General features: G+C 37.5%; 1 protein-coding gene across 1 annotated transcript; it reads left to right on the plus strand.

Annotated features, from left to right (window-relative positions):
- Positions 1–8,168: 8,168 nt before the first annotated feature.
- On the plus strand, positions 8,169–38,441 carry HDAC2 (histone deacetylase 2). The gene is made up of 14 exons (XM_023219037.1): positions 8,169–8,699; positions 19,507–19,619; positions 20,937–21,054; positions 23,017–23,091; positions 23,565–23,703; positions 26,245–26,386; positions 30,080–30,172; positions 30,249–30,357; positions 33,067–33,207; positions 33,741–33,849; positions 34,778–34,908; positions 35,673–35,828; positions 37,395–37,452; positions 38,068–38,441. Exons 1-14 carry the CDS (start codon positions 8,648–8,650, stop codon positions 38,096–38,098), a joined length of 1,467 nt encoding a protein of 488 aa, XP_023074805.1. The 5' UTR covers positions 8,169–8,647; the 3' UTR covers positions 38,099–38,441.
- The last annotated feature ends 33,648 nt before the right edge of the window (positions 38,442–72,089 follow it).

Consider the following 72,089-nt stretch of genomic DNA (forward strand, 5'->3'; position numbering starts at 1 on the left):
CCTGACCTCGTGATCCGCCCATCTCGGCCTCCCAAAGTGCTGAGATTACAGGCTTGAGCCACCGCGCCCGGCCCCAATTTTTGTTTTACAACATATATCCTCACCTGCTTACATAGACTTATGTGTGTTTCTTTTTTGTTTGTTTTTTTTGAGATGGAGTTTCACTCTTGTTACCCAGGCTGGAGTGCAACGGTGCGATCTCGGCTCACTGCAACCTCCGTCTCCCGGGTTCAAGTGATTGTCCTGCCTCAGTCTCCCAAGTATCTGGGATTACAGGCAGGCACCACCATGCCCGGCTAATTTTTGTATTTTTAGTACAGATGGGGTTTCACTATGTTGGTGAGGCTTATCTCGAACTCCTGACCTCAGGTGATCTGCCCACCTCAGCCTCTCAAAGTGCTGCGATTACAGGCGTGAGCCACTGTGCCCAGCCAACTTATGTGTATTTCAAAAGTAAGGAAGCATGTGTGACAAAATGATATTCAGGGCTGGGAAGAGAGATGCATGATAAAATTTATTTCCTTTTTGTCGTATTTTCTTATTTTCTATTAAATGACATATAAAACAAAACTCAAATTCCATACAACTCAAAGTTTTATGCATTCAACCCTAGCTACAAATATAATCCATTCCTGGTCAAGTGTGTGGCTCACGCCTGTAATCCCAGCACTCTGGGAGGCTGAGGAGGGCAGATCACCTGAGGTCAGGAGTTCAGGACCAGCCTGGGCAACATGGTAAAACCCTGACTCTACTAAAAATACAAATATTAGCTGGGCGTGGTGGTGAATGCCTGTAGTCCCAGCTACTCGGGAGGCTGAGGCAAGAGAATTGTTTGAATTTGGGAGGCAGACGTTGCAGTGAGCTGAGACCACAGCACTGCACTCCAACCTGGGTAACAGAGCAAGACTCCATCTCAAAAAGTAATAAAAATAATAATAAAAATAAATACTAATCCATTCCAAACTATCATGGTGCCTAGTGGCAAAAGGCAGAAGTCAGGTCCCACTAACTTACCCAGTTAACATGAGCTAAATGATTCAATTTATAAGAAAATTTAAGCTAAAAATCTAAGTGGGCTACATTTTCTGATGTGCAGAAAATGTTTGGATACCAAGCATTAGTCATGTTTAGATACCATGCATTAGTCAGTGAGTGGATCTCGGCTCATCTATATCAGAATCACTTTGAGAAGTTTGTTAAAATGCAGACTCCCCACATCTCAGTCCAGAACTTCCAATTCAGAAATATAGAAGGTAGGCCAAGGAACTGGCATAATAAATCAATTCCCAGGGGGTTTTTATATACACCGAAGCATGAAAACTCCTGTTTTAGAAGTGATAAGGTAGAAACAGTATAAAAGGGAAGTGATCAGTCTGCTGAGAGACTTCCCTACATCATTTATGTTACAATCATTATTAACAGCACAGTTGCTTTGTATAACATTTTGACTATGAACATTCATCAGAAAAGTATAAAGTTGTCATTAAACATTTGAAAAATAGAGTAATTTTATTACATGTAGGGCTCAACATTTTTTTTCCCGGTAAAATATGCTCCAAATTTTTAGGGATTAAAATTCATAAAATTCACAAAATTCTTACTACAGAAACCATCCTAGGATCTCATCTATGTTAACAAAACAGTCTTGAAAATATGACTGTTCTTGAAAAAAAAAAAGAAAAGAAAAGAAAAGACATGTAAGGAGGGAGGGAGGAAAGAAAGAAAAACTCATCAGAACTTTGCTGGGCACCGAAAGAGAACTTAGGAAAAGCACTTTTAAAGTCATAAAATTCCATCAAGGGTAGTCTCTAAATGATTTAAAATATAATTTTAATAAACCAAATTCCAATTTACAAATTAACTTATGGGGAATCTACAGTTTTAAGGAATACCTATTATCCTAAAATTTTAAGATAGTAAAATGAAGAAATAAAATGATCCAATTAAACTTGCTTCAACCCCCTACCTAGCTAATGTGCATTTGCAAGTATATTGTAATGGAAAGCAGTGAGTAATAAGGGAAACAATTAAACAGAAAATTTTTGTTTAATAGAGTAAAACGAGTTAAGCTAAATTCTGGTAAATCTTTATAATAAAGATACTGAATAATTTTCTATTGGGAAGAGCAAAAGTCTTCACTGCTTGCTATAAGTACTTTTAAAGTACTTGGAAATGTATTGTAAAGGAAAACAATAAAATACAAAAATTAAGTGACCTTTTCAGTTATTTCCTTCTTTAGTGTCTATAGTGTCACAAGAGTTGAAAGAAAAGTTTTAAGATGGGAGAGCTGCAGTGTACCAGACTGCAGTTATGCAGCACTCAGTTTATTCTTAAGTGACATAGTACTGATCCTTTTACTATGGTTGCATTAGAAAGGGTTCTCCAGAGAAACAGGACCACTATCAATCCGATGGAGTTTTCCAGTTAAACCTATCCAAAACTTACGTAAAATTTCCTAGGAATTTTCTGTTTTCCACCTATGATCAGAAAGAATCTAGGAGTCATCCTAATTTTGATATTTTATTCATTCAAATTAGGATGACTCCTAGATTCTGTGAGTTTATAGTATAAAAAAATTCTCATTGCTTACAATGCTTTGGCATTACAGTTGACCCTTGAACAAAACAGTTTTGAACCATGTGGAATTGCATTTCAACCAAATGCAGCATTCCTTGAATGTAAAACCCATGTATATGGAGAGCTAGCTTTTTTTATACTATGGTTCCGTATGATTGACAGTGGGACTTGAGTATGCATGGATTTTGATATATACAGCAGGTTCGAAACCAATCCTTCACGTTTACTGAGGGAGGGATGACTACATTTTTGTCATGAACTGTAAAGCATTTAAGATTTTACCCCTCTTGCAAGCTAATAAATTAATCTGCTGGTTTCATGGATGCTGGCAGAAGTCACAAAAATCCTAGTTAGGAGACAAAGTACTTTATTGCTTATAGCACAGAAAGCAGCATGAGCATCAGCATATTTGTCGGTTCCTCTTGTCCCCAACTCCCACAGGGAATATATAACGGACCCAAATGCCACCTGCTCACTTAGTGGGCTGCACTGCAAAAGAGAAACCCAGATCCAAGGGTCCAAACTTCTCGAACAAGCAGCAAACAAGCCTATCTCCCTTACCCTGATATTGAGCAGTTACACAAGAGTCACTGTACAGTTACCCTGACCCACTTAATTGTCTATGTGTCTAGCTGCAAAAATGCTCAGTCTCAGGAGACAGGTAAGACTTGCAACCTGGCATACTTAGCAAGATGATGCAGGGACACTCCGGACCAAGACAGATCTTCCTCTTCTAACCATCCACCCTTACACGTTCTTGGCAGAACTCAAAATTTCATAGGAATACGTGACTCCATTGACCACTGTGATTAATCTGATGTATAGAGGCTTAATTCTATTTGTCTCATATAGCACTTAAGGGACTATCAACAATACCCAAGCAGCAGGACAAAGTATTGACCTTAATCATGACACCCAGAGTTCTGAATACCATAAACCAACAGGGTCTACCTCGGAAAGTCAGTGGGTTTCGCCTTAAGTCTCTCATTTGACCCTTCTACTTGGTTTGCAGCATTAATCCAGGCATAGCTGGATGTTTTAGGGATGGTTCAGAATCTGACATCTGTTGCAATTCTATCATCTATAACAATTCTGGTCAGTGAGTTGAGTTGGAGCTGACTGCCTTCTAACGCCCAGGTGATATTATTAATCACTTCAGCTGAACTCAGTGACAAACTCACTCTGTCGCCAGGCTGGAGTGCAGTGCTGTGATCAAGGCTCACTGCAACCTCCACCTCCCAGGTTCAAGCAATCCCCCACCTCAGCCTCCTGAGTAGCTGGGACTACAGGCGTGCGCTACCACACCTGGCTCATTTTTTGTATTTTAGTAGAGACGGGGTTTTGCTATGTTGGCCAGGATGGTCTCAATTTCCTGACCTCATGATCTGTCCACCTTGGCCTCCCAAAGTGCTGGGATTACAGGCGTGAGCCACCGCACCCAGCCTCAGGAACAAATTTCTAACCACTTTTCTAATTATCTGACTCCCATTGTTGGGACAACCAACCACAAAGTGCACACAAATGAGTCTGCCTTCCCGCTGGAAAGTTCCTCCAAGTAACTAGGGTGGCCCTATTTCAGAGAGCTGCCCACAGTCATCTGAGGGCTATGCAGTCTATTCCAGGTTCCTTAAACAATCTGAAATTTTACCCTATTTGCAAGCTAATAAGCTAGCCAGCCACAGTTTCATTATGCTAGTATTAGACTCAAGACTCCTGTGTTAAGGGATAATTTATTACTCATGGCATAGCAATGACCAGAGCAACAGTATTCATTTTTGTGCTGCTGTTCTGAACCCCAATTCCCATATGCCAACATGAAGATGCCACATAATACTTGTACTGGCAATGGACTGCAGTATAGTATAGTAAAGTATAGTATAGTATAGTAAATTAGTATGGTCCAGTCCAGTCCAATCCAGTCTAGTACTTAGAGAACCTGATTCTTTTATAATGGGTAGTAATCATGCTTGTTCTTCTCTCCAGAGGGAGTCATTTTCTCTGTCTTGGAATGCTGTTCACTACACAAACATCATGGAAAAGACAGTTTCAGACAAAGCCAGCACCTCTGTTCTCAAGATATTCAGAAACCCAGAAAATTGTCTCCCAAGGGAAGCCTGTAGTTGGGAGAAATTACGAGAAACCACTAACTTCTAATTCAGATTCTGCATGAGTTAGGATTATATTCAGCTACATATAACAAAATCTTAACTACAGTGGTTTACCTAAACGTGTTTTTTCATTTGTTTCATTTTTTTTTTCCTGCATGTCACCACAGTCCAGGAAGTGCACAGTCCAGGTCTGGAACGGCTACATATGAGGTCATCAAGGACCCAGGTCCCTATCCTTCTGCTCCACTATTCTTGTCATGTGGCTTTCCACCCTATGGTCACAACATGCATACGCCACCTCCATCTGTACAGCTCTGGTGGTAGGTGGAGAAGAATGATGACTAGATTTTAAGGAAGGTTAAAAACACCAGGATAGGAGGCCAGGTGCGGAGGCTCCTGTAATTCCAGCACGTTGGGAGGCTGAGGCGGGTGATCACCAGGTCAGGAGTTAGAGACTAGCCTGGTCAACGTGGTGAAACCCCATCTCTACTAAAAATACAAAAATTAGCCTGGGGTGGTGGAGGGCGCCTGTAATCCTAGCTACTCCGAAGGCTCCGGCAGGAGAATCTCTTGAACCCGGGAGGAGGAGGTTGCAGTGAGCCGAGATCACGCCATTGGGCTCCACCCTGGGCAACAAGAGTGAAACTCCGTCTTAAAGAAAAAAAAAAAACCAAAACACTAAGATAGTAAAGAGGAAGAATTAAGAAAATTAAGATACACATGTAAGGTGATCAGGAGACACTAACAAGTTAATTTTCTCAGATGCAGTGTGAGTATAAAAATTAGAAAATTTGAGCAAGTAGGTGGATTAGATCAAAGTGATAGTGTTTCCAAGGTCATCTGCAAAGCATTAATCAGTTAACAGTGTAACATGAATGCCTTGAAAGGTTTAATGTAACAGTAATTTAGTAGATAAGTTATAGTTCAAAAATATATTTTTAATGTAAATGGGTAATTTGAAATTTTGTTACACAAATGCACAGTTCAAAAGTACTGTAATCTCTCATTGTTAGATGTTGCTATTCAGGTTTATGAATTATAGCTTGTAGTACTGTGGAAAGATAGGCACCATGCTTACAAGATCAGAATTCAGCTTGAGGCTGTTTGAGTTTACGACAACACTCTAGTGTGCCACTGTACTTCTCTATCTTCTGTATCACCGTATGGAATTGCTACACAAAATTAGCACTAAGAAACCTAAATTTCCTTAGAGTAGAAATAAGCTTATATGAATAATTCTCTTACAGGAATTAAAAATTAAACTATCTGCTGCAGTTGTCAGCAGGGTTTAATTTTTAGCATAAGCTGAGGCCATCAGTTTCTTAACAGGCCTATTCTTAAATAATCATTTATGTTTAAGAGATCATTTTACTGAATAATTTCAAAGCACTAAATATCTTCCAGATTGAAAAAATAAGCACCTAGAGATGGAGCAGAAACTAAAGAAAAACAATTTAAGGAAAAAGGCAGTCCTTAACTATGCATGCATCCTATGAATTATCCATGCTTTCAGTTGGTTTCCTTTTACTGCATGCTGTCTAAAACTCCATATTTAAAAGGCTTTGATACCGAAGAGTTAGAATGTGGTCAATGAAATTTGGAGCTTATCAATGGGTTTCAATAACTGATGCCACTTTTAGCTCTGCTAACATAGTAGAGATGATAGACAGAATTCTCTTGGCCAACTCCTATCATTGGATAAAAATCCTTCTCCCACACCAGTTTCTAAAGGTAGTATAACTTGCCTCTATTGGTTTAAATTATTAAATAATAAATACGTTTCTCAGCCAGTCAAAAGATATGTCCAGGCTCTTCTCACAAGTTCAATGTTAGGTGCTATGGATGCAAAGAGTAATTTAGTAATTGTCACTGTTATTATAGCAATCCTAATAATCCCTTATTCATATAGTTCTTCATTTTTAAAAAGTATTCCATATTCATTTTCTTATTTGAGATTCTCAATACTACTCTCCAAGTAATACTGCCCCATTTTACAGATAAGGCAATTCAAAAAAAGTTTTAGTGACTTGCCCTAAGTCACAGGCACTAGAGAAACTATTATATGCAAGATAAACCTGGTCCCTTCACTTATGACACTCTATTCATAGTGGGACATGCAGACAAGTTGTGGGCAACTGCTCACAGTTAAGTGTTGAGCTACAGCATACAAGGTAGGTGGAATGGAGAACAGTCCTGGCTGCAGAGGGGTCAGGGAAGTCTTCCCAAAGAAACGAAGTGTCATTTCAGACTTCATTGTGTTTGCCCTGGGGAAGAACATTCACTTCTACTAAATTCACTTATTCTGTTCTCAGAATCTTCCAAGTTGATTTTGTACTTGATAGAGCACAACTTAGAAGGTCAATTAACTTTACCTCTAGGCCAGTGTTTCACTCACCGTAATTTCTCTAGCAACTTCATCAGTCACCTGGGGTCTTGTTAAAAATACAGAGGAGGGGGCAGAGGGAGGGCAGGGGCCACCCTGGACGTTTCCTAAATCTCTTGGGGGTGAGGTTGGGAAAAATTGCTGCTTTAAGCATGAACACTTTCGGGATTTTGAAGTAAAATAGCAAATCAAAAAGGGTATTTTTAGTAGTGGCTCTAAAATTCCAGCATCAATACAGCCTTTTTTTTTTTCTTTTTTCTTTTCTTTTTTTAATAGGGGTGTATTGCCGGGGAGGGGGGAATCTTAAATTATATAATCGGAATGGGTGCTATGAAACAGGCTGTTAGCCTCTAGCCCTCACCTGCAAGGTGGCTGGCTTAAGGTAGGTGCTTGATAAATGTGTATTTACTGAACACAGGAACACATGTATTCATAACTTCCAAGAGTTTCGAAAGTCTTTCTGCTCCAGTCTTCCAGTGTCTAGGCAGCAGCATCGCTGCAGAGTGGAACAGCAAGGGTGCACGGAGTTTGCGGAATGAGTTCAAAGCTCCAGACATATCAGTTAGCAGTAAGAAAAGTTCCTTAATCTTTCTCCATCTATGATGGAGTACAATTACCACTTACCTCCTACAGTTGTTGGGAGCCTTAAATTAGATTATTATAAATAGATTATCAATGAAATACAAATGCAAGTACTTAGAACTGTATCTTATAAATGAGCTCCACAAATGCTTATTAAAACCCGAGCGGTACCCTCTCCCCTTAACATCAGTAATAGGTCCCTTTATACCTCATACCCATTACGGGTCAAAACAATAATAATAATAACAACTAAATATATGAACAAACGACAAACGAGAAAACTAGGCTACCAGGCACTGAGGCGATGGGCCGCAGCCCGGCGCGGTCGTGGGCCCAGAAGGGGCGCGGGAGTGGGCTCTCCCCGCCGGGCTCGCGGCACGTGGTCGGCTCGCGCGGGAGCTTCGCGGCAGTGGGGGAGGGGAGCAGCGTGGGACGCCGACGAGGGGTCCAGACTGCCAAGGCTACGAGGTGCCGACTGCGCAGGCTCCGAGAGAGGCGCAACCACTGCGTGCAGACTTGAGGGGAGAGAACGTTCACCCGGCTGCACGCTCCCTGGATCTACTTGCGCAGCCAAAGCTTGTCTTCTTTCTCATTTTAAGACTGTGTATGGCGCCGCCTTGCGCAGGTTGTTCACCCTAAGAGGGACTCTAATCTCGAGCCCAAAGCGGCCTCCTTCTCCAGCCGTGTCCCTTCTTCCCCCGCGGAGACCGCAGTGGGCGCGCCCACCTCCCTGCGGCCTCCGGAGGTGGTTTGGTGGCCCCCTCCCCGCTCCAGTGTCGCTAGTTGGTGCCGCTGCCACCCCCGGTTCCGAGCTTTCGGCACCTCAGCCTTCCCGGCGCCCCCTCCTCTCCTCCCACCGACCTGCCCTTCCCCGCGGGACTACCGCCCCCACGTTTCCCTTAGCCCTTTTCTCTCCCGGCCGAGCCGCGGCGGCAGCAGCAGCAGCAGCAGCAGCAGCAGGAGGAGGAGCCCGGAGGCGGCGGTGGCCGGGGAGTCCATGGCGTACAGTCAAGGAGGCGGCAAAAAAAAAGTCTGCTACTACTACGACGGTGAGCTGCGGGGCCGGTGTCCGGGTGGGCGCGCGGGGCCGGGCGCTGGGTTCCGCGGCCGCCGTCGCGAGTGGGCGCCGGAGCTGAGGGGTGGGAAGGAGGAGGGACCGACATTTGGCCGCATCTTAACCCGTTCCCGGCCCGGCGCGGTTAGAACGAGACCGTCTTCCTCGCGCAGCACCCGCGGCTCCTGCGAGCGGGAATCGGGGGGCCGCCCCGCTTGTCTCCTGCCTCTCCAGCTTCGTCCATGCCGTCCGCAGCCTCGAAGGTGGCCGCTGCTGGGGACGGCGCCGGCCTACCCCGCCTTGGTGGTGGCGGGGAAGGGGGCGGCCCATTCTCTCCTCTCTCCCGCCCACCATTGGTGGCAGCGCAGGTTTGGGGTGTCCCGCATAGGCTTCCTATGCCCTCGACGCGTCCCCCGCGAGGCAAAATTTCTACTCCGGCCTTGACTCTACACAAAGCCCCGCGGCCGCGAGAGCTCCGCCCCTCCCGTCCCCTTCCCCCCTCCTCGCCTGCTCGCCTCCCCTCCCCTGCGTTCGGTCTGGCCGGAGCGTCTTCTCCTCCGTCGGCTTCCACTGTTTCCCCGGACCCCTCGAGGGTGGGGGCTCAAGTCTGGCGTGTGGCTTTATCACACCCATGTTTTGCGTGGGCTCCAACCCTCTCCTTTGTTCGCTGGATTCTTTGAGCGCCTCTTTCTCAGGATTCAAATGGAAGGGCTCCACTTCCTCAATAATAGTTCGGGTTTTCCAGTTTCAGGCAGAAAGCCTTCGCAGGAAATAAGAGGTGGTAGGGAGATGTGCAACTGCTACTGCTTGTGTTGTAGATCAGACTCGATGGGTCCTGGCTCGCCTCTGAGGGAGGTGGTTACCACCCACTTCTTTGTTTCTCTTTGTTCGATCGGGAAGTCGACCCTGCTTTGGGGATTTAGAGAGCAGTGGTATCTTGCAAACGCTGTTCCTAGGTGGTGGGCGTCCTGGTGTGGGAAAACTTTGAGAAGTGGGAGAAGTGCAGAAGTACTAAATATTCTCATAAGGTAAATTTGAGCTCACCGTGTAGTGAATTACGAAAGTCAGATAATTTAATTTTAAGCATTCTATAATTTGGAGTATGAGCAGTAATATTAAATCTTCGAATCCTGTTTCCTGTGTTTCCTTGCTCAATGGAGTAGTAACCTGTTTTACAGATTTCACAAAGGCTTGGTAAGTAGTTTCTAGTAGGTTACTCTTGAGAGAAGGGATTCCAAAATTTAACAGAGAACCTATCCTAGGCTCCTTGACCTGAAAGTCCTGATTTGTATGAAGCAATACAAATTTTGGAAGCTGTTTCTTACATTTGGTGTATTGTAAATCACAATATCTTAGAGAGGTAAGACCCTAGAGCACCAGCTTAGAATAAATCTGCCTTTAACTTGTAAATGGCCGTACTATCTCTTTTTAGTTAAAAAGGATTAATCTTTTAATGACTCTTGCATATAAAATAACCACCTATGTCATTTGGAGAAAATCTGAAATCTTACAGAAGAAATCTGAATTGTCTGATCTGCGATAGCTAGGACAGAATAATAACCCTACTTTTAAAAAATGAGTTTTCAGAGGACCAGATATGTGTTATATAAATTGATTTGAAATTATGCCATCGTGGAGGGGTGGAGATGGAAATACATTTTAATTTCAACATGATTTACATTGCATATTTTGGGTTATTCTTGCCCTGCGTTCCCTGATCAAATTGGAAAGGAAGTAACCCTGTGTATAAGTTAATTTGTAGAATTACCTTGTTTATAAAGTTTAGAGATTTATCCTTGTCAGGGCTTGGAGTAAAGAGGAAAGGTTTTGGGTAGGGAAAGTGGTACTGAGGTTCTTCTGGAAGCTGTCAGTTGTGTTGGTAGTGATGGGCTCTGATGAATTAAGCTGCTTGTAATTTCTTGTCACTACAGTGGAACCCTAGAACCAGGAGGGTACACTTGAGTAGCAGTTTCTGAACAGCTCTCTTGTCCTGGGCCCATTTGTGATAATCTTTGTTGTGTGAATGGGAGCAGGCACTGGTCCCCGGGGAAGGATGCAAGCTTGATAAGTAGGGTGGAAATATTTGTCTTGTGATTGTGACTTAATATAATACTTTATTGTAGCCCATCCACCTGCTTTACCTGATGGCCAGCAACCAAGTGAATAGCTGATAGTTTGGAGATCTCTGGTGGGTTATTTTGTCTTTTGTCTGTGACTCACTTTTTTTTTTAAAGTAGAGTTCTTAGTTGCTTATATTTCACATAATCTGAATTTTTGTGGGAGTTAAAATATTTTGCAGAGATTATTAAATTTCACAGGTATTATGCTAATTATTAATATGTGATAGCGTGCTGACCTCATCCAAAAACTTACATTTTTATTACCAGAGAACACTGTTTTATCAGCTTATAAAAGTGGCAATACTAATTCTTTTTTTATTGTGAGGAAAGAATGCAAGGAAAGGAGCTTCTATACCTATGTGACTTTAAGGTATATAACATGGATTGGATTGGGAATGGGTTATATCTGTAGTAATAGGGTCTGAATGATCTGCTAGCCTAGGTTAGATGGTTTTAACTTCTTGGTAAAGGAAGTAGAAGGAAGAAAGTGAGTGAAAAAGAAAAGGAGGGAAGTAGCAAATTCTATAACCATAGGAATCCTACCTTTAGGCTTCCTGGGGCTGTTAGGCACACTGAGCCTCTTGGCCACACAGAATGTCTGCCACTGAGGCTGTTTGCATCTTAATGAAAGAACTTTTAAAGATATACATATTGTTCTCTGCACATGTTATGTAATCTTCAGGTAACTGTTTAGGTCACTGAAATGTTGGTCCCAAGGGAACCTTCAGACATTGATGGATACTAGGTATCCTTAAACCTTTGAAGAAAAGTAAGAGAAGTTATTACTTCTGTGACTGTAGCTATTGACCCATGCCTCCAAATTCCCAAAAACATACTTCTAAATCATGTTCATTCTTTATACACTAGAAGATCATCAACAATCTGTAAAATGATACAGCTAATTAGATAGTCACTAAGATCCCTTCTGGGCCCTAAAACGATGTGATTTTTCTCTACTTAAATATAATTAGCAGCCAAGCTGTGTTAGGCTCTAGTTATAGTACTCACATTTTTAATACTTTATCTAGACATGTTTAACTATACTTTGTTTTGAATTAATCTTGAGGCCAAATATATTTAGTGCCTGTTTTTATGGTGTATACAGTATAATAGGGTTTATATACCTAATTTATGTAACTATACACAAATTGCTCTGTGCTTTTTTTTTTTTTTACTACTCTGAGAGGGATGCATAATCAGATTTGGAGACAAGTGGTCCAGGAAAAAACACTCAAAGACTGTATACAGATAAAACTATATAAACATAAAAGTTGTGAAGATTAGACCAGATGTGGTGGCTCAAGCCTATAATCTCAGCACTTTGGGAGGCCGAGGCAGGCGAATCACCCAAGGTCAGGAGTTCAAGAAGAGCCTGGCCAACATGGCGAAACCCCGTCTCTACTAAAAATACAAAAATTAGCCAGGTGCAGTAGCAGGCACCAGTAATCCCAGCTACTCGGGAGGCTGAAGCAGGAGAATGGCTTGAACCCAGGAAGTAGAGGTTGCAGTGAGCCAAGATAGTGCCATTGCACTCCGGCCTGGGCAACAAGAGCGAACCTCGGTCTCAGAAAAAAAAAAGTTACCAAGATGATACCTCCCAATGTACTTCTTTAGCAAATTATAGAAATTCTACTTGGCAGTCAACGATTGTCAGATTTTCTTAGACTTGTATTTAGGAGTGGTACCGAAGTCTTTTGCCGAATAACCTTTAATACAACTGCATAGATTCTTAGCTGTAGTATAAATCTTTATTATCCGTGAAATAGGTAATCATTTCTTTGGAGGCAAATAAGTGCTAAATTAATTACAGCAGCAGTTCATAAATACCAATAATACTAATTACACAATAAAATATGACTAAATAAGACTGAAATTTTCCTCTACTTCTCTTTCCCCCAGAAATCTTTTGCTTCTCTTTTCTTTCAAATTTTACCTTATCAGAGATGCTTTCTCCTATTACCTAAGTCCCTGTTACTGCCTTATTTTTCTTCCTTTCGGTTGTACCATATAACTTTTGTCTCTCTCCTCACTGTAACATAAGCTTCATTAGGACAGTCTGTCTGTTTTGCTTGTGTCGGTATCTTCGCCAACTACATTTAAAAACGTAGCTTTTTTTTTTTTGGAGTTAGTAATGAATAAATGATTAATTCCTTATACTTTTTTTTTTTTTTTTTGGAGATGAAATTTTGCTCTTGTTGCCCAGGCTGGAGTGCAGTGGTGTGATCCCGGCTCACTGCAACCTCCACCCCACTCCCGGGTTCAAGCAAATCTCCTGCCTCAGCCTCCCAAGTAGCTGAGATTATTACAGGCACATGCCACCACGCCTGGCTAATTTTTGTATTTTTTAGTAAATACGGGGTTGTACCATGTTGGCCAAGCTGGTCTCGAACTCCTGACCTAGGTTGATCCACCCGCCTCAGCCTCCTGAAGTGTTGGGATTACAGGCGTGAGCCACTGCGCCCAGCCAATTCCTTATTAGAACACTTTCATATAACGTTCCCTCTAATTCTTGGAACTCCTCTAGACTACCTTTAGGTAGAATGGGTGGCATTTTGGCATTTTTTGTATTGTTTAGATGAAAACAGATTCACATTTCTGTTTGGTGCAGTCTACCACTTTTCCTTTTCCACATTGACTCTAGTTTTAATGTCCAAGGAGAGATCAACATTCGGAATCTTTATTTTTCTTTTCTCCTTTTCAAAGAGTTTCCTCTGCTACCAAACAAACAAAAATCCTTAACAAAAACTTTAAATGCTTCTGTTGACAAATCCTTAAAGGAAAACACTTGGGATTGGAGAAGGCATCTCTTAGGGAATGTTAATAAATTTAAACTTGGAAGAATTCAGATAAGTCTAAGAACTTTTTTGTACTGGTTAGTAAGCCTTATTCCTCTGTATTTCAGTAGCAGTCTGCTTATAGTTACTTGTTCATTAAGCCAGCTTTGGGTTCAGACATATCAAATAGGCTTAAAGTTCCTACTGTGTGCCAAATAGACAAAAGATTGCTCAAGTCCTAAGAAGGAAATAAAAGACTGCAGGTATAAAGTAAGAGAGGGGGCTGGGTGCAGGGGTTAACACCTGTAATCCCAGCACTTTGGGAAGCCGAGGCGGCAGATCACGAGGTCAGGAGTTCGAGACCAGCCTGGCCAACATGGTGAAACCATGTCTCTACTAAAAATACAAAAAAAGGTTAGCTGGGCGTGGTGACAGGTGCCTGTAATCCCAGCTACTTGGGAGGCTGAGGCAGGAGAATCGCTTGAACCTGGGAGGCGGAGAGGTTGCCGTGAGCCGAGATCATGCCATTGCACTCCAGCCTGGGTGGCAAGAGCAAGACTCTGTCTCAAAAAAAAAAAAAAAAAAAAGTAAAAGAAAGGGGACCTTTGATAGGGTAATCAGAAAAGGGAAGGCCTGAAGGAAGGGAATGGGCCAGCCTTAAAAACAGTTAACTACATAAGGTATTACAAACAGCAAAGCCAGATAGTTATTAATAGAACTTGGTGCACTTAATGGGAAGGAAAATGAGGAAAGTGTGGAGTCCCATGTTAGGCAGTAAAAGGTGGGACTGCACAAAACTGTGTAGTAAGGAATTTGACTTTACCCAGAGGTGGAAAGCCACTGAAAGTTTTTCAAATACAGTGCAATTATTTATCTTCAAATAATTGGCAAGGAGATGTGGAATATAGGCTGGAAGCAAGAATTGAATGCGTATTAGTCCATATAAAATGTAATGGTTGCATTTTAGATAGAAATAGACACATTTAAGAGAGATTTGGGCCTCACACCAGTAGAACTTTTTGATGGATTAGAAATGGAGTTGGAGCTGGGGGATGGTGGTAGAGAATAAAGCATGACTCGTAAGTTTCTGGATTGAGCGGGTAGGTGGTATGTGGTACTTACTCACTAAGGTTGGGAATACTAATAAAGGGCTGTTTTGAACATCTTGTATTTGGGATCCTTATTGAATTCAAGTGAAAAGACTGAGAAGAGCGTTAAGCTCTGTGAGTTTATAATCCAGAGAAGAGACTCTAGACATAGAAATTGGGGATTTCTCAGTTTATATCAGGTGAAGTATTGAGACTGAAAAAGATACAGCATAGACAGACAACGGGTCCCAGGACTTAACTCCCAAGAGAAGAGACTTTAGGGCAGAACTGTTGTTCACTGATGAATCCAAACACTTAGAACAATACCTGCTTGGCACATGGTAGGCTCTTGATTTATTAAATGAATGGATGAACTGAAAACCCTTGATCTTTAAAGGTTGATGGTGGAGTGGCCTTGGGCTAGGAGTAAAATCCAAGAAAATGGTATTATGGAAGCCAAGGCTCCGAATGTCTCAAGAAGTGACTTCCTTGAAATATGTATTAAAGATGTGTTAATATGTATAAAAAATGGATAGTGGGCTAAGTAGTCTGGAAGACGAAAATAATACACTTTTTTCTTGTTTTTTTTCTGAGTATTTTTTTTTACAGTCAACTTATCTTTGGGTCTAAAGGTACATTTCACAGTTCTGAAACCCAAAATGACCTGAAAATTGCAAAAAATTTTGGTAACTCATTTGGAATCAAAATCTTAACCTGAATAAATGTGAGGCTATTTATGATCTTTATTCCACTGTGAATACTGTGAATATTCACACTTTTTTGCCGCAGAAATATTTGTATTTGATTATATCATGCCACCCAAACTCTAGGCTATTACATAATATATGTTAGGTGTACCATATCTCTACAAAATCTGAAAAAGTGTAAAATTGGAAACCTATCTAATTTCAAGGAATATGGATAAGAGATTGTGGACCTTAGTAGACACTTCCATTCTGTTAGCTTCTTGAAGAGTGAGCAATTTGTAAGTTTGCAGATAAATAATTCTTTACAGTAATTTCTTTGCATTGACAATTAAAGTTTGTTGTGTTCAAGGAACCACCTTGAGCTGATTTTTCTGGATGTTTATTTTATTGGTAAAGTATTTTTATGTAAAGGTTGAGTATCCTTTATCTGGATTCTTGGGACCAGAAGTATTTCAGATTTGGTGACGTTTTGCAATATTTGTAATTATTTACCAGTTAGCATCCCTAATTCGAAAATAAAAAATTTGACATGCTCCAGTTAGCATTTGCTTGACCATTAAGTTGGTACTCAAAAAAATTCAGATTTTGGAACATTTTGGATTTCAGATTTTCAGATTAGGGATAATCAATCTGTATTTTGACGAAAATCAGTAATGTTTCAAATGCCCAAATTATTAATACATTACTGACCATGTAAATGATGAATAAAAATTGTAGGGTCTTAAAACTTCTTAGCCTTTTTATGCTTTATGCAAAAGTGGGCCAGGCACAGTGGCTCATGTCTGTAATTCCAGCACTTTGGAAGGCCGAGGCAGGCAGATCACCTGAGGTCAAGAGTTCGAGACAAGCCTGGCAAATATGGAGAAACCCCGTCTCCACTAAAAATACAAAAATTAACCAGATGTGGTCGGACACCCTTGTAATCCCAGCTACTTGGGAGGCTGAGGCAGAGAATCTCTTGAACCCCAGAAGCGGAGGTTGCAGTGAGCCAAGATTGCGTCACTGTACTCCAGCCTGGGCAACAAGAGCGAAACTCCATCTCAAAAAGAAAAAAAAAATGAATGCCTGCAAAGTAGCCATCTAGAGAATTGTGAGATACAGAATTAGTGGGAAAAAGTTGGAGATGGTTATTTTATAACCCCTTTGTATTTTAGAAGAATTTTTTTTCTTTGATACAGAGTCTCTCTGTCACCCAGGCTGGAGTGCAGTGGCACGATCTCAGCTCTAAGGTTCAAGTGATTCTCCTGCCTCAGCCTCCTGAGTAGCTGGGACTATAGGCACACGCCACCACACCCGGCTAATTTTTTGTATTTTTAGTAGAGACGGGGTTTCACAGTGTTAGTCAGGATGGTCTCAGTCTCTTGACCTCATGGTCTGCCCGCCTCGGCCTCCCGAAGTGCTGGGATTACAGGCGTGAGCCACCGCGCCCAACCAGAAGAGTTCTTGGTTAACCAAATAATTATCTGTAGCTTGGCTGCCCTGTATACATGTATCATTTAGGTTCTTTGTGTATTCTTTGTGGGACTGGGGTCCCTAAATTTCAACAGAGAAACTTGTTGAACTTGTTGAAAGCTATGCATATTCGTGTACAATTTGAGGACCCTATTAGTAAAAAGTAAATTACTCTGATATATTAGGTACATAGTTTCTCGTGTTCATTTTCTTTAAATTAACCAAGACCCAAAGCCTTTATTTAAATTATTTATATTTCATATTATGTCTGTTTTTTTTCAGCCTTCACCCTGCCATTTCTAGTGAATCTGTAAGTGCCTTTGGCATTCCGTGTTACTACTTAAGAACATTAGCTGTGAGCTGCCCTGCCAGAGTTTGAATCTAGCTCCTTCACTTGCTAGCTATGTGACATAGGCAGTATTACCTGACTTGTCTGTTTCTCATCCTTCTTTCCTGTTATACAATAGGAATAATGTAATAATACCCACATCATAAGTTTATTGATAAGATTAAAAGATATGTGAAGTACTTAGAATAGTACCTTCTTGTAAGCACTCAACAAGTGTTAATTACTGTTTTTTGTTTTTTGTTTTTTTTTTTCCCAAATACACTTGCTCAGAAATTGCTACTGTAGACTCCAATTATTGGGGCCTGGGGCTTTTCACTGGATTTTCAGTATGCGCATAACTAGAGTATTTGATGTTATGACGTGGTAGATGTTAGAGACATTTCATTTGGGTAATTCTTACACAGAGGCAGATAGATGGAAGTTAGTGTTTAGTTTGTGTCTTTTCTATTTTAGGTGATATTGGAAATTATTATAAACAGGGTCATCCCATGAAAGCTCATAGAATCTGCATTTCTAGTGAAGACTAGACTTTATTTTTACTTTAATGATTTCTTTAGTAGTGATAATTAAGAAATGCCTTCCCTTGTATTAACTTAATTACATGATGCTTTATAACACTAGTGGGTTTTCCATATCTAAGAATTGAGGAGACCAGGCTGCTTTCAAGGAACTGTATATCCCTTGTATTGTCACAGTGTAAGGTAGAGCTTTATGGTAGATTCTTTCTTAATAGGTAGTTTTTTTTCTGCATTCATTGCCTCTTAATTATAATTGCAGAGGAATGTTGCAAAGGGCCATGGCCCTGCTTTACTAAAGTCTATATTGTTTCTTAGCCTTGTTGGCACCTGCGTTTAAAAAGGTGACTTTCCCTTTAAAAGACCTTGTGTATATGAATTGTTTTGAGAAGAGAGCTGTGTTGAAAATGAAGTTAGGTAAAATTAGAGGTATGATATCAACAAAAGCAAATATTTGGGTTATTAGAAGCATGGATTTTGTAAAAGCTGATTGCTTCTCCTGGACTGTTATCAAATATGTAGAAAAGAGGACCAAAAAGTTTTGGGGTTGTTTCCATTAAACAAACAAAAGGTGTATTTAGGGAGGACTTTGAAAGATTTAGTGGATAAATTGCATTCTTTATCCGAGCTTTTATTATAATATATAAATCTGTGTTGAAATGATAGACTTCAAACCATTAAAATAGCTTGACTCTCCTGACCCTGTGGGGGATTGGTTCCAATACCTCCACCGATAGCAAAATTCATAGATGTTTAAGTTCCTTAAATAAACTGGTATAGTATTTGCATATAACCTATGCATATCCTCCCTTACACTTTAAATCATCTCTAGATTACTCATAATACCGAATACAATGCAAATGCAGTGTAAATAGTTGTTCCACTGTATTTAGGGGAAGATGATAAGGAAAAGAAGTCTATACGTGTTGCCAACAGACACCACCATCGATTTTTAAAAAATATTTTCAGTCCTCAGTTGGTTGAATCCACAGATACAGAGGGTTGACTTTATATATTTAAGAGACTTCTTGTTATTTACTATTACAAGAAACACTGGAGCTTTACCTAGAAGTATTAATTTTATTGAAATTTAGTTGATGAAAATCTGTGATTTTGGTGTTATTTTCTCTTTTAAATCTTATGCATAAGTTTAAAGACGTTGTGATATATAAGATGCCATTTAAAAAGACAGGCTAGGAATTATAACTTTTTAGTCATGAAGAATGAGACAGTATTTTTATCACCTTGCAAAATGTCATGCTGTGTCTTAGCGGAGCAAAACCTCATTTAAGACCTAAATTTCAGTTACCAAAACTTCCCTGATGGGCCTTAATATGGACACAGTATGTTTTAACATGCAAAACGCCAGTGATGAGATTTCTGAAATGCCAGCAACGCATCCAAGAAGCAGTATTTGCTGAGAACATTTTAAATCATACCAGTAAAACTCAGAGAACTTACCATAAGCATCTGAATTTGCCAGAGAATACTGAAAGCAGGCATCACTTCAAGGAACAGAAATTTTAAAAACTGGGGGTAACTAAAAATCAGAAAAGCTTGCTTTCCTTAATCTGCAGATAAATGTAGTGTGTAATAACGGAGTCTTCAGCTGGTGAAAGTGTGCATAGCATCTTGGTCATCTGATATAGTTTGAAAGTTGCAAAATCTAAGTTACTAAGGTTTTAAATATATTTTGTTAAGTAGTAAATGCCTTCTAATGATAGATATACATAAATTCAAATAATTCATGCAGAGTCTCTTGTCTGTATTGTTTAGTTTGTGTCTTTTCTATTTTAGGTGATATTGGAAATTATTATTATGGACAGGGTCATCCCATGAAGCCTCATAGAATCCGCATGACCCATAACTTGTTGTTAAATTATGGCTTATACAGAAAAATGGAAATATATGTGAGTATTCCTTTTGATACATATTCAGCACTGATTTTTTTTTTTTTTTTTTTTTTTAGCTACTGTGAAACTTTGTTATTCCCCTTTGAGGGCATTTAGCAGATGAAAAGATCTGGAAGAAAACAAACTTCTTTTTTTGTTTTATTCTTAGGAAATGAATAAGAATGAGAGCTATGGCCTCTTTTTTCGTCTTCCTTTAACCATTTAAAAAAGTTCCCCCTACCCTAGGCTTTCATGTTTCTAGAGAACAACTCCGTATAGCATATTAACTATTTTTATTACAATCATTGGTAACCTGCCTGTGCTGCTGAAAAAACTCTTTTTGTTTTATTCTTAAGAGATGTGTAAGAATGGGAACTATAGCTTTTTTTTCCCCATCTTCCTTTAAGCATTTAAAAAGGTTACCCCTACCCTAGACTTTCATGTTTCTGGAGAACAACTCAGTATAGCAACAACTCAGTGTGGCATATTAACTTTTTTTTTTTTTTTAACAATAATTGTTAATCTGACTGTGCTACTGAAAAGAGTTGACCTGCGGCTGTTACAAAATAATTACACATAAAATTAATCCCACATATATTTACAGGGCATATAATACATATAGAATACTGTGTTAGTGGCCAAGCATAGTACAGATAACACAAGTGCAACAGCTGCCTTAATGTTTTTGTAGATAAAGATGAGGTTATGTGTAAACAAATACAGACACAACAATTAATTATTTGGGGAGAAAATAAATATTTAAAGCAATTAATGTTAGGCAGTATATGTGAATATGTGAATTTTCAGTTACATGTAGACATTTAGAGAAGAGGGGAAGTTAGAATAAGACTCAGTCTGGAAGTCTTGTGGAAGAATTGTGTCATATGTGAAATTGAGCTCTTCAGAACAAAGAAGATTAGGATAGAAGAAAGGACGAGAGGTCATGAACAAAGATTTAGAATTGAAAACTCGTTTAGTGAGTGATTTCATTGATGAAATCAATGGATGTTTTATCATGTAAAAGGAGAGAAAGTAGAGTTTATGAACATATGGATTTGACTTTTTACTCGACCTATTTCCACTAAAATAAGGAGTGATTAAATCATAGTTGATAAGCCTGTGTAATGCTTTTAAAGGAGTTTGAATTAGTTTTGAAATTGATTACTGTTTTCTAAAACACATGTATAAGTTTGGGTTGGTTTTGGAATTTATATATTTTGTTCCGGTAGACTTAGTTCTTTTGAGGGGACCATTAGGAGAATTTGTATATTTGTTTGAAAATACTGATATAACCAGTTGTAATTCCACAGTTCTGACATTTATTTCTCTTCACAGAGGCCCCATAAAGCCACTGCCGAAGAAATGACAAAATATCACAGTGATGAGTATATCAAATTTCTGCGGTCAATAAGACCAGATAACATGTCTGAGTATAGTAAGCAGATGCAGAGATGTACGTTTCTAAGTAAAAAGTATTTTCACATTGATAAATGTAAATTAGTATTTTTAGGAGCTTCGAATGATCCAAATCTGATTATTTTTCCTGTTGGTCTAATATGTTACAATTATTTATTTACTAATTTGAAAGTCATTGTAACGCTACTAAAGCTACTTAAGAAAAAAAACAAACCTGTGTGAAGCTTACTGGTTCGTGAAACAGCTGTTTGGATACTGTTCTACTCCTAGTTTGCTCCCCTGGTAACTTTGGGTAAATACATATTGGTAGGGAGACCTCACTCCCTTGCTTCAAAAAACAAAAACAAGATTACACTTTGGTTAGCCTTAGCTTGACATATACCTCTTGTCTTCTCTTTGTGTACTTCAGTTAACCTGGACTATAATACACATCTCTTTTTCTTTGTTGAGATATTAGTGAAGCTTTTGATTCTACGTAATGTTCTCTTGTACAGGTTAAAAGTATTTTATTTTGAGAGACTGGTAACAAATTGGCTTGAAGGTAGAATGCAAAAGTCAACTTAAAATTATTGGAACAGTATCTTAAAGCTTGATACTGAAGTTCATTCTCATTAGTGTTTGTATTGATTGACTTCAGTGATGATGATAATACTAAATTAGTGTAGGTGCTAGACATCTCATATTTACAACCTCATATACATTTCTACCATATCTTGTTTGATTTGTTATAATGCTACAATATAATTAGAACAGATAGTATTTAATTATTATTTTTTTTCAATGAAGTTTCCAACTTAGATGCAAGAGGCATGGGTAGCCCTTGGGCAAACAACATAACAGGATTGATTTAAAACCTGCATAATAATGAGTTATATTAAGCTTATGATCCTGGCTGGGTGTGGTGGCTCACGCCTCTAATCCCAGCACTTTTGGTGGCCGAGGTGAGTGGATTACCTGAGATCAGGAGTTTGAAACCAGGCTGGCCAACATGGCGAAACCCTGTCTCTACTAAAAAAAGTACAAAAAAAATTAGCTGGGTGTGGTGGCGCGTACCTGTAATCCTGCCACTCAGGAGGCTGAGATAGGAGAATTGCTTGAACCCCGGAGGTGGGGGTTGCGGTGAGCCGAGCTCACGCTATTGCAGCCTGGGTGACAGAGTGAGACTGTCTCCAAAAAAAAAAAAAAAAAAAAAGATTATCTATCTGAGCAGTAAGAAATTAAAATGTATTTCTTATAGTGCTTGTGACTTAAGGATGTACAAAGATATTAATATATAAAACAAAGACCCTTGTTCTTGAAGAGGTTACAATTCAAGGGCATAGGGAAAGACTAAGAAAGGGTTACATATGTCTGCCATATCCCCTTCATTCTCTCAGTACTGAGGAACTAAATGTGTGATGTTGTGTCATTTATCTGTATATGTTTTTTCCTTGTTGTCTTTAGTATCCTTCTATATTTTGGCTCCCAGGAACCTAGTTAATTCTTACCATCTTTCAAGATCAAGATTAGCCATGGGAATAGGCAACCAGCTGTTACATCTTTTTGGTTTAGTAACTTCCTGACATGCATTTCAAAGTTACAGATATTAATACGTATTTAAGGAGTTTTAAAGAAAGTAAATCATAAAGCAATTGAAGTTACTTTTAGAATGTTAACTTACTGTAATATTAAGGGGAAAGGCCTAGAAAATTTAAGCCTGTGTTTTAATTAAATAAGAACTGTTGTGCATAGACAACTATTGAGTTATTGTTAATAGACCAGAAATATTCCACAGATAATCCTGATGAGATTTGATGATGATCTTTCACAGATAACATTGTAATTACCTTGGATAAAACAATAAATGTATTTTAAAGTTGTAAACTTTATATTACACTGTGAAGTGTATGTTTGATGATGGCATCAAGCAGAAAAGTATTTGTAGGAAATAGTTTTTGTAAGAAAAGGCTTTCATTGATTTGCAGAGTATGTTGAAATTAATGAAATCCATCTTCCACAGTTAATGTTGGAGAAGATTGTCCAGTGTTTGATGGACTCTTTGAGTTTTGTCAGCTGTCAACTGGTGGTTCAGTTGGTAAGTGCTAATACAATCAGATTTAAAAGTTGTTCTAAACTTGGTATGTATCTTCCAGGTTATTTGTATAAAGCAGAAGTTTTAATGATTGTGAATTTTGATAACAAAAGGAAATCAGTATGTTTATAGTACAGTACAATTTACTTTCAAACCTCTGTTTTGTTATTGTGACTTAAATACTTTTGTAACTTACGTTTTTCACTTACAGACTTCTTTCATCCCCCTTGTCTTCTAGCTGGGGATGGTAGTTACTACCACCATCCACATAAACCATTATTTAATCTCAGGACGCAGCTCTGGGAGAATATTTTTCTAAGGAGAAACTCCTATTTGTGTCATAGATGATTTCTGTTAAGTTTTATGATTTTAAGCTCTTTCTTATGCATGGCATACACTCTTGTAGGGTTTTCGTCTCATTGTACTAATTTTTTATGTTAAATGTTTAAAAAGTGTGCCTTGTTTCTACTTCTTAGCTGGAGCCGTGAAGTTAAACCGACAACAGACTGATATGGCTGTTAATTGGGCTGGAGGATTACATCATGCTAAGAAATCAGAAGCATCAGGATTCTGTTATGTTAATGATATTGTGCTTGCCATCCTTGAATTACTAAAGTATGTTAATTTATATTGGTACTTTTTTCAGTGATAAAATGTTTTCATTAAAACACTGTAAAAGTCTGTGGCTTAAAAAAAATCAGGTAAACCATAGGTTGAAATAGTTAATGGTGAATTTTCTGGGAATTCATTACAAAACAATGAAGAAATGCAGGAAGTTTGCCCAAATCTTCAATTTGGGCAAGAGTTAGAAGTGTGGTCAGGCACTATGGCCCAGGCCTGTAATCCCTCCACTTTGGGAGACTGAGGTGGGCGGTCTCTGCCAAGAAAAAAATTCGCCAGATGTGGTGGCATGCATCTGTAGTCCCAACTACCCGGGAGGTTGAGGTGGGAGTATCTGAGCCCAGGAAGTAGAGTCTGCAGGAAGCCATGTTCCTGCCACTACACTCTAGCCTGGGCAACAGTGTGAGACCCTGCCTTAAAAAAGAATTAGAAGTGTATAAAAGGCCGGGTGCGGTGGCTCATGCCTGTAATCCCAACACTCTGGGAGGCCGAGGTGGGTGGATCATGAGGTCAGGAATTCGAGACCAGCCTGACCAGCATGGTGAAATCCCCATCCTACTAAAAACACAAAAATTAGCTGGGCGTGGTGGCACGTGCCTGTAATCCCAGCTACTCAGGAGGCTGACGCAGGAGAATTGCTTGAATCTGGGAGGCAGAGGTTGCAGTGAGCCGAGATCGCATCACTGTACTACAGAGTGGGCTACAGAGCCAGACTCTGTCTCAAAAAAAAAAAAAAGAATTAGAAGTGTATATAAATGTCAAAACTCCCATTAAATATCCTTTTTTAAAAGTAGTTTGGCAATTTTCATTTTAGTTAGTTGCAACTAATAAAAAATGACAATGACCTTGGAAGTTTATGTTCTAGTATTTTGTAAGTTTTAAATTGAAGACAAAAATTTGAAACCAGTGTTTAAGGAAATTTATTTACCCATTGAGTTAGTCTAACTGCCTAACTTCCATATCTGAATGAGGCTTTGTTCTCTACTGATGGATATAAAATTATCTCTGAGTTGCTGCAGGAGTTATTTTTCCTTAGCTGTGGCTACAGTTTGAGAGAGAGATCTGTAGAGGTACTTATGAATTTGGACATTTGCAATGTTATTTTTTGCCATCAGTTATGACACATCTTAACAGATTCTACTTTATATTGTACTGAGCTGGTGTTTTTTGCTTGTAGTTATTCCATGCATGCTATCCATAGAGGCTGATTTTTCAGTCACTGAAAATTGATACTGACTCCTCAAATAAACAGTAATTGAGCAGGATCAGTGTAACATCTTGTCAGCTCATCAGGAGCAAAGGAAAATCATTTGCAATCATTTGCCTTGTGTTTTAATTGACTGTTGATGTTGGTTCCAGTGTCTTCAACTCTTTGAGCAAGTTCTTGCCCACTCAGCTAATAGTTTTAAACAACTTTAATTTCTCTGGAAACAGTTTTTTTGGGTGGTATAATCAAACATGGTTTAATAAATTGACTTGGCGCACAGCTTTCCTTGCTTATCTAACACATGAGCCACTCAGAAACTTTAACTTGATCACAGCCTCATTTCTGTTTTTTTAATTTTGTGAAGAAATTTTGCTATACTATTATACGCTCTTTATATTCTTAGGAGAATATTCTTATGAGTGCTTAGTCTGGAAATATCAATTTACATTGTATTGTTTTATTTAGCACAGCTATGGCACCATTACATAATAAATACAATGCCATCTAATAACAAAATCTCACTTCATTGTACTTCAAAAGGATGACATGAGAAATCCATTTCCCCCGTATTTTGACATGAGTATGCACTGGTAACCAAAGGTCATGATATGGTGACTCCTGTGGCTCCTAACCTGTGTTTGAGTTACAGCTGTGTTACTGTAATCTTATGTGGTGTTCCAAGCACCAGGTTGAAGTGATGAGACTACCACATGTAGCCTCTGTCACAGCTAACCAGTTGTGAAGTTCAAATGGAGCCATGGGTAATAAACAATTGAGCATGGCCATCGTTCAGTAAAACTTTTTCTATGGCCACTGAAATTTGAATTTTTTAATTGTCACATGTCAGAAAATACTCTTGGTTTTGTTTTTAAACCATTTAAAAAATATAAAAATTATTCTTAGTTCAAAGCTGAAAAAAGAGGCAATTGGCCAAATTTGGGCCATGGGCTATAGTTACCCAATCCCTATTTTATAATATTGAAGATTTACTATAGAGGTGTTTTAATTAAAGTAACAATCTTGAGTATGGTATAATCTTCAGTTTTCATGTATTAGAAATATGTGCTATGTTTTTGAACTATGTGGAATAGAACAAATTTCACTAAGAGTAAATATGTATTTTTTAACCTACATAGGGCCATAAGTGGGTATTTAAAGGCCTAAGGCTCAAACCTCAGATATTTGAATAGCCTTTTAGGCTGAATGTAAAAGGTGATTAAACATCCTGGAATGCTAGAGCTCAAAAATAGGTTTCCTGCATTTGTGGTGCTTCTTCCCATCTTACAACCTTTAAAGAAAAAACCAAAAACTTATGGATTTGTTTTCAGGTATCATCAGAGAGTCTTATATATTGATATAGATATTCATCATGGTGATGGTGTTGAAGAAGCTTTTTATACAACAGATCGTGTAATGACGGTATCATTCCATAAATATGGGGAATACTTTCCTGGCACAGGAGACTTGAGGGTAAGACTAAATTATGTCTTAATAAATACTGTGAGATGAACCTAGGAGATCAGTAACCTTATACTTGAAGTAGAATTTTTCCTGAGTTAATAATTTGAAACTTGTATGCAGAATTGAATTACTTCGTATGCAGTAACATTTGCTAAAATTCACTGTTGCTAAGTAAGCAAAAATTTAGTGAGAAATTAAGGACTGTTTTTTTTTTTTCTCAGCTGTTTTCTTTGGTTAAATAAATGTTTTTGAATATCCAGAAAGCATGAAGCCCTTCTCTTGATGTTCAGTTTGAATCTTCAAAACTACCTGATGGTAGCCTATGTTGCTATTGATTATAAGGATCAGTGGAATAAAATAGACTAGGTCTTTTTACGTTCTTCTGCTCCTCTCTTTTGTGATTGGTCTTGACTTTTAGTAGGTCTAATTTTAATCTTTTTTTTTCTTTAAGCTTTTAAAATTGGTAATGTATTTACGTAGAGAAAGAATAGTGTAGCCCTGCCTGCCTGTTACATTAAGTGTATTTCTATTTTATTTCTGTTATCTTTTTCCATTTGATGCTCTTGTCTTTTATGACTGTGAAAACCACTGGTCAAATCCTATTTCTGTAAGCTCATTGAAGGTTTTTTTGCCTCACTACACTTTTTTTGAACCTAACTACACGCATGTTGAAATTTATTCAATAATTTAAACAGCTGTTTTTAGTTAAGCCTGGATTATATGGGAGATTTGTCTTATATGGCATTGAACAAAGTTCTAAACTATTTTTTTAAGGTTATTTTTCACGTCTATGGTATATCATTACAGTTTAGCAACCAGAGTTTAAAGAGTTGCCATAAAGTATTCTTAAGCTGTATGGCTTTTCTTTGTTAGACCACAATGTAATACTTTCTCAGTAAACTCTTTGAGTAAAAGAGTTACCTTAGTAAAACTTTTCCATACTTACAGATGGGTGGGAGGTCAAATGTTTGGTTTGAGTTTAAATTATTTAGCTTTTAAAATTGCAGATTTGTAATTTCAGTTCCTTGCCAGTAGACTCCTTCAATGTATCCCTCTCCCACCTGGTCTTACAGACTGGTGGTTCTCAAACAGTGGACCCTAAACTGAGGAGAAAGCAGACCAGCATCACCTGGGAACTGGTTAGAAATATACATTCTTAGGGCCCAGAAACTGGGTGATTCTCCACCTTAAAGTTTGAGAATCACTGCTGTAAACCGGCAGAATATATTTGTCAGCAACCATTACATCCTAGTGGAAGTCAAACAAAAGTCTTCTCTGTTTTAAGCTTAAAGAATAAGACAGTATCTTCGCAGTATGATCCTAGTTTATCTCAGAAGTGGAAAATGGAAGCCTCATGTAATTTCTGACAGGTGAATGTCACTATGGTCTCTTCTCAGTTATTATTCATAATTCTTACAGTTTGAAGTTTTTGGAAATATTAGAGAATGCAGTTTTAGAAGGATTTGAGACTGGCTTTCAACATCTCTTTTTCTTAAGATTTTACAGTCGCTGTATTAAATGATGTTTTAAGGATAACATTTGAATATTTTAAGCATGTCCCCAGAATTTTGTGAGAGAATTAAAATCAGTCATTACATTATACGTACAGCTATATGACTTTCTGTGTAACTCAATGTATCTTTGGATGTTAATTTAATAAACACTCCTTTTTCTGCCTGCTAATTCATTCTAATGCTGAAAAGAAGGCTACTCTGAGCTTAGCTCATTGTTGAAACTCTGTTTGCTTTAATTCGAGTAGTCTAGTGGAAGAAAGAAAGGTGGTGTAGTAGCAGTTGCAGAATGAGATCTGGAAGAGATAAAGCTTAGTCTAACAAGGGCAGCAGCTCTGAGTTGCCAGCTAGTTAGTGGCAGTTAGGATGAGAAGTGCTGACCAACTTTTCTGCATTCTGAAATCTTAGAGTCAAAATATATTTCGTCTGTGTTTTAACTGTGCAGTAGGAGTGTAAGGATTCACAGTACTTTGGCTTTTCCATATTTATATGGCTTATATTTAGTTACCAAATCTTAATAAAAATTTAGACTGCAAGAAAAATTGGGAGAGGAGGTGTGTAATTTTGCTTGCTTTCCCCTTGTTGGATGTTGGGTCTCATAACTCTAATATTGAGAGTAAATTTTGCTTTTGTGAAATTGGACTGAAGCTAAGATCATTCCATGAGAGGTTCAGGAAGAACTTGCACAAGTGCTAGTAATCCTAAAAATCCATGGATCTTCAGACATTATAATTTAACACACGTAAGAATTAGGCTTCCCGCACCCCATCCAGGCACGGTGGCTCATGTCTGTGATCCCAGCGCTTTGGAAGGCTGAGTCAAGTGGATTACCTGAGGTCAGGAGTTCGAGACCAGCCTGACTGGTGAAACCCTGTCTCTACTAAATAAAAAAAGAATTAGCTGGGCGTGGTGGCGTGCACCTGCAGTCCCAGCAACTTGGGAGGCTGAGACAGGACAATTGCTGGAACCGAGGAGGCGATCTTGGCTCACTGGAGTGCAGCGAGCTGAGATCACGCCACTGCACTCTAGCCTGGGTGACAGAGCAGGACTCCATCTCAAAAAAAAAAAAAAAAAACAAAAACAGTGGCATGCTCCTAATCCTTTGGTATTGCAGTTAAAATACTAGTTTGTATTTTAACTAGTAATGTCTGTACTATACAGTATCTTCTAGGAATACATAACACACACACAAATGCATACTCACACATGCAAATGCATAACATATACAAATAAATAAGTATAACACGTGTATGTATCATTTAAGAGTATATGTAGCTGGAACCTTTGTGTCTTTTGAGAGAGATTAATGCCTGGAGTGATACTCATTCAGCAAGTAGAAACAAAATTTACTTGAAGTCCAATTAAAGAACAACTCTGAGGCTGGGCGCCATGGCTCACGCCTGTAATCCCAGCGCTTTGGGAGGCCGAGGTGGGCGGATCATCTGAGGTCAGGAGTTTGAGACCAGCCTGACGAACATGGAGAAACCTTGTCTCTATTGAAAATACAAAATTAGTCGGGCATGGTGGCGCATACCTGTAATCCCAGCTATTCGGGAGGCTGAGGCAGGAGAATTGCTTGAACCTGGGAGGCAGAGTTTGCAGTGAGCCCAGATCGTGCCATTGCACCTCCAGCCTGGGCACCAAGAGCAAAACTCTGTCTCAAAAAAAAAAAAAAAAAAAAACCTGGTGCTTTAGTTGGTAGCTGTTAAATCTTCGAGAAGGTCTGGGTCGTTCTTTCATCGTAAGTAAACTTATACCAACAGATTGTGAACCACAAGAAGGATTCTGCAGATGATTGTCCTGCAGGGCTTTTTGGCTTCATTTGTTTTCCACAGGTTTACTCATAAAGTTGCCTTGCCATCTTACATATTCTGCTTATGATGGATTTTCTGGTTTAATGTAATAATGTAATTTCATTGCCTTTAACTGCTTGTGTTAAATTTCTTTTCTCTCAAAAATAATCACTACAGATTAATTGGAAATGGTTCTTGTGTGCTTTACAATCAGTTTATAAATATTGGAGCATATATTATTATTTCCTTTCTCAATTTGATTGTTCCGGTCTCAACTTCTAAGATGAATTCAAAATTGGATCCTTAATAGTCTTTTACTCTTTTCAAAATGTAGTAAGCAAATGTCAAACGTTTTGTTCTAGAATATTCTTTAAGATCTGTGTAATTATGTATTTTAGGATATTGGTGCTGGAAAAGGCAAATACTATGCTGTCAATTTTCCAATGAGAGATGGTATAGATGATGAGTCATATGGGCAGATATTTAAGCCTGTAAGTATTATTTTCAAAATTGGAATGGAATTTCAGAATGTTATTGGAGATGCTAACATTTGTTATCTTGGTGTAGATTATCTCAAAGGTGATGGAGATGTATCAGCCTAGTGCTGTGGTATTACAGTGTGGTGCGGACTCATTATCTGGTGATAGACTGGGCTGTTTCAATCTAACAGTCAAAGGTAAGCAATTCAAAGGGTGGTATTCCCAGAAGAAAATGGTTTTTCTTCCACCTAAGAACTTCCCATAAAAGTTCTCATTGGATTTTCTTGCCTGCTGTTTTAACACTGTGCTCTGCATTTTTCCTGGGGTTTTGTCTGTTGTATGTATGACTAGAGTTATTCTTGTTACATTGTGGCAGATTTATATGTACATTTATACAGGACTAGTTTTTTAGTTTATTGTAGTTTGAACCCAAGGCAGCTATTTTCGAATGTTTTCGTTGACTCTGTCAGTAAAACATGCGTACTTTATTACTTAATTGGATTATTCTCATTAAGGAAGAAGAGGGTTTAGCTCTCCTCACCGCTTTGCCCACAGCATACTTGTAACCCTTCCCACATCTCTATTTTTTACAAATCAGAATTTGGTTGTGACATTTAGTGTTTACAGCAGCATCTTCAAACACTTTTCAGCTTATCCTCTTATCCAAGTTTTCTTTGCCGCATAATTGTTCCTAAGTTTCTCATTTGCTTAGTTTTCTCTCCACTTATTGCTAAACTACTGGTGTCTCAGTATCTTCATGTGTTCAGATCCGTTGAATATTCTGTCACTTTTACGTTCTTGAAAAACAGCCTTCTCATCTGTTCATGTTTGGATGACGGTCTTTGGTAGTCCTGGTGGGACATATAGCTGTTCTCTGCTTTTTTTCTGTTGTATTGGTTCTCCCTGGTGGCTCTGTTCTCTGTCTTTAATTTTTTTCTCATGTTTTGGTGGAGCGCCTTCTCAAGTAGCTTCCTGATAAAAAGTGTGTGGGAGATTAGGAGTGCTGCAGTACATACTAAATTTTGATCATGTGTTGAAGTCAGCATATGATGGAAGTCTAGACCAAAGCAAAATATCACCATTCTGGAATGAACTTCTAGGGTGTAAGAATAAATCTGAAATTTAATAAGATCTTAAAATTTATTTGTTCATTAGAAATGATTTTTATCATGAGTATGTGTATATGATTTTAGAGGTTTTTTTTCCATGTGAACTTTTAGGTAGCAAGTTGATACTCTGCTTTGTATTCTCTAAGATGTGGAGAATTCTCAAATAGAACTTTCTCCAGAACAACTGCTGGTCTTAATGGAATTTGATAACTAAATACAGATATTAAAAGCTTCTTTATTTAATGTTATGATTGCTACTATACCAGCTGTATTAGAATTATGGTATAGTCTGTTATTCTATATTAGGTTGAATGATATTAAATTAATTGTCGCTTTGTAGGTCAACAGTGGTTGAACAGCACGTAACTTAATGTGTTAATAACCATCTTTTGCCTCAAAATGTTTATAAACTTTCTAAAATGATCTACCTAATGTACTCTTAAGAGTGTGTATTAACTATCAGTTTTCCTGTTAGACATGAAAGTCCTTAATGTTTTTGTACTTATTGGTTTTTATAATCATTTCACTCTTAGAAAAACATTTACGTTGTATTTCAGCTAATAGAGTTTCAGTTGTATAAAGCATGTAAGGATATTTGTAGTTCCCAAGTCTTAAACTTCATTCTGAGTTTCTCTACTGCCAGCTTTGATTCAGCTTTTTCAGATCTGCTGAAGTTAGTTATCTCTTGTCCATCTCCTTGCTCCCATCAGCTATGTTCTTGCTCTTGTATTCTCTCCCATTCTTCATTTTTATGAATTTTGGCCTTTAAAAAAATCCCTTTCCAGTCATTTTTGTCAAGTTTTGGAATGAAGGAAAAGTAAACATCTCTTTGTTTAGACAGCTATCTTTACTTGGAAGCCTGTAAGTTAACTTTTTGTATGTTTGTTTTGTCTTTAAAAATATCCAAATGGTTTTTATCTGTTATAAGAAACTTTTCTAGTAGCAGTAATAAAAATTGGGTGCTAGAATTATGTAAATCACATAGTGCAACTATTGAAGAATGCTTAGTGAAAATTCCCACAGTATACAGTTACATGAAGAGAACAGATAAACTTTGTAAAATTAACTGTGAATTGGAAAGAAATATAGAAAAACAATTTTCTTCTTTAAAGATTGAGTTATGTGCCTAACTGGTAATATTACTCAAGGGGAACTTACTGGTAACTTATAAATGATTATTGAATTAAGATATTTATTCACAGAAAATATTTACTTTTATGTTAGGTTTACTATTAATATTATATTTAAATTTCTACACATAGAAGTTGAAGTTTTTGAAAATAGTAATAGATATTTTTAACTCTTAAGTTATGAAAATTACTCAGTACCACTAACTACCTAAAGTTAACTCAGAGTTAAACTATGTTGTCTAGCTTTCTGTAATTATTTTACACATGTCCATAAGGAAAGAAATGGTAATAAAAATTAATTTAGATTATACATAATGTTTTATTGTAACCTGATTAATTTCACCATGTAACCCTACATGAACATCTTTCTATGTTAATAAAATAGGTGTATATTCATATTATAGTCTTAATATAATTGTGTACTTGGCTTCCATCAGGGACATTTGTTAAAATAGCTAGTTAATCTTAATTTTTTAATGTATTATTGTGTGAAACGTGTTTGGAAAGGAGTTTTAGACTCGAACTTTTTTACATTTTTATTTGTTTTTTAAATATTTAGAAAACCATTTTGGTTGAATAACATTTGCACTTACTATCTTTTTAAAATTTATTTTTCAAACTGTTACAGTATGCAGATTTTGTTGTTACCCAAATCTTCTTGTCTTAGGTCACGCTAAATGTGTAGAAGTTGTAAAAACTTTTAACTTACCATTACTGATGCTTGGTGGAGGTGGATACACCATCCGTAATGTTGCTCGATGTTGGACATATGAGACTGCAGTTGCCCTTGATTGTGAGATTCCCAATGGTGAGTGTTCTTATTATGATATCTTTATTGTGTGAACTGTCAATACAGATGCTCCTCCACTTACGTTGCAATTAGGTCCTGATAAACCTATCATAAGCTGAAAGTATGGTAAGTAGAAGATTGATATAATACACCTAACCTACCAAATATGACTTAGCCCAGCCTACTTTGAACATGCTCAGAACAGTTAGGTTAGTCTACAGTTGGACAAAATAATCTAATACTGAGCCTGTTTTGTAAAAATAAAATGTTGAATATCTCATGTAATTTATTGAGTACAAGACATTGAAGTTGTGACAAAAAAGCCAGAAAACTGTAAGTCAACCCGTTGAAAGTCAGAGAGTGTATATCAAAATGGATGGATGGATGATTAGAGTAAGCGCCATTGTTTATAAATAGGAGAACATTCACTTTATGTTCACTTTTAAACGTTTTCTTTGGAACTATTTCACCACCTAAATCTGGATTCTGTGCATAGATTTTTGTGAAAACTGAACTTGTAATGTGTAACTCTATTTTATTGTTTTCATTAGAGTTGCCATATAATGATTACTTTGAGTATTTTGGACCAGACTTCAAACTGCATATTAGTCCTTCAAACATGACAAACCAGAACACTCCAGAATATATGGAAAAGATAAAGTAAGAAATCGTTGAATTGTTTTGATAAACATTTTATCTTGACAAAGATTTAGGATGCTTTAGAGGGCCAAGTATGATGGGTCCTTTTAACTTTATTCAATATTTCTCTTGTTTCTTTCTAAAGGATTTGAAACATTAAGTTACTGATTATTCTTTTTTTTTTTTTTTAATTTTAAATTTTTTTGTCGGGATGGGTGTCTCGAAGTCCTGGCTTCAAGTGATCCTGTCACCTCTGCCTCTCAAAAGTGCTGAGCTTACAGGCATGAGCCACCACGTTCAGCTATTTAATTTCTTCAGTTAATGGAAATAATATTTTTTTATTAGTTGAAAAGTATTTGAAAATTGCAAGGCGCACTATATTTTCATTGTCTGAAACATTTTGTTAAGGCTTTGTCTCCACAAGCAAAGTAGGGACATTATAGTACATAGCATGGGTTTGAGTCACCTCTGTACCACAAACAAGCTGTATGATATTTGATAAGTTCACCTGCCTTTGTGCTTATGTTTTCCCCTCATTGAAATGGGGGACTAAAATAATGCCTCCTTGGCCAGTCAAGGTGGCTCATGCTTATAAACCTTAATGCTTCGGAAGTCAAAGATGGGAGGATAGCTTTAGACCAGGAGTTTGTGACTACCTTGGGCAGTATAGTGAGACCTTGTCTGCAAAAAATTTAAAAATGTGCCAGGTATGGTGGCGGACAGTTGTTGTCCTAACGCAGAGGCTGAGGCAGGAGGATTGCCAGGAGTTTGAGGCTGCAGTGAGCTATGATCTTGCCACTGCACTCTAGTCTGGGCAACAGAGAGAGACCTTTTAATTTACAGGTTTAGCTAGACCAAAGATGAAATTTTTTGCTAAATATTTTCTCTTGCATGTAAGAACTGCAGAGAAATTGAATTTTGTCTACTAAACTTTGCACGTGTAATTTAGACAGCGTCTATTTGAAAATTTGCGCATGTTACCTCATGCACCTGGTGTCCAGATGCAAGCTATCCCAGAAGATGCTGTTCACGAAGACAGTGGAGATGAAGATGGAGAAGATCCAGACAAGAGAATTTCTAGTAAGATAATGCCTTTATTTTTCCAGTTTGTCAAAATGATACTTCAAATTGAAGGTTTTAGTGGTCTAAGAACTTCACTATTAAGTCATGTTCACGAGCACACTATTATTATTGTCATTTTTGCCACTTTCAGAGATTTACCTTCCTGATCTCAAAACCTGATTTGGGTGTCAGCAGTTTCAGTTTGTACGGCTGGATATACATACATGATTGAAAGTTATCAAGAACTAGCCACTTCAGTATATTTGGCAGTTAATAAGACATCTCATTTATCTAAAGTAGGGTGAACCAAATAACTAAACATCTGTTTGATTTTGCAACTTCTCATTACACTTAATATGATGGTTAGATTGTAGCATAATGGTATGTGTAATGGTATAGACTGTCTAACATATTTGGTATTGGTACTTTTTTTGGTCTACTTTACCTCAGCTCTGAAATAAAACGCTGCTTTTTAAGTAATGATATTATTCCTATTCCCATTAGAAAAACACACTTTTTTCCTTCAGAGTTTCAGCATTTTTAAAAGAAAAAGAAATTCCCCCAATTTTTATTATGTGTTTTTGAGACATGTCTTCATACATGAAAGCAAAGTTTTCAATATTAAGTAAACCATTCATTCCATTCAAATTTTGAAATCATTAGGCATTTGTTATCCTTTACCATTAAATGTGGTAACTGCTGGTGCGTTTGTATGAGTATGCTATAATGATTATAAAACCTGTGACTGTTTTTGTCAAAATTTATTAAAATCTTTTGTGCAGTTCGAGCATCAGACAAGCGGATAGCTTGTGATGAAGAATTCTCAGATTCTGAGGATGAAGGAGAAGGAGGTCGAAGAAATGTGGCTGATCATAAGAAAGGAGCAAAGAAAGCTAGAATTGAAGAAGATAAGAAAGAAACAGAGGACAAAAAAACAGGTCAGATTTGTTTCTTGGTAATTATGTTTTAATTGTAAATTTTAAAAATTGAGCTACATTGTAATGTTTATGGGATCCTGAAGTCAGTTGCACAGGTGTCAAAGGAGGAAGTATGCTGGTAGATGACTCTTTTTTCTTACATATAAGTGGTACTTAGCTCTTAAAACTTTTATATAAATGTTATTGTTCCTATTTGCTTTAATAATATAGGAAACTTGATCTTCTTGATAACGTAGGTTTGAAATAGTGAACGTACTGTGATAGAGATTGGGTAAGAAAGAGGACAAAGTAATTCTGAATCTGTTTGTAATGCATGGTCAGAACTGAACTTCTAAGGTAATTTTTAACTACCTAAAGCTTATTTAATGGGAGAAAACACAAAGAAGAGTTACATATCCTTAGACCAGTTTTGCCGTTTTGAAAAAGGTCAAATAATAGATTTTGTTCAGAAATTGAAGAAAACACTAAAAGCTCTGAGGAAAGCTAGGAGAGGGGATTTGGGATCTGGGTTAGGGAGGAGATAATACGTTGATACATTGCCTTACTTTAAAACGCTGTGTTAGCTTTAGGCAATTGAATTTGCTACCTGAATCTGTTACCTTTCATCTGACTTCCCAGAACACTTACACATGCCTCTGCCATTTTATTTAACACATCATATTATAGCACCTCATAGGATTTTGTCTCCCAGCTAGATTGAGCTACTCATGGTTAGGGAACACAATGTCTTAAATATTTGTATTCTCAGCTTTTGATGCATTTCCTAATGCAGGTAATGGTGATGAGCACACGTTTTAGTTAACCTGTTAATTTTGATCCTGTAGCATGTGAAAAACTGATTTAGAGATACTGATCCAATTTTTCCTGTATCTATCAAATTGAAGTTACATGAATAAGCTGGCTCTTTTTTTTTTTTAACTAGAGAGTTCGTAATTTGTAACATCTGACACATCTAGTTCTATTCTTTTCCTTGTGAATTTACTCCTCAATAGGCTACATACAGTTTAGTTCTCTATCTACCATTTTATAATTTTAACTTCCTAATGTATTATAATGATGGCTTCAGTCCAAAAATTCAGGCCATGACTGAGGTAAGGACTTAACTTTAGCTGTAGGATTTTTCTAACTTTTTTTCTTTTCTTTCATTTTCACTATGCCGTCGTCTTGTCTGTTTTTGGTGTTCTGATTTTTAAAAGCTTTATCTTTTCTGTGCTTAAAAAATAAACCCTCTATTTGGTGATGGGGCTCTTCTGATAGGGCCTTGCAGTTGTTAAAATTCTTCAGCCTACAGAAAAATGAAATACTCTTTTTAAATCTATAGGTCAAAACCTAGAGTTAGGGCCATCTTTTCTCTTCCTCCTCACCCCAGCCCTGTGACTGTTCATAGCTTGTACTGTCATCGTTTAGGAAACACCCAACACAAAGCTTATTTAGACTCTAGTTCATTAATAATAAGATTGCATGATACCTTTTTATATTTTAAAAATAAAGTATATTTTGAAATAATAATATATACATTTTATATTTCAAAATAGGTTTTAATCTTTTCCCAATCTTTATTTTTAGATGTTAAGGAAGAAGATAAATCCAAGGACAATAGTGGTGAAAAAACAGATACCAAAGGGTAAATGATGTTCCTTATCGAGTACTTTTTATGTACTATAAAAATACTAAACATGTTTATTGGTGTGTGTGTATACACACTTCAGAAATACTAGACTGAACCTTAGAACATCATTATGAGGTGCTCTGCATTTTAGTTTGTATTGGTACATAAGACAACATATGCCATCTTACCTATTGGTTTATCAATATAAACTAAATCAGTCAGGTTGTATTTTTGTACATAATTTATCTGAGATCCTTTTTTGCTATTGTCTTATTATATGTGCACTTAATGGTTTTCGTGGTGTTATTTCTGTGTACATGATTTTTTTAGTGTTGTGAAATAGGGAAGCTTAAGAAACAATTTTAAGTAAAAACAGTTGAGGATTTTATTGTCAGAAAGCATGTAAAAGTTTGGGCATACATAATTTTGTGCCAGCCTTTACAGGATAACTTGGAATGATTATAAAGTCACTAGAAAGAGTAAGGCATTAATTACTCCAGAAACACTTAAGACATTATCAATTAATGTGTGTGTTAGCATGAGCCTACAGGACCTGATCAATAGAGTAGGTCAGTGCATTGAGATCAAGATCGTGCCATTGTTAATATTTCACATTGCCTCTTTTAACAGAACCAAATCAGAACAGCTCAGCAACCCCTGAATTTGACAGTCTCACCAATTTCAGAAAATCATTAAAAAGAAAATATTGAAAGGAAAATGTTTTCTTTTTGAAGACTTCTGGCTTCATTTTATACTACTTTGGCATGGACTGTATTTATTTTCAAATGGCTTTTTCGTTTTTGTTTTTCTTGGCAAGTTTTATTGTGAGTTTTTCTAATTATGAAGCAAAATTTCTTTTCTCCACCATGCTTTATGTGATAGTATTTAAAATTGATATGAGTTATTATGTCAAAAAAACTGATCTAGTAAAGAAGTAATTGGCCTTTCTGAGCTGATTTTTCCATCTTTTGTAATTATCTTTATTAAAAAATTGTACTTGGATTGTCTTTTGTCTGTTCATTACTACAATATGAAATCTTGTTTCAGCGGCTGATGACATCATTTCTGTAGACTTACCATACGCTCTAGATGAAAGATAATAATTACAGCTTGAAAGATACCTTATTTGCTGTTTCTTTGGGAAGAGTATTTATAGTAATTATTATTTATTTTTGCAATAGAAATTCTACCACCTTGCCCTCTATAACTTAGCCAGTTAGTATCAGTGAAGATTAACATCCCATTACAATTTATGAAATAATAATACAGACTCTACAATTGAGATGTAGGAGTTCTTTGAGCTGACCCAAAGATCCTCAAAAATTGAAATGGAAATTCTGAATTGAAAGAAGAAACAGACTAGAACTTGTGTTGACCAGACTTGCCTGTAGTATATTGCTGGTTTAAAATGGAACCTGCTAGTCAGACAAAACCTGTTTCTTTTACTGCATTTACATGGCATCCAGGTTCCATTATTAGTTACATGACATCCAGGTTTCTAAGTCAAGGACGTAAACACAAATGATTTATCATTCAACAACTACTTATTGTGTGTCTGCCCATTTTAAGACTGTGGGAGTGTAACAATATAATGGAAAAATGCTTTCAGTCAGAGCTTACATTCTAGTGGCAGGAAGCAGACAAGTGGGGGTAATTCCTGCTACTAAGATGTGCAAAGAAGACAAAACATTTTTAGGAACTTGCCAAAATCAGTAAAATCTCCTTTTTTGTCAGGCCCAAATTGATTCTTTTGAGATAAAATACTAAAAAATATTTCTCTACAGCTCTGTTAAATATTTCAGACATTCACAATAGCACATAGACTTTTGTAATAAACAGCTGTGCACCCACCTAGATTTAGCAAATATTTTGCTATATTTGCTTCAGTGTTTTTTTCTTAAAATACACCTAAATTGAAGCTCTCTTCATGTACTTGTGTCATTTGTAACCCCTCCCTCCCAGCCTTAAGAAGTAATCACTATTGTGATTATTTTATCCATGTTTTTGTGCATATTTTACCCATGTTTGTGTACTTTAGCTACATATTTGTTATCAACCTGTAAACCTTTATGACATAGGAACTAAGGAACTTAGTCCGTTGGTTAGGAGGATAGTTAAATGTATTTAGTGTTGGTGAAACAGATGGTATTACATTTGGACAATTCTGTAACTTTGCTTTTTTTCTTTTTATTATTTTTCCATAGCTTATTGGGGTACAGATGGTGTTTGGTTACATGAGTAAGTTCTTTAGTGGTGATTTGTGGGATTTTGGTGCACCCATCACCCGAGCACTGCACCCTGTTTGTAGTCTTTTATCCCTCGCCCTCCTCCCACCGTGCCTCCCGTCCACCTTGATGATCCTCAGTTTCAAATAAGAAAATAACCATTTTCCAAGCTCCAGATGTTCCGGCATCCTCTCTTTGGATCTCCCAGTACCTGCAGCTCACAGGACAGTGGGGGCTGTGGTAGAGTCACCTAGGAGATCCTGGAGGAGATGGAACAGTAGATGGGAACTGAGCTCAGTACTCAGGTGCTGGGAGACAAAGGCCCTTTGCTTTTTTTCATTCAATATTCTGATCTACCCCTGTTGAGACGTGTTAAGTATAGTTCATTTTGACTGCTATGTACTCCATTGTGTGAACATACTGAAATTGTACACTTCAATACTATACTGAATCTCCTTGGGTGTATTTAAGAGTTTTTGTTTTTCTAAGTAGTTTGTTATATACAACTAAAACCTCAAGAGAATTAAAGCAGTTTCAGCAAGGTGATTTGGTACAGCATTAATATCCAGAAATCAGTAACAGTGACCAAGTCTGTTAGAAGAACAAAGACCCCAATTTGTAATAACAACAAAAATTTCTAGAAATAATTTATAAAGAAGCTATAGTTCTGGTGTCTAGTAAGGTCAGTGTAACATAGTAGGATGTCAAAATACCCTAATACTTTAAAAAATTCATGTAGCATAAAAATGATATTTGAAATTGGCAAGGACAGACATTATTTTGTAAGTGAAATTAGGATAACAACTGATAACGAAATGGAAAAAAAACCAGGAGTTTTCTGCCCTCCACAAGAAGATTTAAATAGGAAAAGATAAAACTACCAAAAACTTAAACTCTTAAAGCAAATGGATTGGAGAAGGCCTAAGAGTGACACCAAACTCAACTATAAAAGAAATGATATATTTGATAACAGTTAATTCAGTGGACCAACAAAAACTTAGAAGCCAAGTCAAGAAAAATGACAAGCGACAGTGGGAGGCAGGTTTGTAACACATCCCAGGTCAAAAGGCTCATATGTGAAGATAGTAGAGGAACACAGTGTATAAGGATGTGAACTGGGAAACATAGTTTGTAAATACAAAAAGATGTTTAACCTCAGTAAATAAAAAGCTATAGAGAGACTTTTTAACCTCGTTTTTTAAACCTATTTTTTTTGTTGTTTATTTATTTATTAATTTGAGACAGTCTCACTCTGTTACCCAGGCTGGTGTGCAGTGGCACAGTCTTGGCTCACTGCAACCTTCACCTCCTGGGTTGAAACCATTCTCCTGCCTCAGCCTCCTGAGTAGCTGGGATTACAGGCGCCTGCCACCACGCCTGGCTAATTTTTTGTGTTTTTAGTACAGGATTTCACTATGTTGACCAGGCTGGTCTCGAACTCCTGACCTTGTGATCTACCCGCCTTGGCCTCCCAAAGTGCTGGGATTACAGGCATGAGCTGCCGCGCCTGGCCATTTATTTCTTTTTTTTAGAGAGGATCTCGGTCACCCAGGATGGAGTGTGGTAGCATGATCACATCTCACTACATCTTAGAACTTCTGGGCTCAGGGTATTGTCCCACCTCAGCCTCCCAAGTAGCTGGGACTACAAGTGTGCACCATCACACCTAGCTGATTCTTAAATTTTTATTTTGGAGAGACGGTGTTTCCCTGTGTTGCCCAGGCTGGTCACAAACTCCTAGGCTCAAGCGATTCTCCTGACTCAGGCATAAGCCACTGTAGACCTGACCTAAACCTATCATGTTACAGGCTTAGAAAGCAACTATTGGGAAGTGTTTGAGGAAACTCATGTCAGGTTTGGTAAACTAAGACATTAACTCAAAAGTTATTTAATTCATTTAATGAAGGTGCCACGTTGTCTCAGTTGTCTGTGGCATGGGTGGACACTGTTCTAAGTCAGCATTGGTACTCTAAGCTAGTTACATCATATCTAAGCTTTGCCCTTCTACCAGAGCTACTAGCATTCTGTCAGTGGGTGATTATTTGAAGTTTTTACGTTGAAGTTAGTCACCTGCATCTTCTGTTTTTTTTTTTATGGTTTTGATATAGCAATACTGCTGAAGTTTTTTTGATAACTTGGATTGGTAATATTTGTTATCACATTGTGATATAAATGATAGGGGCTTTTGAAAACAAGCAGTAATCATTTCAATAACTTAGGGTCTCTTCACTATCATCTTAGGAAAATTACTAACTTCTGTGCCTCAGTTGCTTCGTAACTTAAAATGAGGAAAATAATAGTCCCTACTTCATAGGTTTGTTGTGAGGATTGAGTTAAGAACATAGTTAATGCTCAGTAAGGGTTAGTTGCTATTTTTTCTTTCTTTCCTTTTTTTTTTTTTTTTCTTAAACAGAGCTCACTGTGTTGCCCAGGTTGGAGCGCAGTGGCACAATCTCAGCTCACTGCAACCTCTGCTTCCTAGGTTCAGGTGATTCTCATGCCTTAGCCTCCCAAGCAGCTGGGATTACAGGCGTGCACTACCACACCTGGCTAATTTTTGTATGTTTAGTAGAGACGGGTTCCCACCATATTGGCCAGGCTGGTCTTGAACTCCTTACCTCAAATGATCCACCCGCCTCGGTCCCCCAAAGTGCTGGGATTACAGGCATGAGCCACCGCGCCTGGCTTGCTATTGTTATGAGGTAAAGGTAGGTAGTTGGGTAAGAGTGGTGCCAGGGGAAGTTCTAAATTTTCGAGTGTTCCTTTAGATGCCAGATGGGTTGTATCTGAGCCTTTTGTTGCAGTTTGATGCCTACTAGCGTCAGATTGCTAGGTCATGGTGGATAGAGAAGCAATCTTTTTTGAGATCTGATTTTAGCAAGGATAGAATAATATTTGACAACTTTGGGGGGATTTAATGCCTCTGTAATGTGCTCAAGGATAATCTCAAGAAAAATGGTATTAATAGATTACAGAAAAATAGAACTATCACTGTTATTATTGGCTATTTACATGAGCAATGTGGAGAAATGTTCAGGATCACAGCAGTTAGCAATTTCTCAATTGCTGCATTTCCTCACTCTACCACAAGATGGCAGATACTGCATTTAAAAAGTTTTTTTTCTGTGTGTTTTACAGTCATTTGGTGGCCCATGTAACAAGCAGAGCAACATGTATTAGGTTCTTTTTGAATGCAATATTGGATTAAAAACTATTTGAATTAAACTACAGTTAAGTATGCTGTTTAAGGTTTTTCTGTAAGAATTATAACACTAATTTCTAAGTTTTACATCTGCAAAACACAGTAGAGTATGTCTGGTAGTCATTGACTAATTGTGACTTTGCTGATCAGACAAAATGGAACTAATAGTAGAGCCAGAATAATTTCTGTTTTGACTGGTGGTAAGAATCGGTTAGTATACAGAATGGGAAAGAATTGAAATTCGTTTCTAGGAATTATAGCTTAAAATAGTGAATATTCAGGGGCACTGGGTGCTTGTGCCACGACTACTGTTTACTAAACTAAGTACCTAACCCCTTTGGTCTTTGAACACTGCAGAGGTATGATTAGGATTATTAATGAAAAATTCTTTTTTAGTAGAACAAACAACCAGTTAAGGACAGAAGACACCTTGATTAGATTCTGTTATTTACTCTTTTTATTAAGGTTGTTTTACTCTAAATGTTAAGGAAATGTGTAATTATTTCTAAAGTAAAATGAGTAGCAGGATTCTGAATAGGACATTTTTTTCGCCAGACCCATTTTTGCAACCAGTGGTTTATACTTAGGAGTGAGTTGAACAAAGAAGCTCTAATCTGTTTTTGTGTTGTGGATTTTTGATTCTATTGATAAATCAGTAGCTTCCAGCTTCTCTCGTATCCTCTACTAGTCATCTTTTTTGTTTCTTCAGAAATAAACATCCAGGGTCACTTCCATGCACTTGCCACATACTTAATAGGATGGTGTACAGGTTAAACTTTTAAAGGAAAGTACAGACAGACAATTCCTAAAGTAAAAGAGAACACATTATCAAAACTGGTTGTACTTAACAAATACAAACAAAAAGTCATTACACTTCTGGCAACAAATACTGTTTGATTTAAAAAGACAAGAATTTCCCCTTTTGCTTTTATTTTTTTAGTATGCTATGTCCTTAAGTGAGAAATGCACTTCAAAAATTTTCTTATTCTGAAGTCTAGCCAGAACGTTTGAAGTTGTGTTGCCTTTGACTAGACTAGGTGAATTTAACTACTCTGCCCTCTTGTGCCCGTGGTAGATAACAGCCCTCCAAGCGTGAGGATGGGAGATCCGTTCACCAGTATTTCCAAAGTTATATTCTTAAAAAGGCTAGATTTCTAATTTTCATAGAATCTAGGTATGTTCTTTTCAACTCAGCATCTGATAAGAAAGTTTGGGCAAGTAGGTGTGAAAAATTTACTACTCTAAATAGCATTTTCCAGGAAAGAATATAATTCAAAGTCCAAATTATTACTAGCTGTCATCTTCGCCAGCAATCACGGAAGCATTGTTATTGTCACACACATTTATTGGTACAGTTCAGTGTTCATATGTAATAGGCTTAGGCATAATTCCTGTGCTATTCCCTTTTGATGCCAGACACCCTTTTGTAATCTGTTTTGTTTGAAATCCAAATTAATATGTCTTAAAGTAAATGACAAAGCACTGGGCTTTCTTAACGTAATGACTCTTCTGCCATCCTATTTCTAGAGTTAGGCAGAAAATTCTGTAAATCTATCTTATTTCCAGTCTGTTTGTGACTATGGTGGGCAATAAATCTGATTTCCCAGAAAAACACATCTGGACCCCAATAGGTAAGTAAGGTAAACAATCCTCGTTTAAATTGTTTGTGCTTCTGACCTGACCTCAAAACACCATCGTCATCTAGAGCAGCAACATGTAAAGAACAATGCACTGGAAGTCACATATATGGGTCTAGCACCAGCCTTTACATTATACAACTTTGGGCAAGTCATTTAAATTTCTGTGCTTCAGTTTACTAAATCTATGAAACTGACTAGGTAACAGCTGACATGCTTTTCCAGCACTCCCTGTTTTCTACCTGTGTCTGATGTCACAAATTGAGCATTCCTTTCTGGCCTTGGGATCCGTATCAATCCAGATAGCCATTAACCCAGATAGTAAGAGTTAGCATTAAAGATAAAATGTTTTTGCCTTTCCTGTCCTGCAAGCTCTTTAAAGTCCAAAATATATATGCCTTTATGTCTTTATGTATAATAGGCGTGCAATATCTTTCTTGGTTGTTGAATAGGATAGGCTTATTAGACATTCCTTTTAATGTCAACTTTTGTTCTCATATTTAAACATTTGCCCATAGAAATTCATTTTTTAAAAGTTTTAAATCAGTTGATTATACCAAGCATTACTATTAAAAAAAAATCAAAGTCAGAGACCACGTAAAGTTAAATATAATCCTTAATAATAACAGGATTGGAATAAGATAAAAGAAATAAAGAGAACTTTCTCTGTATATATGTACACACACACATATATATACATACACATGTATACGTGTGTGTGTGTGTGTGTACATTCTGGAGAATCCACACTCACGGGTCACTGGATGGCAGAGAAGTCCTCAGAGCATTGCATGGGTATAACTTGTTGAAAATTCACTCTCAAACATTTGCTGGGTATCTGCCCGCTAGAGTGTTAGGGAAAGCTGTTCGTGGAAAGTTGTCTCACAGGAGGAACTCTTATCATGAAACTCCCTGAGCTGGTGCAAGGGCAGCTATCTAGTGCTGCTGATCATTATACACAGCAGGGGTCAGATCCTAGAGAACTGGCTGGAGATGTAGGAGTAAGGAGCTAAAGAAGCCATGTGTGTTTCAGGGACCTGATGAGCACACCTGAGAGTGAGAAAAGAAGTTTCTTCCTCCACTAGCAAAGCAGCTTGACATCATGCCAAGTGGCAAAACAGAAATATTTAAAGGGTTCAACTCCAATACTGCAGTGCAAACAATAGAGGAGATACTTGAAGTTGAGAGGCAATAAAGTGTTAACTAGCCTATTCTCCTTTCCAAAGGACTTTGGTGTTACCTTTTGTGTGCAATGAAATAGTGTGTCAGCTATTATCTCTGGCCTGGGCTTAGCTAGACCTGAGTCTCTTGCTTTGCCCTCCATTCCCTAAAAGTGAATCCATTCTTCTTTCCTGCACAACTATCAACATCTCTCCGAGCCATTATCACCACTATTCTAAGGGGGAATTTATTGACTTTTACCATAAAGAACAGAGGGAACTCTAAAACAAAATGTGATTTTGAACAGTGAAGTCAGATGATATTCAGGCAAATTGTGTGTACTTATTCTCAGGGAGGCTATATAGGGTAATATAAAGACCATTGAAACTAGGCTTCATCACTTATTTGTGACCTTGGACAAGTTTCCTACACCTCGGTTTCCTCATCTATAAAATGGTGAAAATATCAACTTCAGATAGCTATGAAGTTAAATGAGATATGAGTTTATCTCTGATCTCTCCCAAAGCTTCACTAGTATATTAAAAGGAGGTAAAAATCCAGAAGAAAAATGGAAGAGGAAACCACAGCAGAGAAGGGAAATGACCATTTAGGAAAGTAAACCAGCAAGTGGTGACTAAAACCACCTGCAAGGGGAAAAGCTAGGGAGCAATTGGTTCCCAGGCCAGAACTCCAGAAAGGTCTAGAAATGTGAGGCATCATAGAAAACCAGTGCAGACTGGAGTTGAAAATAGGAAGACTGACTCATGTCATTAAGAGGAATATTTAGACCCCCGGATACTCTCCCCTACACTGAGAAGCCTAACAAGCACCCTCCTCCACACTAATAAAAAAGGTGTACCCTCTGCTGAAGTTGAATCAGATTGGCTCTAGACTCAGAGACACAGGAAGTGAGGCATCACACTGAGAAAAATAATAGTCTTCATGTTGAACTGTGACATCTCATTGAATCTCAATATGGATCTCTTTGTGTTTATCCTTGGATTTTGTTGCTCCTTAGATTTGTAGATTCACGTATTTCATCAAATTTGAGAAGTTCTTGGAAAAGATCAACAAAATTGACAAACCACTAGGCTAAGAAAAAGACTATGTAAATAACTAAAATCAGAAATGGAAGTGGAGATATTACTGCCAACATTACTGAAATAAAGATTATGAATACTATGAAGAATTGTACACCAACAATTCAATAGCCTAGATGAAATGGAGAAATTCCTAGAAACACAGAAATTACCAAAACTGGCTCAACAGCAGATGGAAAATTTCTATGGACCTGTAACAAATAATGGGATTAAATCAGTAACCACAAACCTCCCAACGAAGAAAAGTCTGGGACCAAATGCACTGATGATTTCTACCAAACATTTAAAGAATTAACACCAATCATTTTAAAACTTCTGAAAAATAGAAAGGAATATTCTTAACTATGAAGCTTTCCCGAGACCAAAGGCAGTCAAAAGCACCACAAGAAACAAAAAACCCCAAACACCCCTGCCAAAAAAAACCTACAGACCAACATCTCTTGTGAATATAGATGTAAACCCCCAACAAAATACTAGCAAACTGAGCCCAACAGCATGTTAAAAGGATTATAAATCACAACTAACTTTATCTCAGGAATGCAGGATAAGTTAAATATAAGGTAATCAATCAATGTAATACCCAGCATTACTAGACCAAAGAAGAAAAAAAAAAACACACGATCATTGGAAGTGACACAGAAAGGACATTTAATAAAATCCAGCACCCTTTCATGATATATTTTTAAATGCTCAGAAAACTAACAATAAAAGGGAACTTCTTCAACATTATAAGGAACATTTATGAAAAACCCATAATTAACATCCTCAATGGTGAAAAACTGAAGTTTCCCTTAGATCAAGAAAAGAGAAGGATGTTAGCTTTCATCATCACTATCCAACATTGTATTAGAATTATAGCAGAGCAATTAGACAAGAAAAAGAAATAAAAGTCAATTAAATTGGGAAGAAACAAGTGAAACTATCTTGATTTGCAGATTACACAATCTTATATGTAGAAAATCTCAATCCAAAAGAAAACTACCAAAGTTAATTAATTCAGTAAAGTTGCAGGGTGCAAGATCAGCACATGAAAATCAGTTGGTTACTATATACCTAACAATCTGAAAAGGAAATTAAGGAAACAATTTTGTGTACAATAGTGCTCAAAAGAATAAGATAACTAGAAATAAATCTAACCAAGAGGTGAAAGACCTAATACACTGAAAATTACAAAGCACTGCTGAAAAAAATTAAAGATCTAAAAAAATGGTAAAACCTAAATAATACCAGGCTCATAAATTAGAAGATTTATAATTAAAATGGCAATACTACCCAAAGCAACCTGCAGATTCAGTGCAATGCCTGTCAAAATTCCAGTATCAGAAATGGACTAAGATTATAAAGAATACTGTAATATTTGCAGTCTTTCCTAGATAAACAAAAGCTGAGCAAATTCATCACCACCAGACCTATCTTACAAGAAATACTAACGGGAGCTCTTCAATCTGAAAGGGGGGGAAGAAACCACTAACACACAAAAATAAAACAATTGAAGATAAAAAAAAAACCCACTGATGGAAATTCAGTATATTGACAAACCCAGAATACTTTAATACTGTAACTATGGTGTGTAGTCCACTCATAATTCTAGTATGAAGCCCAAAGGACAAATCTTTCAAAAATAATAATAGTTACAGCAACTTATAAAGAGATATGCAATATAAACATATGTAAATTGAGACAACTTAAAGTCAACATTTGGTGGGGGATGAAGTTTACATTTAGAGTTTAAATTTTTTTCTTTATTTTTATTTTACTTGTGATCTATGATAAGTTGTCATCTTTAAAAAATAACTGTATAGGCCGGGTGCGGTGGCTCAAGCCTGTAATCCCAGCACTTTGGGAGGCTGAGACGGGTGGATCATGAGGTCAGGAGATCGAGACCATCCTGGCTAACACGGTGAAACCCCGTCTCTACTAAAAAATACAAAAAACTAGCCGGGCGAGGTGGCGGGTGCCTGTAGTCCCAGCTACTCAGGAGGCTGAGGCAGGAGAATGGCGTGAACCCGGGAGGCAGAGCTTGCAGTGAGCTGAGATCCGGCCACTGCACTCCAGCCTGGGCGAGAGAGCGAGACTCTGTCTCAAAAAAAACAAAAACAAAAAAACAAAAAAAAATAACTGTATATCTATACATTGTTTCTTATAAGTATCATGTAACCACAATATAATATAATCACTAAAAATGAAACCAACAAATTAAAACATACTACCAGAGAAAAATCACTTAACCACAAAGGAAAATAATAAAAAAAAAAAAAAAAAAAAAAAAAAAAAAAAAAAAAAAAAAAAAAGGAAAAAAAAAAAAACAAAAAAAAAAAAAAAAAAAAAAAAAAAAAAAAAAAAAAAAAAAAAAAAGGAAAGAGAAAGAGGAGATACAAAACAACCAGAAAACAAGCAACTAATGGCAGAAGTAAGTTCTTATTTATCAATAATAACACTAAATGTAAATAGACTCAGTTCTCCAAATAAAAGGCACAAAGCGGCTCAATGGATAAAGAAACAAGACCTAACTATATGCTGACCACAAGAAGCTCACCTTACCTATAAAGACATAGACTACAAGTAAATGGGTGGATAAGATATTCCATGCAGCTGGAAACCAAGAAAGAAGAGGAGTAGCTACATGTATATAAGATAAAATAGACCACCAATGAAAGACTGCAAAAAGAGACAAAGAAATTCACTATATAATGATAAAGGGATAAATTCAGCAAAAGGATATAAGAATTATAAGTATCTATGTGCCCAACACCAGAACTCCCAAGTATTTAAAAGCAAGCAATAGATCTAAAGCGAGAGGTAGACTGCAATACAATAATAGTAGGGAACTTTCGGCCGGGCGCGGTGGCTCAAGCCTGTAATCCCAGCACTTTGGGAGGCCGAGACGGGTGGATCACGAGGTCAGGAGATCGAGACCATCCTGGCTAACCCGGTGAAACCCCGTCTCTACTAAAAATACAAAAAATTAGCCGGGTGAGGTGGCGGGCGCCTGTAGTCCCAGCTACTCAGCTACTCGGGCGGCTGAGGCGGGAGAATGGTGTGAATCCGGGAGGCGGAGCTTGCCATGAGCTGAGACTGCACCACTGCACTCCAGCCGGGGCGAAAGAGCGAGACTCCGTCTCACAAAAACACAAAAAAATACCAAATAAACAACAAAAAAATATATATATATATATATATATATATATATATATAGTAGGGAACTTTCAAAATCCTCCTCTCAATAATGGACAGATCATCTAGACAGAAAATCAACAAAGAAACACTAGAGTTAAAATACACACTAAAATGAATAGACCTAACTGACATTTACAGAACATTTCTTCCAACTGCTGCAGAATACACATTTGTTTTATCAGCACATGGAATATTGTGCAGAATAAACCGTATCTTAGGCCACAGTACACTTCTCAAAAAAATAAAAAAAGTAGAAATCATATCAATATTTTTTCTGACCACAATGGAATAAAACTAGAAATCAATAACCAGAGAAACCTTGGAAAATACACAAACAAATGAAAATTAAATTACATATTCTTGTATAACCAAAGAGTGAATAAAGATATTAAGAAAAAAATTAAAAATTTCTTGAAACAAATGAAAATTGAAATACAACATACCCAAATCTATGGGATACAGCAAAAGCAGTACTAAGAGGGAAGTTTACAATACTTTCCAAAGCAATTTACAAATTCAATGCAATTCCTAGTAAAATGCCAATGATACTCCTCACAGGAATAAACAAATCTGAAACTTATATGGAACCATAAAAGATCCCAAATAGCCAAAGCAATCCTTAGCAAAAAGAACAAAGCTGGAAGCATCACATTACCTGACATCAAAATATACTACAAAACTAAAGTAACCAAATCAGCATGGTGCTGGCATGAAAACAAACATAGACCAACAGAACAGAATAGCAAATTCAGATATAAACCCACCATTTACTGCCAAATAACTTTCAACAAAATTGCCAAGAACATACTACAGGGAAAGGACAGTCTCTTTAATAAACTGTGCTGGGAAAACTAAATAACCATATGCAGAAGAGTGAAACTAGACTCCTACCTCTAATGATTTACTAAAACCAAATCAATATAGATTAAAAAATTAAATCGAGCTGGGCGCAGTGGCTCACGCCTGTAATTCCAGCACTTTGGGAGGCTGAAGTGGGTGGATCACCTGAGGTCAGGAGTTCAAGACCAGTCTGTCTAACGTAGTGGAACCCCATCTCTACTAAAAATTAGCTGGGCGTGGTGGCGGCTGCCTATAATCCCAGCTGCCAGGGAGGCTGAGGTAGAAGAATTGCTTGAACCCCGGAGGCAGAGGTTGCAGTGAGTCGAGATCACACCATTGCACTCCAGCCTGGGCAACAAGAGTGAAAGTCCATCTCAAAAAAAATGAACCTCTCTTCATTCCCTCTTCCCTTCTGATCTGATCTTGACAAATTATATAAATGTATTAAATTATCACATGTACCATGAAATATGTATATTATGTATCAATTTTTAAAACATTAAAAATATCTTTAAGAAAGTATAGTTTATTAATTATTTTAAATACTTATTATTCCATAAAAGTTATAATGTAAATCTATATTCTTGACATGGAAATATATTTACATATATATTAATTAGTGAGGGAAAGCAGATTATATAACAAACATATAATGTGACTACATTGTTGTTCAGGTGATAACAAAAAAAAAATACATACACTGAAAATAAACTTGACAACATTTAATCTATTAATAATACTTCCCCAAATTCTTTGAGCATAGAACTCTTTCTTGTTTTCGCAACTGCTAATAAAATTGGGACCTAGTATCTGCAGAGCAGATTATGAAAGATTTGAGCTTAAATGGTGATCCAGACTCTATATAAGTGTATCAACATAAATAGAGTCTAGAGGGTTAACAATCAAAATATTAACAGTGATTTTTTTTTCTGTATGATGTGATTAATATGTTTTTAAATTTCTTCTATTTATTTCTCAATTGATCTTCAATGAAAACATAAATTACTTTGATAGTTTCTTAAAACAACTCATTGGCTGCAAAATGTGATTAACTTTCTACCACTGAAATATTGTTAACATTTTTTAATTTCCAGATAAGAGGAACGTTGGAGATGAAAAATTTACACAAAGAAGCAAACTTTGGGAATCTCTGTATTTTTGTCTTTTTTAAATCCAACTAGAATATTGAAGAGATCCCAAATTATAACTATAAAGTACTTGCTGACAGTGTACAACCTGCCTGATGGAGACCTAGCACAGAACAAAGGGAAATGTTAGATTACAGACCTGTCTCTTGGAGAGATTCCAAGGGAGTCTAGGGACTGCACGTATTAGCTGGTCAAACTGACTTTCACTCAAGAAAAGCTCAAAAGTCCATAACAAAGCACTGGATCACCATTTAAGTTCATGTCTCTCATAATCTGCTTTGCAGATACTAGTTCCATGGTATATTAGCAGTTGATAAAACAAGAAAATAGCTCCATGCTCAAAGATTTTGGGGAAGTATTAGATTAAATGTTGACAAGTTCATTTTCAGAAACACCTTCACAGATACTTGAATGTGCAAGAGTGACTGGTGATCTCTTAAAGTGAGGTATCGCGTTCACAGTTCTCTAATCTATTGACCACACAACACGTTTTCTCCACGAAGCACCTCAAAGGACAACACTAGTGACTTCAACTAATGCTAACTAAAGAGCTAGGTAGGTCCAATCAATGAGGTAACCTGCAGAAAGACAACCTAAGGCTGAGTAAATGGCCTGCAAAAGGCAGAAAGGATTCAATGTGGACCAACAGATAATATAAGAATATAAAGTCACAATACCAACTTCAGTAGTATTCGTTCTTTTCTAAAAATACTTTGTTTTTGAAGTGATACATGATTGTTGTAAAAAAAAAAAAGAAAGTAGTGTAGAAATGTACAAAGAAAAAGTAAAACTCGCCTTGGATGCCATCATAGGTAATTGTTAGTAGAACTCAGAAAACAATTTTAAGGACTTTCTATACCTACTCCATATGTATTTATGTATTCATTTTTACAGGATTACATTCTACACATGGTGTTCTTTAACCTATTTTTTTAATGCATTTGTTTTAAAATATTTTCCATGTCAATAAATACATATCTACCATTCTCTAAAGGTTGCATCGTTTTCCTTTATGTGGATGTGCTATAATTTGCTGAGCATTTAAATCCCCCTTGATGGGCATTTATGGTCTTTCCAATGTATTGACAATGTAATAGTGTCAATTATCCATTCATTGAGACTTTTCCATTGGTTTCCATGGATGAAGGCTTACCTAGATCTCCTCCTAAGTTTTTAGAAATTGATCTTCTAACTTCTTTTGTTTTTCTCTAAATTATGGATGTTCTCCAAGGTTCTGCTATTAGCCTCTAGTGAGTTTGTCTGTTCTCATGGACTCACATATTATTTCTCAGTACATGATTTTAAAATTCTTATCTTTAATCCCAATATGTAGCCCCCCTGTAACCTCTCACATGTGTTCCAGTACTGCATTTCCAACTACATTCTGCACATATTTACTCGGATATCCTGTCATCGCTTCAAGCTCAATGTATTCAATACTAACTTCATGAGCTTTTACTCTAAACTGTCTCTCTTTCCCCACTATAATATGTGTGTCAATAACCTAGTTACCTTCCCATCTTTGAGTATCTTTCTCTCTGGTTTCCTGTGTTCAGTCCATTATTTATTTGTTTTTGCTTTTATAATATCTCTCAAATATGTCCATTTAAAATCATTGAACATCTATTATATACTGGGTGTTATAAACTGAACGTTTTTGTCCCCTCCCATAAAATTCAAAAGTTGAAATTCTAGTCTCCAATGTGATAGGATGAGGAGGAGCCTTTGGGAGATAATTATGTCATGAGGGTGGAGCCCTCATGAATGAGATTAGTGCCTGTATGAAAGGGACTGCAGATTGCTCTCTTGCCCTTTTTCTGTTAGGTGAAGATACAGTGAGAAGATGACCATGTATAAACCAAGTAGTGGGCACACATCTAACACCAAACCTCTTGATGCTTTTATCTTAGACTTCCTAGCCTTCAGAACTATGAAAAATAATGTTTGTTGTTTAACACAGTCTATGGTGTTCTGTTGTAGCAATTTAAACTGATTGAAACACTAAGCATTTAAAAACTTTTATAATTCAGTCTTTAGAACAATTACATATGCTGATTTCATGCCCATTTTGTAAGTAGAGAAAGTGAGGTTTAAGGAAGTTGGGTACCTTGCTTGAGGTCACAGAGTTTATGAGTTGTCGGGCTGGGCTTCAACCCCAATTTTTCTGATTTTTGAAGTCCATGCTTTCCCCAGTAGCACATGGTTTTTTTTTTTTCACTGAATTTTACTGCAGAGATCTTCCTCATTTCCCCTCTGCATGATGGCCAGAGCCTCTGAGTTTGTCCTCCCCTCTTCCAATCTCTTACTGCTTCAATCAACCCTTCTCAGTGTATCTCTCCTGCCAGGTTAATTTAGCTTAAACGTGTCTATCCCAAAGATACAGGCCCGCAAAAGCTTTTTATTGAAACTGGCGCGAGAGACAGTGGTAAGTTTCCAGTGACTTCACAGAACTTCAATTTTTCTGCTCCCAGTAACATTTTCAAAAACAAAAAAAGGAAGTTACAAATAATCAGAAGAGGACAAAACAATTAAAATCTTCAAGAGTACTTGAATGAGACCTCAAGTCAGGTGAAATCTAGAGAGGAATAGGATGTGGAGAAGGGACAAGCCCATGGTCCAGATGTTGCCTCCTTTCCCCTCTGCTCCTTCCTATGCACCAGGAGGAGGAGGGTCCCTCTGCACAGCACAAGAGACCAGGTCTGGGAAACCTACCAACAATCCACAGTGGAAACTGGAAAAGGAAGCTGATGTTTTGATTAAGTGAATATTTGAAATTATTTCATTCCAAAGAAAAATATCCCAATGAAAGTGCCAAGCATTCAATATTCACAAACAGAAAACAGATGCAACATGGGTTCAGTTTGAAACTGACTTGGGAATAACTCTCATGAAGCTTGAGTGAGTACATATTTAAACAATATAATTCATAATAGCTTTGGAGAGGTTTCATAGAGGAGACAGAGGGGTACTATACACACATTTAGCTATCCCTAGAGTATGTGCATGAACCAAATGTAATAAATATAAGTCTGCTGCTTAGCTTTGCAATTTCCACATGCTTTTTAAATGATGGAATCACTTACCATATAAAACACTAAAATATTTTTTAGCAATATAAAAACTGGTAATGTTTTTAGAACCAAATTATCAAAATAATTAACCAGTGGAAAAAATTTTTTTTCTACTTCCCTAGTTCAATCCTTTCCTGAAAAAATTTTCTACTTCCTGATTTGGAAAATGAATTTGGAGCCAAGATTTACTTTCTCTTAGAAGGAAACCTTCAACAAACCTTTCTCATCCTTTGAGCCCCTTAGAAAAATGAGGCTTACCACTCTTCAGAAAACAAAATTCTTTGATAATTCATTTTTCAGTAACTTAAAAGTGTGTTTGGAGTGCAAAAATAAAATCATGGCTTTAAAGTGGTAACAGAATGGCTAAATTTTAGCTAATCTTTCATCCAAGTGAATCAAAATGTTTTAACAGGCCTGAAAATGCTTCCACGTGTTTCTAAGCAGAAAGCTGAGGATGGATACTAAATTGTGACATTTTACAGTTTATACTGTCATCAGCATTTTGTATGTATTTTTTACTGTTGCTGTTGTTCTTTGTTTCGGCAAATGAGGTTTTTCACGTTTTGAATGTGTTGTTTTAACAACCATTCCCACATTCAAAACAAATTCACATAGAATCTATTCAACAAACATGATTGAGTGCTTGCTATGTACAAAACACTACACTGTGCTGTTAGGAAATTTTCCATGTGAACTAAACTTTCATGTTGGTTTATTTATGTGTTAATTTTATTGACTAATTTTTTGAAACAAATTTTCAATGTGATTTTCTTTATTCTAGTTCCTCACTATCCTACCGTGCAACTGACCATGTACCTCTGAAGTCTCAATGCATATATATATTAAGCATTCAATAAAATAAAAAGTATGAATTCTGTTAAAAATGTGATGTAAGATTAAATATTCAGTGAAATTGGAAACACATAGTTACAGTATGTGGTCTAAGACTGCTGCAATATAAACAGATATGCGAACACTAAGGTATCATGGTAGATTATATCATTGGCCCTGATTCCTCTGCCGCACTCTCCTTCCCCTGCATCTACGCTCTTTACCACACCACTTTGCAATGCTTTCCCATGGTAGGCACAGCATAATTCTCTGCCTTAGGCTTACTCATGTGAATTGCTTAAACCAATAGAATGAGACAGAAGTGACAGTGTGCTAGCTCCAAGACGAGGCCTCAAGAAATTTTGCATGTTTCCACTTTCTCTCTTGTGTTCTTGCCATCCATGAGAAGGATATGCCAGAGTTTGAAGTTCACAGGTGCTTGAAGAGAAAATTTAGACATTTGGAGATGAGTTGCCCCAGCAAAAGCACCCTAGACAAATCTAGCCTAGAGCAGATCTCTTAGTCACCCTATAATTTGAGCCCAGTTGATAGCAGCTTGTGAGTTTGCTAGGGCTGCCATAACAAAGTATCAGAGACTATGTAAGTTAAAACAACAGACATTTATTTCCTAACAGTTCTGCAGGCGGGAGATCTAAGATCAAGGCATCAGCAGGTCTGGTTTCTTCTGAGGCCTCTCTCTGTGGTTTGTAGATGGTTGTCTTTATGTTCACACGGTGTTTTCTATATGCTCAGGTTCGTGTCCAAATCTCCTCTTTTTATAAGGATACCAATCTTGTTGGATTAGGACCCACCCTTATGACCTCACTTTACCTTAATTACCTCTTTAAAGACCCCATCTCTGAATACAAGCACATTCTGAGGTACTGGGGATTTGGATTTCAACATATGAATTTTGAGGTCCATAGTTCAGTCTAAAATATCAGCGAACCTCAACCTAAGTCAGTCAATACTTAGTCCTCAGGTGTCGCACAGATTCATGGGCCATAATAATAAATCAGTACTTTAAGGCTTTGTTATGAAACATTAGCTAACTTACACAGATAGTATGAAAAGGTATTTAAATAATTATTGGATGATGAGATTTTTAGTAATTAAGAATTTTTTAAGATTGTTGCTACATATTATTTTAAGCTAGTTAAATTTATTTCAGAATGTCAACTAATACTTTTTCATTACTATAAAAACAGAAAATATAGTAATATATAAAATATAGAAACAAATATCACTTATCATCTGCGTCCCATCTCATCCATGGAAACTTGTGTTGGACATCTTCCAGTTATTTCCTATTTACAAACGCACACACACTCATACACATTTTTACACATATACCCATACATGTTTTTTTTTTTAATTTACAAAAGGCATTATATTAAACATATTTTAAACTGCTTCTATTTTTTAAATAAGTTTTTTGCCCAAGGATAATGTTTTATGTAAATAAATATAGAGCAACATTGTATCTTTAATGACTGCATAGTATGCCATTTCACCATAATTTACTAACTTTTTAATGATTATTATTTAGGTTGCATTAATTTTTCAGAATTTTCTTGTTTTTTCTATTTTTTTTTTAAAAGATGAAATAGTATTTCTTCCTAAAATGCTTTGAGGTTTGGAGTTGAAAGAAATAACACACACAGAGACTACTACCGTCTCTTGTTTACTGTACATTTCAACTTCAGCCAGCTTTACATAAATGGCTTTAACAAAGCCTAAAAATGATAATATATTTAGCCTTGGTGCAAAGTTCAGTGAATTGAAATGAGGATGACAATAACAGCAGAAATGGTGATCTCATTTTATTAAACATTAATTCAATCAACATCTATGAGTTACCTACAATATCTTTGAGTTACCTACAAAGCATATGACACTGTCTTACCAGTGACAGAAATGAAGTAGACACATGTGGTTTGAAATCTCCTCCTGCCTAGCCGGGCGAGCAGAGAGGGATGTTCCTGGGTGATCCTAAGGACTCTCCACCTTCAATCCACAAGGTTGCATATGAGATTATGAAAGAAGCTCAATGTAAATGGTCAGAAGAAACATTTGCTTTTCAAGGTTTTCTAATTTTATAATGGATAACATTAAAATACCTTTTCTTAAGAGCACTAATTTTCTTTTTGTGCTTTCTTTTTCAATAAGAGAAAGATAAAACTCTCGTTTTCCTAATAACAGGATATGATTAACAACTCTGAATATCTTTCCAAGAGCCTCCTAGGCAAGCATTTTCTGAGAAGACTTTGGTGTAGTCTCTGTCCCTTCAACTTTGGCCAGTCACCTGTCAATTGCAGCTCTGGTTTCTTTCCTGCTTTCTGCCATCTCATCTCTGTCCGTGTGCCACAACAGGAAGTCAGCGCTGATCACACGAGGACAACCACTACTTCTATAGCCCACCCAAACCGAGGCTGGTTGCATGGCGGCTGCCATTTGTTCTATAGTTTTGAGATCCCACCTTTGTTGTGATTTTATGCCAGAGAATCTTTACCTCTGGATAATGCAGTGAAGACATTCTTGTGTCATTTCACTTCCAGAATGCAAGGCCACCCATTGTGTTAAGTAATGAACTAAACAGAGGTATTCTCTGCAAAATTGGAAACCTCATGGAAGGAAACAATATTTTTATCTGAGCACACACAGTCTGAATTCAGATCAGTGTGATCCATAAATTGCAGAAACTCCATGCCAACCTACTTTCTTCACTTCCATCAGTAAATTTAGAAAGCACAGATTAGTGCAGCTATATTGAGTCTTTATTTCATTTAATGCTTTTAGCAATGCTAAGTGTTTTCAATATTAGGTTTCTAGGAAACCAATACTCATGCTGACAGATAATGTAAATGACAAGCATACTTACCACATACTTACCTCTGGATATACACTCAGTTGATCTGAGGTGCCGAAGAGTGAGACTGGGGACCAGCAGGTAAACATATTTTCAATCAAAATGACAAAGGTCTGAGTCACGGAGTAGGATCAGATTTTATATTGAAATGCTTGTTAACAGATGAAATATAGAAAGTTGTAGATAATGTTAGTGTCATCATAACAATAATAGCAACAACAATAATCATAACCCAACCACAACTAATTATTGTATGCTTCCTGTTGCCTGATACTATGTTAAATACTTTATCTATATTAACTTGTTTCTTCTCCACAACAATATCACGAAGGCAAACACTATTACTGTTATTATCATCAGTATTATTTCCATTTTTTAGAAGATTGAGGCACAAAGCTATTAAGTGAGTTAGGTTATTAAGTGACAGAGTTGAGATTTTTACCAGGCTTTTAATTACTGCATTATACTATTTACATGCATTTATCTTTCATTGTGCTTTGCTGTACTGTCAAGCTATTATCACTTTTATAATAAAATAATGACTATAAACACTTATTTAACAGGAAGGGTGGATTTTTGGCTCAAGACTCCTTATTTGAAGAGGATCACCATTAGAGGGAGCTAAGACCCAGCACTGCCAGCGGGGGCTTTTAATACCCATTACAGTTCTTGCCACATTTCCATTTTTGATTCCTCCTAAACTAATAATGAAACAGGATTTCTAAGGAGTTGCTTTAAGACTTTTACACAGAGTTTTCTGTTGACAAAATGCATTGCATGCGCAGAGCGCACCCTCTATAATGCAGGCCCTGGGTTGTCCGGTTTGGTGTGCTCACCACAGGTAAGAAGAGATCCAGCTTCACCATCCATACCTTCTACGTAAGTAACACCCGACCTTTTTCCTAGGCCCATGCCTAAGGCTCCCTTTCTTCCTTCCCTCATCTTCTCTTGGCTCATTCTAGGGCTGTTACTGGTACTAGCTGTGCCTACACCTCTGCATTCACCCTCCTCGAGAGTGGTGTCACTTTCAATCCACAGATAACAAACGCAGCAATGCAGGCAGCCAGGGAACTGGAGGCAGAGGACAAAAGACACGTTGCTACTCTCTTACCTGATCTATCAGGTCAGCAGAAAATACCTTCTTGGGAGCAAAGCAAGATCACCAACCAGTCGGGAGGGAGGATGCAGTTTCTGTGGCAGCTGAAGAAACTTCAGAGTGATGAACAAACTTGACATTTCCTACTGAAGCCATGTCCACACTCATCTGTATCCACATTTGCTTTTCCAAGTTGTGAATTGAAGAGTTTGGTGTAAGCGTTGCATGTCCCAGTAATTAAATCCATCTCAGCCTCCTCATTAAGGCCAGTGAAGTCTGTGATAACTGGTATTTTAGATGACTGTAGACCAGTCTTTCAAAATGCATTGTAATTTGTCCTTCTGTGAATCCAGGCAGCGACTGACTACAAGTAGAAGCTCTATGCCAATAACCCCATGTTTTCCACAGTAACCAATGCCTCACCTGCTAAGGCCAAGAGTGCACAGTAAGATGGGCTTGGCTGCCAGACACCAGCGCTACTACACAATTCACTGAATGAAGATACGAATTCTAAAGCCACAGGCACTGCTCCTGGCCTGGATCTGTGCACATGTCTAAAGCCACATGTTGGGCCTTGGAAATTTTAAAATTCCCTAAAGGAAATTCTCCATAGAAATCAACCCTCCTCTTATTCTGAGAGTTGTTTTTATTTTGCTTTTTTTTTTTTTTTTTTTTTTTTTTTGAGGCAGGGTCACATTCTGTTGTCCAGGCTGGAGTGCAGTGGCACAATCTTGGCTCACTGCAGCCTCAACCTCCTGGGCTCAAGTGATTCTCCCACTTCAGCCTCCCAAGTAGCTGGGACTACAGCCACATGGCACTACACCTGGCTAATTTTTGTATTTTTTGTTGAGCTGGATTTCACCATCTTGCCCAGGCTAATCTTGAACTCCTGAGCTCAAGAGATACAGCCAACTCGGCTTCTCAAAGTGTTGGGATTATAGGTGTGAACCACTGCGCCTGGTCTAAGAATAACAATTGCTTCCTCAATTAAATGTGCAAGTTGTTTTTCTATTGATTTATAATACAAACCACTATTTTAATATGGGACTTTATTGTTTTTATTCAATACTTTGAATGTAGTACATAATATGTTCACATTGTCTAAAATTTTTTTTTAAAAAGTATATAAACTTTCTTTCCTATTTTGCTTTCCCAAGTCTTCCTTACCACTATGGCTAACTGTGTTTTTCAGTTCCTTGTATTGTTGCAGAGAGTTTTAATGTGTAGAAAAGTAAATACAAATATATATGCACATAAACACATAATCTTTAAGAACAAATAAGGCAGAATTCATTCATTCATTCGTTCATTCATTCATTCATTCGTTAGTCAACAAAAGTTGGCATCATCATGTGGCTAAGAGTATGGACTTTAAAGTCAAGTAGACCCAGGTTTGGGGTCTGGCCCTATCCCTTACTAGTTATGCAACCTTAGTCAAGCTACGAAGCCTGTCTGTGGCTTCATTTACTCTACAGCAAAATGAGGGTAAGAATATCTACTTACAGGTACGTGAGGGTAGAATGCAAGCAAAAATTTGAAGCACTAATCACAGTGACTACCACATAATTGGCCTCAGAATGTTACTAATTATAGTCACTAAATATTTACAGGTGCCTATTATATGCTACATACTTCAAACATGTAAGTCACAATTTCTGATCTTAAGGAGCTTGCAAAAATAACAAGGAAGATGGATGTCATTTCAAAATTTTAAAAAAATTCTTAGAAAAGCACAGTTAAGAAAACAAAAAGGCAAGCCATAGAGTTGTAGAAAATGTTTGCAAAACATCTGATAAAGGACTTGTAACCAGATTTGTAGTAAACCCTCATAACTTACTAAGACAAACAACACAACTGAAGAGAAGGCAAAACACTTAAACAGGTATTTCACCAAGGAAAGATATAGTAATAGTTAACAGACACTGTGAAAAGAAGCTCAACACAATTAGTCAGTAGGGAAATGCAAATTCAGACCAAACGATACACAACTACACACCCCCTAGTATGGCTAAAATTTAAAAGACTGACAAATATTAAGTGTTAGGGTGTAGAGCAACTGGAACTCTCAGATGTTGCTGATGAAATATAGTCTGGCATTTTCATATGATCCAGCAATCCCACTGCTAGGTATTTACTGAAGAAAAATGAAAACATAAGTTTATACAAAGACTTGTATGCAAATGTTCATAGTAACACTGTTCATAGAAGCAAAAGAGAAACAATGCAAATGTCTATTGACTGGAAATTCAATATATTGTAATAAATGTTTATAAAAGGAATACACCACTGATACAGACAACAACTTTGATGATCCTGAGAAATGTTATACTAATTGAAAGAAACCATATAAAAAGACTACCTACTGTAATTGATTTCACCTACATAAAATTTCAGAAAGGACAAAACTATAGCAACAAAAAGAAAATCAGTGGTTGTCTGTGGCCAGAATTTAGACAGAGTTGACTGCAAAGGGGCATCAGGAAAGTTTTTGAGATGATGAAAATTTGTCCTGCATCTTGATTGTGGTGTTGATGATATGACTGTATGACATAACAGATATAATCAAGTTAGGAAGAAGTCATATTGGATTAGGGAGTGTCCTAAATCCATGGACTGGTGTCCTCATAAGGAGAAAATGATTTGGAACAGAGAAGACACACCCAGAGGGGAATATGGCCATGTAGAGACAGAGGCAGAGATTGAAATGATGCAGCTAGCTATATTGCCACCAACCACAAAAGCTAGAAGAGACAAGGAAGAATTTGTCCTTAGAGCTTTTGGAGGGAGTACGGTCCTACCAATACTGTTTTTGGTATTAGGCTCTTAGCCTCCAGAACTGTAAGACAATAACTTTCTATTGTTTTAAGCCACTTGGTTTATGATAATTTGTCATAGCAGCCCTAGTACACTAATACAGTAGTTGTACCAAATTCTATTCTCAGTAGCATTGTATGAATATTTCTTTTCATTTACAACTCATCAATAATTGGTATTATCAAACTTTTTACTTTTTGTAATTAAGACCATACACAATTGGTCAGGAATAAAATATTAGACCAATGGAAAAGAGGACTCAAAAATCGACTGTACATTTATGAACACTTGTTTATGAACAAAGCTTAAGATTTTTCATAGATATACAAAAATCTAGCCTCTAACAAGCTAAAATTCACAAGAATGTACTTGTATTATAAGAATATAACACTTGTATTATAAGAATGTACTTCATAACAAAGGGAAAAGTAGATGGACTTTTCACTAAATGTTGCTGAAACAATTATATATCCTTATGGGAAAAATGTAATTGGACCTCAATCTTTCTCTATGCTCAAAAATCAATTCCACATGAATTGAAAACTTAAGCAAGAAAGGCAAAACTATAAATCTTTGAAAAAAGAAGAAAAGAATATCTTCATATCTTAGGGTAAGCAAGAAAAAGGTTAACAAATTATAGTACTTTAAAATTGTTTCAGTCTTCTGCTTCCAACCAAGATGGTATAATATAGTCCCAGATTTACCCTCTCCCCCAAACCAACTAAAAACTAGGCAAACATATGAAACAATAGTTATCAGACATCGGGCTGTGCCGAAGAGTGATCCATGGGAGATAGGAAAAACAGAATGAGGGCGGCACTACTGTTATAGACTGAATTGTATTCCTCTATAATTAGTATGTTGAAGCCTTAACCCCCAGTACCTCAGAATGTGATGCTATTTGGAGACAGGGCCTTTAAAAAGATGATTAAGTTAAAATGAGGCCACTAAGGTGGGCCCTAGTCTGGCCTGACCGATGTCCTTATAAGAAGAGAAATTTGGACAAATAAGGAGATTCCAGGGGTGCACACCCACATACAGAAAAATGATCATGTGAGGACACAGTAAGAAGGTGGCCATCTACAAGCCGAGAAGGGAGACATTAGCAGAAACAAAACCTTACATCTTAATCTTGGGCATCTAGCCTTCAGAACTGTGAGAAAATACATTTCTGTTGTTAAAGCTGTGGTTTTGATACCCAATCTGTGAGTATCTTGTTATGGCCACCCAGCAAATTAATATACCTATGATTGCTCCAGCTTACTTTCTGGAGAGAGTTTGCAGGCCACAGTGCACAGAAGGAGAAATCCAGATGCAACCCAGTGGTCTTTCTGAGCTGAGGAGGTGGAGCTGGGAGTCTCAGAAGATCAAAATGGCTTGACTTCATAGAACAGAGTACTGGAGAGGACAGAGCTATACACAGAGAGAGAATTTCAGATATCTGTAGCTAAGTCTTCAACTATACACTGATCAGCATATACATGTAACCTAATGGCTGAGGTTGCAGAAAGAGCCATCCAAAAGTATCAGAGGGAACAGTACTTGGATCTCAAATAGGGCTGGAAGTAGTTTGTGTTTTTATCAGTCAGATTACAAAACCACATAATTAATGTAGCAACAGGTAGAGTTCTCAGAAGGGCATTGCATATAGTTGGAGAAAACCAACTCTAGACTAATGGCTGCTTTGATCTCATATAATAAAACTTAAAAGGAGGTCAAGAGAAGGTCAAACTATTTCCATAAATTAACTGACTTTTGGAACAAAGCTTACGATTTTTTAAAGATATACAAAAATCTAGCCCCTAACAAGGTAAAATTCACAATGTCTGGCAAATAAGACAACGAAAAAATAAGACAATTTTCTTCTTATTTTGCATCCAAAATAAGGAGAAAAAAAAATCTAATCAGTAGAGATGGATCCATAAATTATACAAGTGGTAAATTAGATGTGTAAATAGGGACATTAAAATAGTTATAACTATATTCCACATGTTTAAGAAGATAGAAAATGGCTTTCTCAATTCAACAAGTGAAAAAAAAGTAAAGGAAAGATTGAACATGTTGTATGATGACATTAAAGACATAAAAAAATCCAAACATAACTTCAACAGATGAAAAATACAATGTCTAAGATATGTAATAATGGATAGGACTAAAATCAGATCAAATACTGCAGAAAAAAGATGAGTGAACTTGAAGACACAGGAATCAAAACTATTCAAAATGTGACAAAGAGAGAAAGACTGAAAAAAGATAAAGACAGCATTATTAAACTGTGGGATAGCATTAAGTAGCCTAATACTGTGGTTTGGCTTTGAGTCCCCAACCAAATCTAATCTTGAATTGTAATACCCATAGGTCAAGGGAGAGACCTAGTGGGAGGTGATTGGATCATGGGGGTGGTTTTCCCCATGCTGTTCTTGTGACACTGAGTGAATTCTCACGAGATCTCATGGTTTGATAAATGGTAGTTATTCCTGAGCTCTCACAAGCTCTCTCTTTCCTGCCACCATGTGAAGGTGGTCTTTGCTTCCCCTTCGCCTTCTGCCACAATTGTTAAGTTTCCTGAGGCCTCTGCACCCATGCAGAACAGTGAAAAGAGTATCTTTTCTTTACAAATTACCCAGTCTCAGGCAGTTCTTTACAACAGTGTGAAAATGGACTAATATACCTAATAAACCTGTAATAATAGTTCCTGAAGGAGGAGAGTGAAGGTAGAAAAAATAATGAAGGAAATATAATAACAACTGAAAAAATGTAAAATGTGATGAAAACTATGGGCCTACGGATTCAGGAAGCTCAAAGAATCCCTAGCACAAGAAACCTGAAGAAAATATTACACGAAATCTAATGATCAAATTGCTTGAAACCAGTGAGAAAGATAAAAATCTTAAGAGCAGCTAGAAGGAACATACATTATGTACAGAGAAACAAATATTATATAAAAATGACACCAGATACCTCATTAGAAGCAACGGAAACCAAGAGACACTGAGGCAGCATCTTTAAAATACTGAAAGAAAAAGACTACCAAGCTAAAATTCTATATCCAGTAAAAACAGCTTTCAAAAGCAAAAGGCTACATACTTTTTCAGATGGTAAATTTAAAATGTCTGTTTCTTTAAAAACTAAAAACAAAAACAAACAGAACAGAGAAAGTATTTATAGCACGTATATCCAAAAAACCCCTGGTATTCAAAATATATAAATATTAGTATAAATCAATAAGCAAAATGGTCAGAAGACCTAAATATGTACGTTACAAAAGAAGAACTCAAATGGCTAATAAATACATAAAAGGCACAAAAATCTTTTGGTAGTCAGAGAATTACAAATTACAACCATACCATTAAATACCTATCTTATTGGCTAAACAATGAAAAGCTCACATCTTACCTTTTCTTTTATGATTTGTAAGGAGAGAGTGAGGGAAATATTATTTATTTATTTATTTTTGAGACTGAGTCTCGCTCTGTCACCCAGGCTGTAGTGCAGTGGCCGGATCTCAGCTCACTGCAAGCTCCACATCCCGGGTTCATGCCATTCTCCTGCCTCAGCCTCCCGAGTAGCTGGGACTACAGGCGCCCGCCACCTCGCCCGGCTAGTTTTTTGAATTTTTTAGTAGAGACGGGGTTTCACCGTGTTAGTCAGGATGGTCTCGATCTCCTGACCTCGTCATCCGCCAGTCTCGGCCTCCTAAAGTGCTGGGTGACAGGCTTGAGCCACCGTGCCTGGCCAATATTATTTTAAATACATTTCTATTCAGTAGAAATAGATTCTTATTTCTCTCCCTGATACAGTGATAACGATGTATTGAAATGATTGAGGCAGTTTGTATAAAAACAGCTAAAATTGGTTTTCTTATTGAGTTTTCAGAAGTCTTAAATTAGAACCAATGAGTCAGAATATTATATAGATTAAATTATGTTAACTTTTATTAATAATGTTAGCAATCATGGAACTAGAATATCCAAAGAAATATTCTTAATCTGGTAATTAAATTTGAAAGAATTGTTATAGAAATACTTTTGTATTTTTTTAGCTAATTAATTTATGAGACTAGAAACGACTGTGGTTTCATTGTGTGAGTTTATCTTACCAAAAATAACTGTTACTGTTTGAATGAAAAAAATTCCTCATTTAGAGTAAGAACTATATATTACTTATTTCTTTGTCCTTTGTGCTTCTGGGAGTGCCTGGGAAATAGAAGGTTGCTCACAAATTATTTTTGGACAGACTTTTGATGTTCTAAGATTTTTTTTTTTGTAAACTTTAGGAAAGGTTAAACGAAACTCCTATTAGAGAATTTGTTTCTCTCCTCTTTCCCTTACATTATCCAGTATGTTTATCAACATTGATCAACATATATAATTAAATGCTTGTCTTCAAAATTCAAATAAGTGAAGCTATAAAATCTAGCATGTGTTCATTTAAGCTGAGATTAACTTTAGAAACCCCAAGTAAAAAAAAAAAAAAAGTAAAAAAAAAAAAAAAAAAAAGAAACCCCAAGTAAGAACAATTCTACTCAGCAAGATGGAAAACTAATGATCAATGTCATAGGGTATGAAGTTGTATTAGACCATTTTTGCATTGGTATAAAGAAATACCTGAGACTGGGTAATTTATAAGAAAAGAGTTTTAATTGGCTCATGGTTCTGCAGGCTGTACAGGAAGCATAGCACAAGCACCTGCTTCTGGGGAGGCCTCAGGAAGCTTCCAATCTTGGTGGAAGGTGAAGGGGAGCAGGCATCTTACACGGCAGCAGCACGGGCTAGAGAGAGAGTAAGGGGGTAGGCTCCATACGGTCGTGTTTTTTTTTTTCACTGCGCTCCGCCCAGGCTGGAGCACCAGTGGCGCCATCTGGGCTCACTGCAAGCTCCGCCTCCCGGGTTCACGCCATTCTCCTGCCTCAGTCTCCTGAGTAGCTGGGACTGCAGGCGCCGCCACCACACCCGGCTAATTTTTTGCATTTTTAGTAGAGACGGGGTTTTACTATGTTAGCCAGGATGGTCTCGATCTCTGCACCTCGTGGTTTGCCCGCCTCGGTCTCCCAAAGTGCTGGGATTACAGGCGTGAGCCACTGCCCCGGGCCAGTGCCATCCACTTTCAAATGACCATATCTCAGGAGAACTCACTCACTATCAGGAGGACAGCACCAAGGGAATGATGATAAACCCTTCATGAGAAATCTGCCCGCATGACCCAATCATCTTTCACCAGGCTCCCAGCTCTAACATTGGGGATTACATTTCAACATGAGATTTGGAGGGGACACATATTCAAACAATATCAGAGTTGATTGCTTTTCAGTGGAACCACCCATGAAATGCCAACTAGAAAGATGGAAAGAAAGGTGGCCAAATTACTTTCTACAACTTGTAAAAAAATGTGAATAAGGGCTTTTGAAACAAGGTTCAAATCAAACACAGTAAGCATTTATGGAACATCTACCATGTGACAGAAGCTGTGCAAGTTATAGTTCTGGTTTGATTCTTACAATCGCAACGATGCATCTGTCCTAAATTTGTGATATGGTGTGGCTGTGTCCCCACCCAAATCTCATCTTGAATTGTAGGCCCGTAATCTCCATGTGTTGTGGGAGGGACCTAGTGGGAGATAACTTGAATTATAGGAGTGGTTTCCCATGCTGTTCTTGTGGTAGTGAATATGTCTCATGAGATGTGATGGTTTTATCAAGGGTTTCCATTTTTGTATCTTCATTTGCTCTTGCTGCTGTCATTTAAGAAGTGTCTTTCACCTCCTGCCTTGATTCTGAGGCCTTCCCAGCCATGTGGAACTGTAAGTTCAATTAAACCTCTTTTTCTTCCCAGTCTCAGGTATGTCTTTATCAGCAGTGTGAAATACAGTAAATTGGTACCAGTAGAGTGGGGCGCTGCTTAAAAGCTACCTGAAAATGTGAAAGTGACTTCGGAACTGAGTAACAGGCGGAGGTTGGCACAGTTTGGAGGGCTCAGAAGAAGACAGGAAAATGTGGGAAAGTTTGGAACCTCCTAGATACTTGTTGAATGGCTTTGACCAACAGCCTGATAGCAATATGGACAATAAGGTCCAGGCTGAGATGGTCTCAGACGGAGATCAGGAACTTGTTGGGAACTGGAGCAAAGGTGACTCTTGTTATGTTTTAGCAAAGAGACTGGCAGCATTTTGCCACTGCCCTAGAGATTTGTGAAACTTTGCACTTGAGAGAGACGGTTTAGGGTATCTGGCAGAAGAAATTTCTAAACAGCAAAGTATTCAAGAGGTGACTTGGGTGCTATTGAAGGCACTCAGTTTTATAAGGGAAGCAGAACATAAAAGTTTGAAAATTTGCAGCCTGACAGTGTGATAGAAAAGAAAAACCCATTTTCTGAGGAGACATTCCAGTCGGCTGCAGAAATTTGCATAAGTAATGAGGAGTAAGAGGGGATGTTAATCCCTAAGACAATAGGAAAAATGTCTGATGCGGGTGACCCCTTTCTTTAAGAAATGGTGGGATCTGGATGGGAAATGTACATCTTTGGAGTTATTTCAAATTGAACTAATTTCGAGAGAATATGCATTTATCAATGAACACTTTTTAAAGTCTTTTTTTTTTTTTTTTTTTTAGAGACAGAGTCTCACTCTATTGCCCAGGCTAGAGTACAGTGGCATGATCATAGCTGACTGTAACCCCGAACTACTTGGCTCAAGTGATCCTCTCTCCTCAGCCATCCAAGTAGTCAGGGCTACAGGTGCACTAACATGCTCAGCTAATTTTTTTTCTTTTTTTTTTTTTGTAGAGATAGGGTCTCGGTATGTTGCCCAGGTGGGTCTTGAACTCCTGGCCTTACGTGATGTTCCCACGTTGGTCTTCCAAAGTGTTGGGATTATCGGCATGAGCCAAGCAAGGATCATGGTCCAATGAGTACTTTTTACAGCGATAAATAATAATATTACTTCCTTAGAACATTTATAGTAAATTAGCTGATACATTAATCAGGTGATAATTGCATTTTGGTGCAGTCAGAAACTCAATAAACACATGGAAAACTGATAATCACTAATTATAACAATAATACTAGATCCTAGATGTTGAGAGTCATCGTGAATATTATGGAGCCTATTTGGTAACAAGCAAGAAAAAATTGAAAGTGTAAATACAGTTGTAGCAGAAGATAAACTACTCATTAAAATAAATATAAATACGTGGCAGATTTGGTAAAGCAGTAAAGATTATTTTGGGCCACTAGAGGGAGCTCATACTTTAAAAACTCTTTGGAGCACCCATCGGATTTCAAGGACCACTGCAGGTTTTAAAAATCAGTAATGATTTGCCCTGAATTGTTTTTGGAGGCTTCTTACACTCTAACATACCAGAGGGACGGGTAAGTACCAAAAATTGTAAGTCAATGTGAATATTTCAGAACTGGCCCTAAATGTTCCAAAAAAAAAAAAAAAAAAAAAAATCTGATCATACATATTTAAAGTTAGGGATTTAATTTACTCTTCTCCCCCTAACCAGAAAGTACTTCTTTGAAAAGGTATTTTATTTGAAAAGCCACATTTCTCCCAAAAGTAAAATCTGTGGAATTATTTGTTTTCACTTATTCAGGGAATAGGAGAATTTGGGTTATAATTTTGTCATTATGTGTATTTCACAGTCTTATCTACCTCTGGAATGTCTCTTAAGCCTAGTCTCTTTAACCTCAGTCCCATGGCCAGCCTTATTCACGGGCTCATTGCTTCTCCCTGGCCTGTCATGATAGTTTCTTCACCGGTCTCCCCAGGCTCACTGACCACCCCATCTAGTGTCTTCCAAATGCAATTGCCTTTTACGTCCATCACTTTCAGAACAATGTTTTTACGTAACATATTTTTGATCACATTACTTTTCTGCTCCAAACTTCTTAGTAGCTCCCTACTTCTACAAAACAAGTCCACAAACTTCTACTTGGTGTTCAAGGTCCAATTCAATGCTACCTCCTTTTCAGGCCCACTGACTCCAGGCTGGAATAATTTTATCCCTCTCTTTTCTGAGTTCTCATGATAGCTATTTTCTGTACGGACGTCACGGCATACCTCCTTACTGCTTCATTTTGTAGTCGCTTATGAACATGTCTTATATCACGTCTATGGCCAACTTCCTTAAAGCATGCCTCCTTGCTCGGAAACCAGAGAGGAAGCTTTGCCTCAGCAAGGAAGTGATGTTGAAGGCCAATTTAAGAGATTCAGATTTGGGAGAAATTCTGATGTGGAATTGCTAGAACTGGAAGTTCTGGCTGTGTAACAAGCCACTACAAAATTTAGGAGCTTCAAATGACAGCTTATTATTATCTCTGAGGCTTCTGAGGGTTAACTAGACTCAAGTGGTTCTCACTTGGAGTTTCCAAATGTGATTGCAGTCACATGGTGGTTGGACTGGGGTCCTCTGAATGCTCCACCAAGCTCAACATCCAACATGGCTTCTTCGCTTACATGTCTGGACCCCTGGGCTGGGATGGCCAAAATCTCTGGGGTTTAGCCAAATACCTTGCTTTCTCCACATGTCCCCTCCATGTGGCTAGCTTGGGCTTCCTCAATGCATGGTGGTCTCAGCTTACATGTCATATATGGTGGCTGACTTTCCCTAGAATAAGGAGGGAATAGGGCCTTTCAAAAGGCCCGGGTAGAAGTGGCAAGGTTTCCTATGCCCTAACCTTGGAACTCCCACAGCATCACTTCCTCCAAGTGCAGCCCAGACCCAGTGTGGGAGGAGACGGCACAAGAGCATGGATGCTAGAAAGGGTGGTTCCTCACGAGGCCTTCTCTGAAGCATGGCTACCTCGCATGCTCACAATTTCAATGGGAAAAACATCCAGCTCTGAGGAACGGAAGGGATAAGCTGAAGACACACCAATCAGAAGAACGGGAAAAGATCAGGGTGACAGAAACTTAGTTTTAAGAGAAAAAAAGGTGGTCAGTCACTACTGTTTAACATGTCTGCGGGTGTTGACGCGATGTGATTTCTGCCCAGTGCTCTGAATGTCAAAGTGAAGAAATTCAATGAAGCGCGGGTAAACGGCGGGAGTAACTATGACTCTCTTAAGGTAGCCAAATGCCTCGTCATCTAATTAGTGACGCGCATGAATGGATGAACGAGATTCCCACTGTCCCTACCTACTATCCAGCGAAACCACAGCCAAGGGAACGGGCTTGGCGGAATCAGCGGGGAAAGAAGACCCTGTTGAGCTTGACTCTAGTCTGGCACGGTGAAGAGACATGAGAGGTGTAGAATAAGTGGGAGGCCCCCGGCGCCCCCCCGTCCCCGCGAGGGGGCGGGGCGGGGTCCGCCGGCCTTGCCAGCAGCACATCAAAAAGCTTATCCACCATGATCAAGTGGGCTTCATCCCTGGGATGCAAGGCTGGTTCAACATTCGCAAATCAATCAACGTAATCCAGCATATCAACAGAACCAAAGACAAGAACCACATGATTATCTCAATAGATGCAGAAAAGGCTTTTG

Source organism: Piliocolobus tephrosceles, chromosome 5 (genome assembly GCF_002776525.5).
Source record: "Piliocolobus tephrosceles isolate RC106 chromosome 5, ASM277652v3, whole genome shotgun sequence".
NCBI lineage: Eukaryota > Metazoa > Chordata > Mammalia > Primates > Cercopithecidae > Piliocolobus > Piliocolobus tephrosceles.

Excerpts from the sequence above, each read along its gene's own strand:
- HDAC2 (XM_023219037.1), top strand. The coding sequence starts at position 8,648 with ATGGCGTACAGTCAAGGAGGCGGCAAAAAAAAAGTCTGCTACTACTAC. Across the intron at positions 19,620-20,936 it reads ACAGAAAAATGGAAATATAT|AGGCCCCATAAAGCCACTGC; the intron begins GTGAGTATTCCT and ends TTCTCTTCACAG. Across the intron at positions 37,453-38,067 it reads GAAAAAACAGATACCAAAGG|AACCAAATCAGAACAGCTCA; the intron begins GTAAATGATGTT and ends CTCTTTTAACAG.